Source organism: Thermobia domestica, chromosome 3, assembly GCF_964235325.1.
Source record: "Thermobia domestica chromosome 3, izTheDome1.hap1.1, whole genome shotgun sequence".
Taxonomy (NCBI): Eukaryota; Metazoa; Arthropoda; class Insecta; order Zygentoma; family Lepismatidae; genus Thermobia; species Thermobia domestica.
This window is the reverse complement of record NC_137456.1, coordinates 321,032,610-321,104,698: the sequence shown is the minus strand read 5'-3', so window position 1 is coordinate 321,104,698 and position 72,089 is coordinate 321,032,610. Positions and strand designations below refer to the sequence as shown.

The 72,089-nt window shown below is 36.6% G+C and overlaps 1 protein-coding gene across 2 annotated transcripts; it reads left to right on the top strand.

Annotated features, from left to right (window-relative positions):
• Positions 1–12,282: 12,282 nt before the first annotated feature.
• Positions 12,283–66,399, top strand: LOC145681158 (DNA damage-regulated autophagy modulator protein 2-like). Of its 2 annotated transcripts, none has more exons than XM_081752611.1 (7): positions 12,283–12,860; positions 35,329–35,401; positions 39,765–39,886; positions 42,665–42,888; positions 50,125–50,245; positions 58,450–58,601; positions 66,234–66,399. In XM_081752611.1, exons 1-7 carry the CDS (start codon positions 12,827–12,829, stop codon positions 66,291–66,293), a joined length of 786 nt encoding a protein of 261 aa, XP_081608737.1. In that variant the 5' UTR covers positions 12,283–12,826; the 3' UTR covers positions 66,294–66,399. The 2 variants fall into 2 exon arrangements, with proteins under 2 accessions (XP_081608737.1, XP_081608736.1); XM_081752610.1 differs by having other exon boundaries at positions 12,287–12,860; positions 50,107–50,245.
• Positions 66,400–72,089: the final 5,690 nt, after the last annotated feature.

The following is a 72,089-nucleotide window of genomic DNA, read 5'->3' as shown; positions in this document are numbered from 1 at the left end:
AATACTCGTGAGCTAGAGAACTCAAATATAATACGAGATGTGCATGAACAATAATTGACATATTGTAATGCAATGCCTTGGCCAATCACATAGAAAACTCATAAGCAGTATGCTTGCGACAAAGCAATATAACAGTTGTTATTGTAACCTTTGCAATAATTAAAATTAATTGCAATAATTGAAACAATGGAAATAAATTAAGCTGACTGAACCATTGAAATATCTATAAGAATAATTGAAAAAAACAATGGAAGAGGTAATCGATTATGGTTTATCATAACCTACAGTTATGAGGATTTAATTAATATGTGCTGTCCTGCCATAATCATATGTAAGAGTGTCATAGAAAACCATGTAATATGCAACTTACATTTTTAGATTTATCCATGTCACTCAGGAACGACGACAATATGTTTGCGTTTTTACAGTGGTTAGTACAATTGTAACACCTACCTGATACTGTTCGACTTAGTAAAGCGAGTCGAGACGAGACGAGACTACAACAGAGCGCGACCAAGTCTCAATTACTGAATAGAATTGAATACCTTGGTCTAGGAATCATTGTTACACACTAAAATAATATTGCAGTCTGATTTTCGAAATTATATAAAAAAAAATCGATTAAGGCCGTAATACTTGCTTGCAAGATTCTTGCAAATATTGCTTTTAAGTAATCTTATGCTTTCCATAGGTACATTTACTCTGAACAAATTCTTCAATGCGCCAATAGTAAAGGAAACACGATCTATGTTTCTGAATGTAATATAGTTTACCTTCTTGTAAGAATGATGATAGTGTATAGCATAGGCAATGACCTTTAGTTTTTTTCAATGGAGGGCCCACGCTTCACTACTAATAAGATAAATCACAAATTTCGTAATATTTTTTATATTTTTCAACAGATCCAATACTCCACTGATTCCCAAACTGGGGAGGTTACCCCTGAGACACATGAAAGAAAATCAAGACGCATAGATTGCTAAAATACCATGAACTGCAAAACATTTGTACACTCCAAATGCGTCAGATTTCTTTTCTTTTCATCCACGATTAGCTAATCTTTGTATTGAACAAACTTCCAAATAAATATTGAGTTTTACTGATTCCAATATGTATTCTAAGTAGCAGAAACATGGACATTACGCCAAAGCGATGAAGAAAATGAAGACTTTCGAAAAATGGAGAAAATTAGCTGGGTTGAACGGAAAATGAATGAGGTGTTAGAAATAGTAGCAGATGGGGAGGAAAGAATAATTTTAGTTGTAATTAAGAGGAAGAAATGGAACTAGTTTGGACGTTGGCTGGGAGGAACTGTATTATGAGGGACGTGCTAGAGGGTATGGTGGAAGGAAAGAGAGGGAAGGGGAAAAGAAGACTATAGTTGAAGGAAGGTATTTAAATAGAAAATAGCTACGTCAAGACGAAGAGACTAGCTGCGGACATCGAAGCTTCTGAATTGCAGCAAGTGACCTGCCAATAATGGAAGAATTCCTATGATGATAATGATAAGTTTAGCAATATTGGCCAAAAATATAGAAAAAATTAAAATAATAACAATTATAATAAAACCTCTTAATATTTTAGAATAATATCTGTGGAAACTGAAAACAACTCAATTATGTCTTTTGTATACTCAATTTACATAAATATTTTTTATCTATAGTAGAAATACAAAATAACGGTACCCAACTCCGAGTTATTTAAAATAACTTTACAAGATTACTCTCATTTGTGAATATGAATTATTTATTGTTGTATAATGTTATATCGCTCAATCCTCGATGTGCCGTATACCTAAGGAGCATGGGCGCCCACAGAGGGGGGCAAGAGAGTACAATTGCCCCTCCCTGGATTTTCCAAAAAGGTTAACATAGGCTGGTGATAATAGTATACTCTTAAAATCAGCATTCACTAAATGATTTAGAGTAACAAAATTTAGTCAAATACATTCCTAAGATTTTAATCTACTTCTCTCCCCCATGTGATGTCATATTTTTTCAGTAATAATTATATTCATCCTGATTCTGCATGCAATGCAAAGTATTTTGAATGATGGTATCCGTCAGTTGAGTTGAAAATATAATTTCGCTCTTTATTGTTTCTTTTGCTGACGTGGTGCTAATAGCAATGAAGTTTTGTTTTGTTGGGTTTAATTCTAGCAATGTGTGTGTGTGTGTGTGTGTGTGTGTGTCTTCCCCCCTTGGAAAATATCTTGCGGGCGCCCATGCTAAGGAGGCTAAAAATATTACTGATAAACAATTATTCAACGTATAAGCATCCACCCATGAAATCAAACTTGCGGTCACATGTACTTAGTTTTTGTCAGCGTCATGAAAATGTTATTTCGATATTAATTTTATGAGCAGAGATTAAAAATTTCTAACCCATGCTTGAGTCTCGGAACGAAGGTCATACCCGTGTAGTCGCACCTATGGTATATGAAATTACCGATGTTCAATTCTACATTTCTCTTTAGTTTTGGAAGAAAAACACTATTAAACAGGAGTAAAACTGGTTCTGAAAAGAAAGGGGGACGGTAGGAAGTGTAATGACGTCACGCCCGTTTCCCCTGCCTATATTTGCCCACTGTAATTTTTTAGGAATTGAGGGGACGCCGTACATACTTTTTCGAGGCGGGGGACGAGGTTCCCCCGCGTTCCTCCTCACTTTACCCCTGCTACTAATATGTTTTGAAATGTTGTAATATCTAGTTTAACGTCCCACGATTATGCACTGAGGCTAAGGGAGACGGTGATGATGAGAAATGAACGAGATGGTGAAATGAAAAAAGTAGGAAGAAACGTGAAAACCCCGAGAAAACCCACGCTTCCGCTGTCTGTTCACCAAAAAAGCTTATATGGCGCAAGCTGGGATCAAACCAGGACCCCGTGCATCGGAGATGAATGCTGTACCACTGAGTCGGTACTGTGTGCAAGACTCTTGCGCAAGAGTCTTGGTCTTAGTCTTGGTCTTGGTCTTGCACCCCTTGTCTTGGTGGAGCTCATGTGGTTCGGATTCCACGTTAATCAGTAGGTCCACGTCTCATATAGCCTCGCTGCTGAACGGGACGTTAAACTCAAAATCAACTCAACTCAACCCTTGTCTTGGTTTTGATCTTGCATCAGGATTCCTGGTCTTGGTCTTGGTCTTGCATGCAAAACTCTTGCAAAAACTGCAAGACCAAGACTCTTGCGCTCATCACTAAAAGGGTCCAAATGGATGAATGCGGGGATGATTGAATAGAGTTGCGGGATGAGACTTATTGCGTCTGAAAGAAGATGTGAAAATATGTGTATGTTAAAGTTATAGCAGCTGAGCACCATAAGAAACGGAAGGGAACAAAGTTGGTGGGAAAAGGGCTATGCTATGTTATAGAAATACTTCAAATAAACTGTTGAATCGTGAAAACAGTGAAAGATAGACAGTGCAAACGGTGGCAGTTTAATATATTTTCAAAAGAAGAATGGACAGCGTATATCATGAATATCTGTCGCCATCTTGAAAGCCACCATTTTGAAATCTATGATTTTTAAAAATGTGACAGTAGTCATATGATGCATGAATTAGGGCCAGCATGTTCTCAAAGAGTTAACTATGAACTTTAGCAATCGTTATTTGTATTTATTTGGAAGGGTTGGAGAATATCCAACTTGAATATCAAATTTCACTATTCAAGTAGTCATGTGATATATCAAATGCGAAATTTGTAATTCAAGTTGCATATTAAAACATTATTATTATCACCAAATTTCACTGTTGGATATCAAATTTCGCTGTTAGTTTCCTTGGCTTGTATATATGTTTAACTTACATATCTTCGTGATAATAAAAACTTTCAACATACGAACATCAGTCTCCTAGATTTTCGTAAATAATTATAATCATGATCTTAACTCTTCCAAATAAGTACAAATAACTATCACTAAAGTTCATAATTCACTTTTTGAAAACAGGCTGGCCCTAATTGATATATCACATGGCTACTTTCATATTTAAAAAATCACAGATTTCAAAATGGCGGATATCAAGATGGCGGCAGATATTCATGATCTTCTCTGAGCATTCTTCTTTTGCTAATACGTGAAACGACCGGGAGCAGGTCAAAACTCCCACAGCCAAAACTACCAAACTCAGAAAATGTCAAAACGCCCACACGAACTGTTATAACTCCCACACAAATGGAAAAATCCCCCAAAATGCACGAACGGTCATAATTCCCACAGCCAAAACTCCCACACAGGTAAGCGGTCATAACCCCGAACGGTCATAACTCCCACACAAATGGACAAAACTGCCACACATAGCAACGGTCACAATCCGCACATAAATGGACAAATCTGCCACACAAATGGACAATACTTCCACACGCAGAAATTTTCACAACTGTAACGGTATTGTGTAATTTTTATATAATAACTTGCATTTACGGACAAAATGTGTTTTTCAAATATGCACAAGGTATTCAAAAGGAAGAAGAAGAAAATACAAAGAGAAAAAGATGTCATTTCTTTTCTGTTATTATGATTGATGTTCTGTTGTGATAGTGATATGACATGTTTTGTAAGTCGTCATAGGAACGGAAAACATAATAATATATAGAGAATCCATCTTGTGATATATACAGTACATGTACAATATTTAAAAGTGTGTAAATGTTTTATCTATAAGGACATAAAATATGCAGAACAAGCATTAAGCTAATTACAAACTGGTGTTTTTCATAGTAATACATTTTTAGTGATCGTTATAAATTGGCGGTTGTGAGATCTCAGGAATTCAGAAGATTTGTGAGAAGATAATTAAACAATATCCTAAATAAATAACAGCACATTGATTTTAAAGTTACGTAGTAATTTTATTAAATACATCAAAACGTAATATACCTTATTAAGGAGTGAAAGAAAAAATTCAAAAATACTAAAATGCGTGTTCCTGGTAGTGGAAATACACCTGAAATAAGTGGTAATATAGAAATGATATAATTAAAGATAACTGATCTTTTCGAACAACTTGCTCTGCCGCTGATTGAGCAAATAAATCCGCTATTAGAACAAGAAATTGCGCAGATATTGAAGCAGCCTTTACATCAAAATTTCGTAAAACATACAATGAACATACAAAGGAGACTGCAATGGATCAACACAACGAGAATAGTGAGAACGGTGTTTGTTCCCAAGACAATCAGCATGATTCCAGAATTAGTCTCAATTTTCCATCCAGTGATATTTCACAGACAAACAGTGACTCACTTGATAGCTCACAGACAAACAGTGACTTACAGTGCTTTGATTCTCCTCCTGTTTTGCAAATCCTTGAAGCAAATGGAAGCAAAGACGTTACTTCTGATAATGTTCCGAGGCTAACCATGGGAAGCAGCGACGATGAACATGATCGCAAGCGGAGAGATAAGTTCCAAGGAAAGAGGACGAGGTACGGAAATGAAAGTCAAAATGATCGGCGAAGAGAAGAATGGGTTGACAAAAAGGGAAAGAAGTCAGAGATAAATCGGATGACCAGAGGAAGTCTTCATGGGACTGAAACCGTGATAGGATAGATTACCGTGATTATCGTGAAAAGAATAAGTACAGATTTGTTAGGAGACACGACATTTCGTCACCAATGAAACGGATGAGAACTGAACCTAATGTTACCGGTAATGTAATCGAATCTAATCTTAGTAACAACAGTAATAGTAATCGTACTACACTTAGGAAGCATGTAATCATTAAATCTAATTTCCGTCGAATTGGATTTCGTAGAGCGTTCACCTCCGGTGTTTGGGGTCCCTGCTTCGATCTCAGCTCGCGCAGTGTGGACTTTTTGGTGGACAAAGACCGTGCTCGTGGGTTTTCTCGGGGTTCTCCCGTTTTCTCCCACTTTCCTCATTCTACCATTCCACTCATCTCTCATCATCACCGTCTACTTTAGCCTAACCGGCATAATTGTGGGACGTAAAACTTAAAGATTTTTCTTCATCTTATTTATTATTTTTAACCACATAGGAACAATATGACATCTCACTTTCCTCTTACGTTTTATTTTAAGCCCAGAATGCTTCACTGTGAAGAAGAACGAAAGGTTATAGCTGTGCACAGGGCCAGATTTCCACGTTTTGAGCCCATGTGCCCTAGCGAAATTGCCGCCCCGAACCAGATCAGTCACATCGGTCTCCAAAACCTCCATTCTCCTGGATCCACTTCTTAAAGTATTACTTTTACTTTTGCTACTAAATTGCAAGAGACTTTTCTTTCCGAAGCAAAAATGGTGCTAATGTAGGCCATATTGCATCAAACCAAGCGAAATAGTTCTGTTGGTTTCAGCGTTGGGTTCGCATTCGGAAGGTTGTGGGTTCGATCGGAATTTTCCCTATTTCTTTCCCTCGTTGTTGTATATCCAGTGTAAATTGACTTCCGGGCTGTATCAGGTATTTGTTGAATAAATAAATGAATAAATAAACGCCAATTTGTGAAAGTACGAGTGTCAAGTTGCTTACTGTCGCCCTTTTCAGCAGATCCACCGACAACTGATCAAACCACCACAATAACGAACTGACTTACGATAATATTTGCTACGACTAATCTGCTACAATGTTTGGTAGTCACAGCTATTTAAAAAAAATGGCTTTCGCTTATTTTATCGAGTAGAATATGGTATTTTGGTAGAATATGTATTTTCAATTATTTTATCGTTTTTAAATATTTTTAAAAAATGCCGCCCTGGTCCTGGCCCATATGGTCCATACCTAAATCCGGCCCTGGCTGAGCAGCACAACTTTCTTTGTAGTGTCGTGTGGGTTGCAAAGCCGCAGCTATAAAAAATATTCAAGTTCCATGAGGCAAAGGAAGGAGTTGGCCAAAAAATCTTAATTCTCTGTGTAGACTACCACTAACAGGAAGCAACTTTTCCGTAACCTAGCCATCGAAATTTCAAAAAAAGAATTCCGTCCACCCTATTAATGATGTTAGCGAGCTGAACCCTAATTCAAGATGTAGGGTACTGTGGCTCAGTGGTAGAGCGTTTACCTCTGGTGCAAGGTGTCCTTGGTTAGATCCCCGGTCAAGTAAGTTTGTAGTAGACAACATCGTGTGCGTAAGTTTTCTCGGGGTACTCTCGTTTCGTCCCACTTCGTCGTTTCGCCAATCTCCCATCATAATTTATTTCCTTTAATCATCATATTCCTTCGCTTGAAGGACATATTCGTGAAACGTTAAACTGAAATATTTCATTTCAGTTTCATTTTCCTGAACAGTAAACACGCTGCTGAACAAGACTGCACTTACTTAATAAAAACATACTTACACGTGACGTACACGAAACGTCACGTGTAAATGTGTTTTTATTAAATAAGTGCAGTCTTCTTCAGCAATGTGTTTATTTTTCTGATTTTATTTACAAGACGTATGACTACGATTGTGTGTTCATTTTCCTAATTCAAGATACAGGATTCAACCCTAATTCTAGGACACCGGGCCTATGAGAGCATAGCGTTTGAGTTTCAACCCTATTACCGCTCGATTGCAAAATAGTAACCTCTGTTGGTGCTACGTGCCTTTGGTGCAGAAGAGATACTTTCGATTTCCAATAGGATCTTATGTGGTTCGGATACTACATAAGTAGGAAGAAAGTTTTCGTTCAGTTGGCGCGCGCCTGTCTTTCGGCTTTCTACGTTTGCACTTTCAACGCATGCGCTCATACAATCTGCCTTTTGTTGTACTTGCAAGCTTTGCTTTAGGCTCTTTACCGAGCATAACATCAATGGCCGTTCATTGGCTATTGACTTGCCGCCAGCGCAAAACGATTGTGTCAAGATTGAATGGAACACTGAATGCAAGGTTGTCGTCATGTAACTTCATTACTGGAATCCAGCTTGCCGTATTGTTGTACACTTTCGAATCAACCTGTATGCAAGGTTGGCCGACCTGTAATGCAAGCTTACAGCAAGCGATTTGCAAGCTGTCTCTGCTACTAGCGTACGTTAAAGTGTAGGCCCATGTCTCGTGCAGTCTGGGCGATCTAACGGAATATTTCAGACCAAACAAAGCAAGCAGAATGGCTAGTCACAGTATGTGATATTTATTACTCTTAATTATAAATCATAAGCACTATTTTTCCACAGACACGAATCAGTTAAATTTTATAGACATTAATGAAAATGGTCTTGCAGGAAGTATTTTCAAAGTTGAACGACCAACTGAAAAAAAAATGCAAAATGGAGATAAATGAGAATTAAACCAAAGTGATAAATTGCACAAGACCAGGACAGAAAGGGGAAACATATGGAGAGAAAATCGAAGACGGTAAGACGTTCTCCTATTTAGGAAGTCTAATATCCTTGGACGGAAGAAGTGAACAAGACGTAAGTTCAAGAATAGCGCAGACTAAACAAGCATTCTGTAGGAAAAGAGGACTACAAACATCAAGAAATATGTCGCTGGACGTTCGTAAGCGATTTCTTAAGACCCTGGTAGGCAGCGTAGCGCTTTACGTTTCAGAGACGTGGACATTGATAGTAGCTGAAATATCCAAGCTGTAATCATTTGAAATGTTGTGTTGGCGCAGAAAGCCGCGCATATCATGAACCAAAAGGAAAAGGAATGAAAACGTATTAACCATTTTCCGGGCCGTTTTGTTGTAGATATGATGCTGTGTTATGCCTATTAACCTTTTGTCACTCGCGCTGTTGGAAAAAAGCAAACAGGTGAATAAAAACTAATGATTTTTATGAACGGTCGCATTAGAGAAGCCACCCTCTCTGCTATTCCTTAAGTGGTTCCTCCCCCTCTTCCTACCAAAAGCTCGGTGACGTGCTCTAATTGTAGTAGCTTCCAGTACAGGTTGAGAAAATAGTTTCGTCTGTGTTTGCTTTTTTCAAACGCGCGAGTAGTTCCGTGATTACAGTAGCAACCGTATATTTTTATGGAGTTTGAAATTTTCCAACGCGCGATCGTTAATGTGATAATTACTGTTTATGAGTGAAGTTTTGTTTTTCTAAGCAATGTCTCGCTTCTTGAGTACAAGGAGATACAGAAGTGGCTTCAGACACGTATCCACGGGGGGGAGGGGGCCGGCCCCCCTAAACCTTGACTGGCCCCCATAAAATTTCACGGTAGGCTTGCAAATTAACTATAATATGGTGATGAAGTATAATATGATTGGGTCGTTCCCCCTAACTTCTAGCGCCCCCCCCCTAAATTTTTGGGCTGGCTACGGGCCTGAGTGGCTTGACAATATTAATGCAAACGATATGGATGTGAGTTACAGTTACAATGAAAATAGTGAAGATTTTTTCATTGGGAAAGACAGAAAAACAAAATGGAAGAAGTGACTGGCAGCACCGGAAAAGACAAAGTGTAAAAACATTGTGAAAAAGATGCTAGGACCGAAACTTAGTCAAGGCTCTCTCGTTCAGCAACAGCAGAACCATTATTGGCTCAACGCGTGGATGTGTCGATGGTTCGAGTTTTAGTTCGCATTTTTGCCATGGATCAAGACGTTTTGACAGCACTATAGCAACAACACGAAATGTTCTAAGTAATTTACTCAACAATTGCATGCATTACTTCCAATAAATGTTACTAAATATATTATTGTACCTCAAAATGTCAATGTTGGAAAAAAGCAAACGCGCGAGTAGTTATGTTACTAAATTTGGCGCGAGTGACAAAAAGGTTAAAATAAGATCTCCACCAGGCGAATATGAATAATTATGTTGGTGGATTCCATTTATTCTATGTATTTCCCATAGATTATGAGGTGGGAAGTATTCTTCCCACGAGCCTAATTTAAAGCGGTTTTTTTTTCCTACAGTAGAAGAATGAATATTTTTTTTTATATTGTATGCTGGCTGCATTGATGCTGGCTGCATTGCATGAAAACTGCATGCTGCCCATCCACGAATTGCCACAAACAAACAGGTTCGCCGCTAGGTTCTCAAAGTTACGATGGCCCTGGGGGAAGACAAGCTTGGAATGGGGGCAAATCAAACAAAACATATAAAAAATGAGCAATATTAATACAATATGTGCAATAATAATTAAAATAATAAAACTTTGTGGGGACACAAGGAGGACAAGGGAAGATCTGGGGACACTTGCCCCTTGAATACCTTGGCGCCGTCCCTGGATATATCACCAAAATTACTATTTTCGGTATTTTAGGTAAATTTCTTTTCAGAAAACAAGAACGCACATGGAAAGCGAATGGTATGGACCTGGGCGCCGGCAGGGTCTTTTCCAGGGGAGGGCAACATTTTCCAGGGGGGCAAAACTCCTGAAAATAGGCAATTTTGTCTCGAAAGTGCCTTAAATTGCATAACATTAGGGGTATTTCAATTTCCAGGGGAGGGCAAATACCCCCTCTTGCCCTCCCCTCCCGATGCTAATGGGTATGGATCGAATTGTATGGAAACAGAAATCAATAAAAAGTGCTTACTATTTACACGCCAGATGGTGCGCACTAATGTGCGTGCTAATCACGTCAGCAGAAGCAGGCATTTGTTTTCCAAAATAGTCATTTTCGACCTGCCTTACTGCACGATAACCAAGTGGGAAATGCTATTCCCACCAACCTAAATCATGCACTTTTGACACTATGATTTTGGGAAAATATCTTTCCACGGCCCGGAAAAGGGTTAAAGGAAGCTAATGAAGGATGACAGGTCATGAAGATAATAGGAAAATGAAAAAAAAAAAAAAACAGCAAGCTTGACCACCTTATTCGGCACTCCGATTGGATGACCATGTTGATAAAGGGAAAACCAGAAAGAGAAAGACCAATGATAGAGTGTCTAGATGCAGTTACGAAGAAGAAACTTGATCAAAGTATAAAACAGTTCTCCAAAGGGAGAGAAAAGTTTTAAAATTTCCATGTTGCCAACCAACCTATAATTGAATCGAACAAGAAGAAAACCGAAAACGAGAAATAATAGAATTGTTCAATTTCAATTTGTTTCTAAACTAAGAAGTGCGGACTGATGCGAGTGTCAACAGATGAATAGTCTGCGAGGTTCGTCGTGGCAATATAGTTAGTGTAAAAGGCGCGGGAGACTTGGGTTTGATTCCCGGTGTACGCTCATTAGGTTTGGATCCGATGTTAAGCTATCAGTCTACGTCTTAAAAATAGTTGTTAAAATATACTTTCCAACCAATCAACCGAATGGTCTGGAGAGTTCAGCTTCGAATCACAAAACACAAACCATCGTGATTTCGATTCTCACTCAAGAACATAAGTTTGTAATTTCGTTTCTCTGTCGGGTTACATTGCGTAGAATTTCACATAATGAGCACTTGTAATTAATAATAATAATAATAATAATAATAATAATAATAATAATAATAATAATAATAATAATAATAATAATAATAATAATTAAAGTAGTAGTAATGGCTCTTGCTCTCAACCAAGAGGTTCAGGATTCAAAGCTGGTAACCGATCATCGTGACAGTTTCTATTCATACTTTTAACTGAGTGGTTCTCAACCGATGTGTCGCGACACACTAATGTGCCACGCAGTACCCTAAGGTGTGTCGCAATATTTTACAATATAGAAATCATGAAGAATTAAATAATAAATAGTTTACATGGAGACACTCTACCAGGCAAAACCTCCAGCAGTAACTGTCTGTGCTACATAGAGTCATTATAAAAAAAAAAAAAAAACTAATAGGTTTCACTATTATAATAGATATTATTATTAATAATAATGAAATGAAATGAAATCTTTCAGTTTTACGTCCTACGCTTATGCCGGCAAGGTTAAGGAGACGGTGATGATAAGAAATGTATGAAATGGTGGAATGAAGAAAGGGAGAGGAAACGGGAGAACTCCGAGAAGACCAACGCACACGGTATTTGTCCACCACAAAGTTTACTTGAAGTGAACTGGGATCGAACCAGGGAGCTCACGTACCAGAGGTGAACGCTCTACCACTGAGCCACCGCGGAGCAATTATTATTAATAAAAAAATATCAAGGAAGTGTATCGTCATGTATTTTACGTTGAGTAAAGTATACCGACAGTACAAAAAGGTTGAGAACCACTGGTTTAACTACAAGAATTACGGTATTATCTTTACTCCCATCATTCAGTTTCCTCTCCCATTGGTGATTTTGTTGTTGTTGATTTTATTGGTTTGAGCGTAAATTTCCCTCGTAGTCTGAGACTGAAAGCTTACAGAGTAATAAACAAAACAGAAAAAAAGAAAAAAAGAAAAAGAAAAAATCATACCCACAACATACGGCTGTATATCAATATTTGAAGTGGCTTTTGCACATCTTTTCGCTATGATGTACGTACGTAGTATAACCTAGCTCATTCCATCTTTTGAGAATCATTTCACGTAATTCTATAGTAAAGAATACTTCGTTTAACGTATTTAATATTAAAATTGTTGCTGTCCTCTACAGTGAACATACCAATAGCCACAGGGAGAGAGCTTCAAGGTCGGACAATATCACTTTCTTCCGTCAAGGCCAAATGTAGCAAATCATTATGGGAGCTGCTACTACGTCAATTATCCTGGTCACACACAACTGAAGTAGAAGGGGTGTGTGGGAGGGGAGGGAAGAGTTGTTAGAAATATGAAATTTCATTTGTTGCAGGTATAAACTTTTTCTCATGCTTTTTTTCTGTGTATGTATTCATTTGTACGAGTGCTTACAAGTTCCACAGTATCCATCATGCAAAAATTATTACGTGTTAGAACGCTAGAGTTGTATAATTGACTGAGATTAAAACTTTTCTGGAATTCCAAGCGCCATGGACAGCAACTAGGAGTTAACAGGTCAAGATCACTTCCCGCAATTCGTCATAGCTAGTACCGGCATCATGGAAAACTCTTCTGCACAAGATCATCCAAACAGTAAGTACTTAATTTTGTAATATTTCTAGACTTATTAGATTATAATATTGAATTGTCGTTTCGGAGCCGCGGTGGCTCAGTGGTAGAGCGCTCCCTTCTGGCGCATGGGGTACTGGGTTCGCTCCCAGCTGGCGCTAAGTGAACTTGTGGTGGCCAAATACAATGTACCTGGGTTTTTCGGGATTCTTTCGTTTCCTTTCTCTGTTTTCCTTCCACCATTTTGTTCATTTCTCATCATCACCGTATTCTTTAGCCTAGCTGGCACAATCGTGGGCCGTAAAACTTAAAGATTTCGTTACATTTATTCAATCTTCGTCTAGTGCTATATTCCGAAGAGGACACAGACTCTTTTCTCTTCGTCTTTTTGAGGCCCTGGGTTCGGTTCCCGGTATCGGTACTCGGTCGAAAAAGTAGCAGCCATTCTGAATGTTTTCCTGGGTTTTCCTAATTCACGCTAGGCAAATGCCATGGTGGTACCTAATTTCTAGGTCCTAGGCCTAACTTCCTTGCTTCCCCAATTCTTTCTTCCTTCCATATGCGTGGGACGTAAAACTCAAAGATTTCATTTCCTTTTGTTTCTTCCTTCCATTTCCCCGGATAGTGTGCTGGCCGAGGGGTGTCATCCCTCATACGTGACGGGCTAAATGGTCATAGATGCCGATAGGCAAGAAATCTAAATCCTAAATCTCTTCTTCGTTTGTGGAGGCGCTTTAGCGCAGGAGTAGAGCGCTTACCTTTGATGCGTGGGGTCCCTGGTTCTATCCTCATCCAAGTAAGTTTGTGGCGGACAACATCGTGTCAGTGGGTTTCCTCGGTGTGTTCCCGTTTCCTCCCACTTTTTATTCTACTAATTTCTCCATCACCATTCAGGTGCTTTTATTATCTTCTCCCATAGCCTACAGGGCGTAAACGTCGGACGTTAAACTAAAAAAAATTCTTCTTCTGTAAATACAGCATCATGGGTGAAGTGGTAGGTTTTTATGATACTTCCTCTACAGTTTTACTTTATTTTATTTATTTTTTATTTTATTTTATCAAACAACGAAACCTTCTGTTTTTGTGTTTGGCGTTCTTAATGCAACTCCGAAGTTATGCCCTATTGTAGTAAACTCTGGACCACAGCTGAGCCTTGTACTCGATGCACTTGGCAGGTGAACAGACCATGATGTAAGGGAACCCTTACAGTACATGCAATTTCTCACCACAAAAATTTGCCTCCAAAAGATGTGGGTTACAAGACCTGAATGAACAACACAAAGACAATGTAGAAGTTTTCAAAACGACATTCTCAACTCTCTTCCTTTCCAAGAGTAGGTGTTGTCGCACTCGTCTTTGGTCCGTCTTTGCGAGTGGTTCCGGTTTCGATTCTTGGTGGGGACATTCGATCGAAAAAAGTGTAAAAGTTTTAGCAGGTCAGCCATCCCGGGGAAAACCTCATTCAGGGTGCTGGCCTAAGAAAGCGTTCTTACACCTTTTCGACTGAGTGCCCCCACCGGTGTTGTAAATAAAGTCAACCATGCACAGATTCTATCTTGGCGTGTAGTTTGAGATTATCAGCGAACAATAATTTTTCACTGTTGGGTATATGATCTGGAAGATCGTTAATAAACAATAGAAATAGTAGAGGGCATAGGTTCGACCCTTGTGGAACTCCTGATAATGCGAAATATTCGTTTGATTAAAATTCTTTATAGACAACAGTGTGTTTACGTTCACTTAGATGTAATTGAAAAAATTGGTGAGGGCTGAAGAGAAATTATAATGATTTAATTTGCTTAACATTATTTTATGACTTACTCTGTCGAAAGCCTTCTCAAAATCAATATATATTATGTCAACCTTATATCCTTCAGCTAACGAGTTAGTTATAAAGTCAGTGGCTATTGCTAGATTAGTTGTTGCTCATTTCCGAGTAACAAAGCCATGTTGATGGATTGAAATTGCTGGTTTAACATGATAAATTATTCGTATACATAACATCTTTTCAAATACTTTCGCAAAAATACATAAAATTGATATGGGTCTAAAATTAATAATTTCACATTTATTATTAGATTTAGGTATCGTGCGGAGCCACGAGGATTTCCACTTCTCGGGGAAACTTTTAATGGAGAGTTTGAAAGCAATCCATAGGAGTTATTTAAATACATCAATACAGCCTTTGATTATATATACGAGGGTATCCCATCAGGTCATACAACTGTTCTTTATTGCTATTTAGGTTTTCTTTATTGCTATTTCAAATTCAGGTAAGTAAATTTCATTAACACACAGCGTTTCTAAGATTTCATTACCGTTATTTGATAAGACATTAGCCATAGTCACTCAGGTCTGATGAATAGAGCACAGATACAGTGGCAAAGTATTGAGCAAAGGTATTAGCTGTCTCGTCATTACGATGATCGAATGACGAAATTGAAATCATTCAGTTTAACGTCCTACCATTATGTCTTTAAGCTAAGGGAGACGGATGATTATGTCAAGTAAATAATGATTGGAGAATTGGTAGAATAATGAACTGGGATAAAACGGAAGCATCCATATAAAAGCCGCAGACACGAAGTAGCCTACTATAAACTTACTTGACCGCAGTTTAAACCAGAGACCTCAGTCACTACAATTGAAAACTTGATTGCGGCACAGCGGAAAACTTTGACCACTCCGTTCATATACAGGGTGTCCGAGAAGTCCTTCCCTGATTACAGAAATTGATAACTCAGGCTAGAAATAAGATAAAAATATGGAACTGGTGTTGAATTGTTTACAAACTATAAAAGTTTTGGTCACATCAGTACACTTCTACATGAGCATCCTTGGTAGCGCGTAGCACATCTAGGCGATATTCAATTTCCATCCACCATCTGCTGAGGTTCTTGGTCGACCAGACCTCGGAAGGTCAGCAACCGACCCTGTGTTCTTGAACTTCTCATACCAGGCTTTAATGCTCTTGACATCAGGTGGAGTCCTCCCAAATGTTGTCTGGAACTGTCTCTGCACCGTGGTTGGTGATCGTGTCTCATGGTACCACAGGACACACTGTGCCTTCTCCTGGTTAGTTGGCATGGCTTCTTGGGCTTCTTACTTACGTACTACAAACCTAAAACAAACAAAATTGAGACTTGGTAAAACAGAACAAACCTAACACAGACAAAAACTTTTATAGTTTGTAAACAATTCAACACCAGTTTCATATTTCTATCTTATTTCTAGCCTGAGTTATCAATTTCTGTAATCAAGGAAGGACTTCTCGGACACCCTTCGTTTTTTTCCGCATCTTTGTGGTAATGGTAAAGTTCATTCGTTTATTTTACCATAACTAAGGGAGTGTCATTTGGGAAGCGCAGCGTTCAAGTGCCCTTCCCTACTGAGTTTCAGCAATATATGACATTTAATTCACTGTATATTAATATGCTAATAAAGAATGTCAAACTCTAATATCGATGGGGCCGCGGTGGCTCAGTGTTTGGAGCGTTCATCTCTGGTGCGTGGGGTCCCTTGTTTGATACCAGCTCGCGCCAAGTGAGATTTGTATTGGAAAAACACCGTGTCTGTGGTAGTGATGGGTAAATTGCAAGGAAAATATTTTTCGGGAATATTCCCTGGGAAGATTCCCGTGAATTCTTGTACAATCACAAAGAAAATTGCATTTTATTATTATATTATGATTTCAAAGTTAAATTCGTTTTTTTTTTTTTATCACAGTATATTATTACATTTGTCTCCAGAGCATTCTTTAAAATGTATATTCTGAACGGTGTTCAGTTATTTTATTAATATTTTATTATATTTAAAGAGTACGCATAAATGTATATTTACAGTATTTACAAAATGTTCTATGAAAGTAAATATGTGGAAAAAATGATATAGTAAGTCCACATATTTTTACACCGCTATACAGTTTAAATTTATTTGTAAGTGAATTTTCTAAACTTCATCTACTACAGATATTATAAACATATTACATTTTTAAATGTTATAAATTAATTAGATTGGGCAACTGCCAGAAGATGCCACCAATTCATCAACATTTGCGCATACATATTTATGTTCGCAAAATTTGCAAGATACCGGCTTATCTTTAGAATTTAGCACGCAATATTGCCACACACGACCTTTTTTCCTACCTATTTCTCGAGATTTCATGCGTTAATTCACATGTAAGAGAAGTCCGAGTACCTCTCCAGAAATTCGAGTCAGGGACAGGAGACAGACCCACATATATTACTAACAATGGTTCGATGTGTATTACAATAGTAATTCATCTCTATTTCTACATAATTTCTACATTACTTTACAAACTGGTTCCTATTCATCATTTGTAAATTAGTACTTTGCTACTTTTTAGTACAAATAGAAATGCAACTAATAAATCATATGATTAGTTATATAAAGTGCAGTAAACGAATTTTATTTTTTTAACCTTCAAAGTATTTAAAGGCTAGAAGTAAATCATAATAAATGAAAATAAAGTAATTGGTCATACGGTTCTTAAAATTTGGAAGATAAAATAAAGAAATGGAAATAAATTCCTTCCCGGGAATTTATATGCCAGGGAAAAAACCAGGGAATATTCCCGCTGCCCATCACTAGTCTGGGTTTTTTTCGGGTTCTCCCGTTTCCTCCCACTTTCTTCAATTCACCATTTCATTTATTTCTCATCACTACCGTCCCCTTTATCCTTGCCGGTGTCACAGGGACTTTTTACCCCTGGAAAGTTTTACCACCTGGAAATCTTTACCCCCTGGAAATCTTTACCCTATAGTCGGATTCTGGTAATTTCAAAGGAAAAGTCAGAAGTCACATTAAAAATTCATATCATTGAATGTGATCTCTCAGTGTAACCACTCACTTTGGGTAAGATGCCTTTAAATCCGAAGATTTGTTAGGGGGTAAAAATTTCCTAAGAAATTATTCCCCCCTTTCGGTTATTGGTTACTTCAAAGAAAAACTCAAGTGTTGTATTATAAATTAATACCACTCCGTAGTACTTAACAGACACAGTCAATTTGGGCAAGATGGCTTTAAATCCGACGATTTGGTAGGGTTGTAATAATTTCCTAGGAGCGCAATTGTTATAGTATAAATTGCTATTATTCCATGTTATCTGTTAACGGGGGCACTCACTCTGGTCAAGATAACTTAATAACCGAAGATTTGATAGGAGCAGTGGCGTATTTACGATTTTGTTTCGGGGGGCTTTGCCTGAAAATGTGATATTTCATATACTTTACTATAATAAGATTTCGGGTGGAGCTTAAGCCCGGAAGCCCCCCCTAAATACTCCACTGGATAGAAGGGTATTTTTCCCTAGGGAATTTATACCTCCTATCAGTTTTTGATTACTTCAAGATGAATTGAAATGTTACATTATAAACTTATATTATTCCGTGTTAGGTCTTAACATACACACTCACTTTGGACAAGATTGCTTTGTATCCGAAAATTTGAGATTGAGTAATATTTTCTTAGGTAATTTATACCCCCTTGTCCGTTCTTGGTTCTAATGTTACTTTATAAATTGATATTATACCCTGTTATCTTAACGGACGCACTGACTGTCGGTAAGATGTCTTTATATTTATCAGAAATTTTATAGGGGGTGCTTTTTTCCTAGGGAATTTATACTCTTGTATTGGTTCTGTGCTACTTCAGGGATAGGGTCAAATTTTTACATTGTAAATTGATGTTATACCATTTTATGTCTTAACAGACGCACTCACTTTGGGGAGGATGAAGAATGATTTTATATTCAGAAAGTTTATAGGGAGATATATAAAAAAGCTAAAACTTTTTTTTATTATTTTAAATGAGATGTTGAAATACCAAATTTGATGACTTGAGTTTAATAGAGTCCGAAATTGTGAACGTTTTTATAAGATAATTTCACCCGTATTTTTCGCTTCGACTTCGAAATTCAAAAAATCGTTTCTTTGTGGTATCTTACGTCTCAGATCCTATGTACTGACCAAGCTTTAAGTTTCCAACTTTAGCTGTTGTACACGCGACTTGAAAATCTTATTTTTACACGCCTTGCACGTTGTTCTAGTGGCTAGTTCGCGCTAGCTAGCTACGCCATTGTGAACAGTGTTGGCAACTTTATCAATGTTTATTATATCTCCGGTACGGTTTGAGATATCGAAGTGCTCAAATATTTTTTACATAGGTAAAATAATTTTTACGTTCATTTGAAACCATACATGCAATTAGATATGATATTTACCTAAGATTTTTTGGGGGTAAATACAGATATACAGATAAAGTGACTGTATACGTTAAAATATACTAAGGAGTGGTGGCGGGAGCTCATGTGGTTCGGATTCCACGTTAATCAGTAGGTCCATGTCTCATATAGCCTCGCTGCTGACCGGGACGTTAAACCCCAAAAGCAACTAAGAAGTGGTATCAATATATAATGTAACATTTGAGTTTGTCTTTGAAGTAATCAATAACCGACAGGGGGTAAAAATTTCCTAGGAAATTATTACTCCTTCCCAAATCTTCGGATTTAAAGCCATATTGCCCAAAGTGACTATATATGTTAAAATATACTAAGGAGTGGTATCAATATATAATGTAACATTTGAGTTTGTCTTTGAAGTAATCAATAACCGACAGGGGGGTAAAAATGTCCTAGGAAATTATTACCCCTTACCAAATCTTCGGATTTAATGCCATCTTACCCAAAGTGACTATACAGGGTGACCGCGTGACTATGTTACAAAATTTAAGGGATGATTCCTGACACGGAAACAAGAAAAAAAGTTCAAATAAACTTTTCTCCAATGTACATAATTTCGGAGCTACAAGGTGCCGAAAGCGTGGGAAAATGACATTCAAAGCTCTATAGATCGACTATGGTGAATGATAGAGCTAATGCGGCATGGTCACGTCAAAGACACCGAAGCTGCTGTATTCAAAAATGCCTAGGTTGAGATCGTGCAATTCGTGCACAAGGGATTCCCCAAAGGAGCGTAGGGATTCCCGGATAATCTCTCAAGAAAGATGGGTCGAAAAGGATACGGATGAATAGCTGTCCCTACTGCTAGCAATAATGCGTCTGTACTAAGTCGATATTTCGCACAAACACAAAATGGCGAACAGTTTTATAAGTGCCATGTGTGGTTGCATAACGCGCACTAAATAAGAGTGGGAATAATGAGAGCAAAATGTGAATAAATTTGTGCAAATGGTAAATACATGATAGTACACTGTCCTGTTTATTGTACGTATAGACGCGTTTAATAAAGGGAATAATCATGAAATGTACTAAAATGTTGTACAAACATCACACTAAGATTGTTTTCTTCCATGTAGTTTCGTCATTAAAAGCAAGTAAAACTAAGGGGAAAAACTTGGGGATATGGGTGTTTTCTTCCAGGCAGAAATCTTATATTATTTGATGATACGAGCCGAGGATACTTTTTACGCCATCCCATGTTAATTTGACCACTGCCAGAGAACAACAGTAAAATATCCGTTTCTTATCATTAGTCGTAATGTGCGTTACCCGAACATTGAAAAAAAAAAAAGGAAAAACAATTTATCAGGACGTTTGTTTTAGTCGCTGCTTCCGATTTTTGCAGGACTGATTCCGAGATTTTGTCTAAAATACTTTACATGTCGTCATATTGTTATCGTTTAGAAGATATTTTAGAAGATATTTCGTAGCGTTTGCTTAGTGCAGTTTGTGCTTTGCTTGTTCGAATGTGAGATCAAATGGAGTATTCGATAGCAAAACTTGCGACATGACATTTGTATAGGTCAAGCAAATGGCAACAGTCGAGAAGCTAATAGGTTATATCGACTGAAGTATAAACAAAGAAGCCCATACTATGTTTGCCAGACTTTTTCAACGCTTATGAAACACGAGGAATTTACAACCTCAGTACTACGACCAAGGAAGACGAAGAACCACAAGGATTCCAGACTTTGAAGAACAAGTGCTTGATCGTTTCGCCCAAGACCCAACAGTAAGTACCCGGAAAGTAGCACGTGAAAGAGGAGTAGCACACGATACTGTTTAGAAAGTAGTACACGAGCAACAGTTACACCATTGTCACCCGCAGAGGGTTTAGGCCTTACGTCCAACTGACTTTCAACCTCGCGTTCGTTTTTGTGAGTGATTTCTCCAACGCTCTGTAATTGATACGCAGTTTGCTTCCTGCGTGCTTTTCACCGACGAAGCTTGTTTTACGAAAGACGGGATATTTAATAGTCACAATAGTCATGTATGGGCAGACGAAAATCCTTATGCAATTGTGGAAAGGGGCCACCAATACCGATTCGCCATAAATATGTGGGCAGGTATTATCAGTGATCAGATAATAGGTCCATATTTACTACCACCACGATTAACTGCACCAGTGTATATGAAATTCCTGCGAGACATACTTCCATATTTATTAGAGTATGTCCCTCTCGGTGTTCGTCAACGGATGTGGTTTCAACATGATGGTGTCCCAGCCCACTTTTCAGCTAGTGCTCGAGAGTATTTGAATGAAACGTTTCGTGACAGATGGATTGGAAGAGGCGGTACTGGTAATTGGCATGCACGTTCCCCAGATTTCTTCCACTTGATTTTTTCTTGTGGGGTCATGTCAAAACACTTGTCTATGAGACGCCTATAGACGACGCAGAAGAACTATTAGCACGAATACTCCTTGCCTGTGATACTGTGATACCAATAAGAACACATCCTGGGTTGTTACAGCGGATGCGTAAGAACATACTGCGACGCTGCAACGCTTATGTTGAAGTAGAGGGACGCCATGTCCATCACCTATTGTAGGATAATTGGGAGATTTGTCTCGTTTACAGGTAATTGATGATGTTCTTGGCTGCATTCAATCCTGCTATAAAATGTTGATTGAAGACATTATTCCCATTCTTGTGACTTTTGTTTTTAGAAAACTACCTCTTTTGCATTATGGTTGTTTCGCTCAGTTTTGTTTATTTGTTTTCAATGACAACAATACATAGAAGAAAGACTTTAATCGTGTGATCCTTTTACAAGCTTTTAGTATGTTTCATGACTATTACCTTTTATTAACAGCGTCTGTTCAATGATACGAAAGCGTAATATCATGTATTTACTATTTATACCAAATTATTCACATTTTCCATTCATGTTTTACCACTCTTATTTAGTGCGCGTTATGCAACCACACATGGCACGTATAAAACTGTTCACCATTTTGTGCTTGTGCGAGATATCGACTTAGTGCAGATGCATTATTGCTAGCAGTTGGGACAGCTATTCATTCGTATCCTTTTCGACCCATCTTTCTTGAGAGATTATCCGGGAATCCCTACGCTCCTTTGGGGAATCCCTTGTGCACGAATTGCACAATCTCGACCTAAGCATTTTTGAATACAGCAGCTTCGGTGTCTTTGACGTGACCATGCCGCATTAGCTCTATCATTCACCATAGTCGATCTATAGAGCTTTGAATGTCATTTTCCCACGCTTTCGGCACCTTGTAGCTCCGAAATTATGTACGTTGGAGAAAAGTTTATTTGAACTTTTTTTCTTGTTTCCGTGTCAGGAATCATCCCTTAAATTTTGTAACATAGTCACGCGGTCACCCTGTATATGTTAAAATATACTAAGGAGTGGTATCAATATATAATGTAACATTTGAGTTTGTCTTTGAAGTAATCAATAACCGACAGGGGGGTAAAAATTTCCTAGGAAATTATTACTCCTTACAAAATCTTCGGATTTAAAGCCATATTGCCCAAAGTGACTATATATGTTAAAATATACTAAGGAGTGGTATCAATATATAATGTAACATTTGAGTTTGTCTTTGAAGTAATCAATAACCGACAGGGGGGTAAAAATGTCCTAGGAAATTATTACCCTTACCAAATCTTCGGATTTAATGCCATCTTACCCAAAGTGACTATATATGTTAAAATATACTAAGGAGTGGTATCAATATATAATGTAACATTTGAGTTTGTCTTTGAAGTAATCAATAACCGACAGGGGGGTAAAAATGTCCTAGGAAATTATTACCCCTTACCAAATCTTCGGATTTAATGCCATCTTGCCCAAAGTGACTATATATGTTAAAATATACTAAGGAGTGGTATCAATATATAATGTAACATTTGAGTTTGTCTTTGAAGTAATCAATAACCGACAGGGGGGTAAAAATGTCCTAGGAAATTATTACCCCTTACCAAATCTTCGGATTTAATGCCATCTTACCCAAAGTGACTATATATGTTAAAATATACTAAGGAGTGGTATCAATATATAATGTAACATTTGAGTTTGTCTTTGAAGTAATCAATAACCGACAGGGGGGTAAAAATGTCCTAGGAAATTATTACCCCTTATCAAATCTTCGGATTTAAAGCCACCTTACCCAAAGTGACTATATATGTTAAAATATACTAAGGAGTGGTATCAATATATAATGTAACATTTGAGTTTGTCTTTGAAGTAATCAATAACCGACAGGGGGGTAAAAATGTCCTAGGAAATTATTACCCCTTATCAAATCTTCGGATTTAAAGCCATCTTACCCAAAGTGACTATATATGTTAAAATATACTAAGGAGTGGTATCAATATATAATGTAACATTTGAGTTTGTCTTTGAAGTAATCAATAACCGACAGGGGGGTAAAAATGTCCTAGGAAATTATTACCCCTTACCAAATCTTCGAATTTAATGACATCTTACCCAAAGTGATGCATACACTGAGAGATCACATTCAATGTTATGAATTTTTAATGTGACTTCTGACTTTTCCTTTGAAATTACCAGAAACCGACAAGGGGGTAAAGATTTCCAGAGGGTAAAAGTTTCCAGGGGGTAAAAGTTTCCAGTGGTAAAAAATCTCTGTGACACCGGCAAAAAACGTGGGACGTAAAACTCGAAGATTTCAATTATTTTTTTCTAATACCTGTGGGTAGGGTGCATAGTTACTCAGTGGTAGAATGCTTACTGTTGGTGCATGGGATTACTGGTTTCATCCCGGTGAAGTAAATTTGTCGTGGACAACATCACACTCCTGTTTCCTCTCATTTCCTCTTTCCACCAAGTCTTCCATTATTTATTCACTTGCCGTAATCACCGTTTCTCTTCCCAAGGGCATAAATATGGGGTATTAAACCGAAATATTTTTTTTCTTTTTCTGTAAGGGCAGCATCATAGTGAAGTGGCTGTTTTTTTTTTACTCCTTCCACAGTTTTATTTTATTTTAACTCCTAGTAACAAGAAAGCTTTCGGTCACTTGACGCGTACTTGGCTTTTGGCTTTCTACGCTTGCACTTGAAACGCATGCTTTCATATAAACTCCTTTTTGTTGTACTTGCAAGAAATGCTTTAGACCCTTCGCAGAGCGTCATAGCTTCACTGCCCGTTCATTGGCTATTGACTTGACCTGATTTGTAAAACGCTTGCGTCAAGCTTGAATGGAACACTGAATGTAACTTTGTTACTGGAATCCAGCTTGCGGCATGATTGCACGTTTTCCAATCAAGCTGGATGCAAGCTTGGCTGAGTTGCAATTCAAGCTTACAGCAAGCGATTTGCTACTTGTCTCTGCTAGTTGGGACTCTTCTTTTAGCAAACACCCGAAAGTTTATTTTTGTGTTCGGGATCCTTAATGCAATTCCGTAGTTATGAAGCACGAAGCATAGTACGGAGCATACGTTAACGTATGCTACATAGGCACTGCCTTTAGATGTTTCATCATGCCGTTGCAGGTTATCTGAGATCTAACACTTTTCCTTATATTACATATAGATATATATGTATGTTACATTTGTCAGCAGTTTGTTATATACGTTCATTTGTATGTGAGATCCTGACCGACTATATTGTTTCAACGGGAAATATGTACACAGATGGAACAATTAGGCCTATGCAGAAAGTATTCTAAAACATATGTTTTCAGTTATACGTTTGCTGTACGTTAAGTCCAAAAACTACACGATTTACAATTGTAACATACGGTTTTACTTATGTCAAGTACGATTCTTTTTCTCAGTGCTAGTCGCTTTCTTCAGTCGTTACCTTTCCTATGGCATTATGATCACCGATAGATGTCATTCCTCATGCGTGATGCACTTACGTAGGTATAAACGCCGAAAGCCCAGAAATCCAATTGTTAATCCTAGTCCTTTTATTTGCGTTTCAGTGATAGTCACTTCTCTCTATTACTTATTTTAAAAAAATCTTCGCAGTCATATCGTTCCATGACATTTTTTCAATATTAATAAATAACTTTAAAACATTGAGGATTATCAAAAAAATGATATTGTCATATATTATTAAATAATTTAACAGTTAACTGCAAAACCTAACGTATAACACAGAAATTTGAGTCTTGATAATTAAGATATCGTAAACTTTGCAGCCATTTTTCTGTTCTATAAGTAAAGATCTCGCAACAATTTAATTTGTGTAATACTACTGTGTAGGTACTAACCGATTGAATTTATAAATTTTCGATCTCTATCATAACCTCAAAGATATTTTCAATAATTGAAATCTTTCAGTTTAACATGCTACCATTCTTCCCTTTAAGCTAAGGGAGACGGAAGATTAAGGCAAAGTAAGGAACTGGGAGAAAACGGAAGTATCGCTATAGAAGCCGCAGACACAAAGTTGTCTACTTATTGACGAGAGATAAAGCCAGGGACCTCATTCACTATAATTGAAAAAGTGGATGAGGCATAGCGGAGAACTTTGACCACTTCGTTTATATAGTACTGTCTTATTCGTTTTTTCGCACCTTTGTAGTAATGATAATGCTCATTATTTTATTTTGCCATAACAAAGGGGCGTCATTTGGGGAGCGCAGCGTTCAATTGCTCTTCCCTGCTGAGTTTCAGAAATATATTACTTTTAACTCATTGTATATTAATATACTAATAAAGAATCTCAAACTCTAATATCGATGGAGCTGCGGTGGCTCAGTGGTAAAGCGTTCACTTCTGGTGCGCGGAGTCTCTGGTTCAATCCTAGCTCGTGCCAAGTGAGCTTTGTAGTGGATAAACACCTTTGTCCGTGGGTTTTCTCAAGTTTTCCCGTTTCGTCCCACTTTCTTCATTCGAAATTACTGTATTCATTCATTTCTCATCACTACCGGCTTCCTTAGCCTCAATGTATTATCGTAGAGCCTTAAACTAATATATATTTCATTTTTTCTAATATCGGTAGACAATCTTACCTCCCGTGGCAAACCTGAAACAAGGCTGCTGCCATAATATTTTACGCCATGTGGATTTGTGTTACTATATTTCCTTATTATTATTAAAAAAAAACTCAATTTAATTTTGTACCACATAAAATAGGTGTTTATTTAGTTCCATGGTAATTACCCTTCTTGTCATCATTCCCCGAACGCGAATCTCATGGCATTTTCCCTTAAGAAGAATACACTGAGAAAAATCCGTTCATCCGACAGCGGTACGTTGTGCAAATATACGGCATCCTCTTGCTTACTACAGAGATCAGTACGGAGCATACGTTGCCCGTATGCTACATAGTCACTGCCCTTACATGTTACATCATTCCAGTCTTCCTTATATTACATACATATATGTATGTTATCTTCGTCAACCATATGTTACATACGCCCATTTGTATGTGAGATCCTAACCGCCTATATTGTTTCATACGGAACGTACGTACAGATGGAACACTTACACAGAGAGTATTATAAAACACGCGTTTCCAGTTATACGTTTACTGTACTTTAAGTCCAAAAACTACAGGATTTACAAATGTAACATACGATTTTACATACGCTACGTACGATTTTTTTTCTCAGTGTACCATCGTGGCCTTTGCCCTCAAAAGAGCTTGTCTTTCTCGAGGATACTTTCTAACGCTTTCTGAAATTAGAGTTAATCATTAGTTCATTTACATCTCATACTGTAAGTAGTAGTGTTGCACATATTCAGCAAAAAATTCCTGTCATGTCTCGCTTCTCATCCCAAAAACAATACGAGAACTGCATATTCAAATTCGAGACGAGAAGTATGATGAGACTAGGAATGTATCTTCTCGTGTGCAGTACGAATTCATTCAATACTTAGATCTGAAATATTGTTTTAATGTTACATGAATAACACTAATCATCATCATCAGAGGCATTCTGCCATTATTGGCAGGTCACTTGCTGCAAATAAGAAGCTTCCATGATGCACAGTCTTCCGCTAACCTCTTCGTCTTCGCGTAAGATTTTTCTGTCTTGATATTGTTAATTAATTATAGTCTCATTCGCCCGCCCCCTCTCTTTCCTGCCACCATACGCTCTAGCACGTCCCTCATGATACAGTTCCTTTTTAGCCAATGTCCCAACCAGTTTCTCTTCCTCTTACTAATAATACCTAAACTTGTTCTTTTTTTTCCTCACCATTTCTAATACTAAGTCATTCATTTTCCTCTCGGCCCACCTAATTCTCTTCATTCTTCTCCACACCCACATTTTGAAAGCTTTGAGTCGTTTTTCATCATTTTTGCGTAATGTCCATGTTTCTGATCCATACAATACAATACTCCATACAAATGACTTTTAGGAGTCTTTTTCTGAATTCTTTATTCTTTCAACTAACACTAAAAGAACTATAAATTGAAAAAGTGATTAAACGAACACAATCAAGAGCATTTATTAACGATTAAAGATACGGAAGTTATTACATAATACACTCCAGTAATAAATATGGTTTAATAATGTTACATCGTATCCTTCTTGGAACTCTCGTTAAGCGAAAACATTCTGATAAGTTCTTGATAAAATTGAGAACAACAAGCAGGAAACAAATTTTGTTTAGAATTTTACGAAACTAGTCTAGAAAATGTTTCAGACAAGAATTCGACAAAAAAATGTATGCGACATGTCGAGGAAACCTTATTTCCCCTCTTGTCTCGTGGGAAACTCTATGTAATTGAGACCCTGAGTTGAAATATAAAGTTAAACTACTGCAAAACATGAACATAAGTCAATACTCCTAAACTAAATTACTACCTCCTAACTGTCAATAATGTAATTGACAATTCTATAGTTCCGTAACCCTTTCTCACAGTATTTAAGAACACACAACTATAATGGAATTATGCAAATATAAGAATCATTTTTACAAATGTATACTAGAGACTCTAAAAAGAGTCACATCGGTAAAATTTTAAATGTTATAGTCATAAACTGAGGGTAGAATGCTTATCTAACTAAAAAAAACTCTTGTTTACAGTTTTCTGAAGTTGTCTGAAGCATAAGCAAGTAACTTAACCCTATAGCCTATAGAACCCAGAGTCTCAATGCCACATCTAAAAAGCTCTTAAATAATATCTGTCTTTAACTCACTGCATTCACTTTCTACTTTGTATTCTATTTCTGCGAGATCCATATTAAATTTGGCCTCCCATCTGCGCCTAGGTCCTCCTAATGGTCGTTTCCCGATAGGCTTGTGGTTAATACTTTGAAAGCGTTCCTACTTTCTTCCATTCTGGCTACATGACCGATCTACATAAACCTTCTAGACTTAACTCATTTATGCCCAGGTGGTTCGTTATCGATCCAAGAACTACTTACGATATTTCATGTTTTAGGGTTTGCAACAGTGAAATGACACCAGAGTTTTGTTAAAAACAGACCAAACAATAAGTGGTATTTTTGTTGTTTTAGTTGTGTGTCTTGCTGATTCACAGGAAGCCTGAATCTGCAAAATGTAGAGACCTGCACGGGACGGGCCCGGCCCGAGGCCGGGCTTGGGCGGGCCGACTCTTCTATTTCTTTGGGTTGGGCCGGGCTTGGGCGGGCCGACACTGTTATTTCCTTGGGCCGGGCCGGGCTTGGGCTGACCGACACTGATTTCTCTTCAGGTCCTGCCGGGCTGGGGCCGATCAATTGCAAATCTTTAATAATTATTGATTTTCGTTAAACGATAATTGGAATAAAGCCAAACGTTGAAGAAGTGTGTTCGTGAAAATGTTACAAAGAATGCAATAACTATTTACAATTTGTGTTGCTTAGCGGCTCCACTTTCACTATAGAGGATTGCAGGCATTATGCGGTAAATTGAGCTCTGACCTTGGCCTTTACTGAACTCAAAATATAACAAGATGGGGTATTAATGTTTTGCCTGTCGCTAAACAATATTGCCATCTTCACTTTATGCTAAAAGTCAATTAAGTTAGATTTTTGTTACAGGGAATGGAGATTTGTTCTCTCGATGACAGGCAATGTTCTAGGAGGCAATGGTACCATTCGGGAGGCAAACGACAATTGTGATCCAGAGTTTAGAAAATGTTTCTGAGGGTTAGGTCAAATTTAGTACTAAATTTTGAGAAAGATTGGGGCTCGAGCTAATTTTTTAAAAAATTTATCGGGCCGGGGTCGGGCCAAAAACTTTTAAAATTTATCGGGCCTGGGCCGGGCTTGGGCCAAGAATTTTAAAAAACTTATCGGGCCGGGCCGGCCTCGGGCCAAAAATCTCCAAAACTTTTCGGGCCCATGCTGGGCCGGGCCTAGGTACGTTCGGGCTGGATTGGGCTCGGGCCGAAACATTCGGCCCGTGCAGGTCTCTAGCAAAATGTCATTTTACAGTACATGTAAAAATGTTTCAAAGTAAGTTTTATTCTCATCATAGATGATACGTTACATTCAGTGGTTCGTTTTATAATAAGAAAACATGAGAAGTTAATACTGATACAATGGCAATTATTATATTATTAATAATTTTTTTTTTTAAATTGAAGATTATTTTTGCAGTGGGTCGCATCGATACCGAATTGAGAATATTGTATTTCAGATTTTATATCTTTTAGTGTTCTGTGAAAAAATTGTGATATAAATCATGTTGAGGGGCGGGCATTCGCAAGAAGAGAGCGTTTTGGAGTCTTGACTCTGTCAAAATTACTGGTGTGGGAGACCCGGGTTCGATTTCCGGCGGGAGCTCACGTGGTTCGGATACCACGTTAATCAGTAGGTCCACGTCTCATATAACCTCGCTGCTGACCGGGACATTAAACTCAAAATCAACTCAACTCTGGCAAAATTACCGACTTTTTTTATACATTTAGTCTAATTTTGAGGGTGAATTTTATATATTGTATGCACAATTTATTATCTTGACATTGAATCTTCCAAAATGTTGGAATCTTCGATTTGGAAATGATTCGCATCCTATTGATTTCTTACAAATGTTTTTGAGTACAGATGTGGTTGAAGAACTTGTTAACTATTGAGTTACATATGCTGCTTAAAAAAAAATCGCTAATTTTGATTTCAGCGTGGAAGGGATGTATTGCTTTTTCAGGAATATTATTCCTAAGCAGCTATGTGCAACTGAAGTTTAGAAGACTATTAGGAAAGAAGTGAGGACGTATGAAATGTATTGGTATACATATCAATGAGACGAAATCGATTTGAAAAATTCCTTCGTTATGTTCACGCCTTTGATAATGAAGAGATTGATGATAGTAATTGAATGGCGGAAATTCGTCCGCTTCTAAATTTATTGAATAATTTGTTTTGTAAAACGTACCACAAGGGAAAAAAATATTTATATTGACGAATCAACGACAAGGGTGCCGATCCTGTGGGGCCCGGGTCCCCCAAAACTCATGTGGGTCCCCTACTGTATTTATGAATATACAATATTTGGCATAATTTGAATGCAATTTGTTTTAAAATCCTCATATATATACCTTCCGCATCTGAATTGGTCCCCCAAATTTACAGAGAAATCGGCGCCCTTGATCAACGATACCGTATTTTGGAAAATATGGATGCAAGCAATTTGTCCTTTTATAAGCCAATTATTTTTGGCTTTGGATTCAAAGCGTGGGCTGAAGCTCAACAAAACGGATATTGTCTACAAGCAGATTTATATCAAGGCCGACGTGGAGGCAAAGAAAGACCAACTAACATGTCATTGGGAGAGTTTGCGGTTTTGAAATTAGTGGATATTCTCAAATGTGAATTTTCTAGATGGTTTCACACGTCCTAACATTAATGGAATTGTGACTGTAAGGACCAATCGTACAGAACACTGTCCAATCTCCACAGAAAACAGCAGAGCTGAGCTGATTTTGAGTTTAACGTCCCGTTCAGCAGCGAGGCTATATGAGACGTGGACCTACTGATTAACGTGGGATCAAAACCATATGCGCTCCCGCCGGGAGTCCCCACAGAAAAGGAATTGAAGAAGAATAGAAAATGTGAATTTGAATCCATGGTTGACTCATTTGCCAGGCTTATTGTGGTTACCGTAAAACGGGGCTACTTTGACATTTAGGGTTACTTTGACATAGAGCGGGGCTACTTTGACAGATGAGCAACTCGTGCTTCCTGTGAGAATTGTTGCATATACTTTCATAGATAAAGGCTGATATGGTGTCCACGGTGCGAATTACCGGAGGGGATGAGGGATTTCTCCCATTGTATTTCTACCCCCTCTCAATATCCTTCCTGTCTCCCAATATATAATATAAGGACTTCTAGATCCACCACTGTTTATTCCCCTCCAAAATGAATAATCTAATTCGCACTCTGACGATATATATCAACGTGTCGTGGAAGGGTGGAAGAGAGTGGATTCAATGTGTCCTGTGCAAAAAATGGGTGTGTGGGTTTTGTAATGGTGGATCAAAAAATCCTCAGTATGCTTGTTACGACTGTGATGTTGACGACTAAGGTTTTTCTTTCCATTGATACATGTAAAGATAACATACCGGTACATAAGTAATTATGTTAAAAGTAAAAAAAAAAAAAAAAATAAAAATAAAAATAAAGTAGAGTAAAAAATAAAGTAACAATGTAAGGTAAAGCACCGTGTATGTTCAAAGTAAAAGATGTTAAAAGTGAAGCTTTAGAAAAACTTGTATAGTGGTGTATAATGATGTACCACAACAAAATAAAGATTTCGTGCTTATCAAGTATACAGCATACCGTACCATACACATGACCAAAACCGTGTTTTATACACTTTACATAAATTCCATGTCAAAATAACTCCATACGTTGAGTAACTTTGATCTTATGCAGCAAATACATAAGATGTCAAAGTAGCCCCACCCCCGGGGCTACTTTGACCGGTATTTCTTAATTTATTCCCGCCAAAACTTACTTGTAGAGACTTAGGTTTAGTAGTGAATGTGATATGATGAGAATACCTATTGTTATGATGAGAATAGTATCATTCATTGGTTGCAGAAAGTGTCCCGTGTTCCCATCTAAACTAGTCCAAAACCTGTCAAAGTAGCCCCGTTTTACGATACTTGGGAAGATAATGGTGTAGTAAGTATGATGTCAAATTACACTGACACGGATCCTTTACACAAAGTGAGTAGATACTCTTCGCAAGATAACAAACACCGTGTACGTGGGTTTCCTCGGGGTCCTCCTGTTTCCTTACACTTTCTGCATTCCACCATTTCATTCATTTCTCATCATCACCGTCTCCTTTGACCTAGCCGAAATATACGTGAGACATAAAACTGAAAGATTTCATTTCATTTTAAACAAAGAATCACAGTGCAACACCATGCCTTTCACGACTATAACCGTGGCATGGAGGTGGTGTAGACTTGATGGACCCTTTGTATAGCTATTAGAGGGGAAAATTGTACGTGCCTATCCTGTTCAGGCTATTCGATGTTACAATGAATAACGTCTGGATACTCAACCGTACACAATGGCAAAATCTGAATGCTCTGCGTTTCAGGTGTGCGTGCAAAAGGGCCCTTGTGCTGAGATATGGAACAGCACCAATATCTGGAAGTTCAAGAGGTCTTGATCAAGGTGGAAACTCAACTCGACTTCACAACATGGGACATTTGATCGTTACAGGTCAAAAGCGTCGTCATTGCAAAATTTGTAGCAACATGACTTGCTAAAGATGTGACGTTCCATTGGGTACTTCGACAGTTATCACGAATAGTAAAAGAGAGCGAGAAGAGTAATGGGTTGAAATGAAAGCATTTACTGTATATTATTGTGTTTTATAGCATTTTTATTACTATGTTAAAGAATATTGTTCTTTTGGCTTGGTAGATAATATAAATTTCACTTTGTAATATCCATATTTTAGTATCGAATATGAAAATGCTTGAGAATAGTGCCAAGCTTATATATACTAACAGAATAACCCCATATTTACATGTACTATTTAATTTGGAAATTTAAAATCTTCTAAGCAGCTAGTGCCCACCGGGTCGTTAACGACCAATGCGATTTCCCGCCCCTCAAATTTTTGAAAATCGGAAAAATAATAAATTTCATGTTTATTAGTGTTAAATGAAAAGATTTATAATAGCTTTTTAATAATTCGGGACAAAAAAGTTCTTGTAATCAATGGGTTAATGACTTCAACAATGTTAGGTCAACATAATCACAGGTATACTGCCATTATTAGCACGTCACTTACTGCAACTGAGAAGTTTCCATTCTCCACGGTCTTCAGCTAAACTCTTCATCTTCACAGACGACTTTTTGTTGTTTTGATATCACCCACCAATTGTAGCCACCTTCGCCTCCTACCCTTTTCTGCCAACAAACTCTCTAGCACGTCCCTCATGATAAAGTTTCTTCTTAGCAGTTTTGCAGTTTTTGCTAACTATTCAACGTTCCAGAAATAAATTGCATGTCCTTCGTTAACCCTTTATTCAAACCGGAAGTGGTATAAATCAACTACTTCCAGTTCGAACATTCATTGCAACGGAACAAATCGGTAACACATGTTCATAAGTGTTTTTTTTTTTTCAATCAATTCAAGGTCTCAAGTAAACATATCATCACCACCCGTAACATGACCAAGTAGTTGAAATATGCTGTTACTTCCGGTTTCAATATTCATTTTCATTTCCCGAAAACTGTAATCGAGAAATCACGAAGCGGTTTTATGCAATCAAGTTATCGTTTCAAAAAAAAAAAAAAAAAAAAAAAAAAACTACCTTCCGCTAACTCTATTCAAACCAAAAAATGGTACAAATTAACCATTTCCGGTTTCAAAATTGATCGTCATAGAACAAAAGCGGGAAGAGAGAGCAAGAAACAGATTCCTGGCCTTTATTTGGCGTCTAAAGAAAATATACATGTTTGACCTTCATCTTTCTACTAAAACTAGAAGTGATACAACTTTACTACTGCTATTACTTCCGGTTTTAAGTTTGATCTCCATAGAGCAAAAACGGTAAGTTATAGTGACAAGTGATGTTTCGGGATTGTTTGGCCGAAAACAGATTTTTCTACTCCGTTAACTCTCTATCCAAACCAGACTTAATAGAACTTAACCATTTCGGTTTCAATCTTGATTGCCATAGAGGGTGAATTGCAAGTAATAACGAGAAAAAGTCTTTTGAAATTGATTCTGCGTCCCAATAATAGATTTCATGTCCTCCATTAAGCCTCTGTTCAAAACCGGAAGTGGATATATAATCCATTTTCGATATCTACGCTAATCGTCATAGGACGAACGCGGTAAAAGATAGGGACGAATATCAAAGTTGATTGCTATATCGATAGTACATAGGGACAAACTTAAAAAAAAAAAAAAAAAAACGATTCTGCGTCGGAAGAAAATTATTTCACGAGCATCTCTCAACTTAGAGTGGCATTTTACAACTAGTTTTGGTTTGAATATTGGTCTCCATACAACAAAAGCAGTAAGAGAATGCCACTTCTCTTTTCCTATGGATGCATTGTCCGAGGAAAAAGATCTTATTTCCGTATTGCAACCAAAAGTTATACACATATTACTTTCATACCTATATACCTGAAGATTAGTCATTTGGTGCACCTGCATGAATGCATTTCGGCATCGATAAGTACAATTGCCCCAGCAGTATTGGAGCGTGTGTTCAGGTGCACCGCATACAGATGGCAACTCTGCTTGGATATGGGGAGGTCATTTCGAGCTGGTGTTGCGGACTTCTCGGACACCCTGTATTACAGAATGAAATAAATGAATAATGACCATCATTGTGGGAAATTTCATAACATTCAGGCATATAGTGTAATGCATATACATAATCATCATCATCATCGTAGGTATTCTGCCATTATTGGTAGATCACTTCCTACAACTGAGAAGTTTCCATGCTCCACGGTCTTCCGTTAACCACTTCGTCTTCACTTACGATTTCTCTGTTTTGGTGTCGTTCTTCTCTTCTTTCTTTTTGGTTTCGCGGGTAATTCCCGCTTCCAAAGCACAAGCAATTACTATCGCTAAACAAGCTGCTTCAGTGGACATGCTTACGCGATTAAACTCAAAATTGAACTGAAGTTTGTGCAAACAGTTGAATCTTGTATGGCCGAGTGGTTGCGCAAACACGATGTTTGCACAAACATGATGTTTGCACAAACCGTGGATCGTCTATGGGCCTTGTAAAGGGAATATTCGGGAGACGTTAAACAAAAAGTTTTAATTTAATTTTCATATTTAATCTTCCATAAGCGGATTGTTACATATGACTAAAATTGTCTTTTTTTTATTACAGATAAACAGCGAGGTCGGCTCCATTTGATAATTATAGTGCCTTCCGCTTTATTAGTTGGCTCATTTTTTACTGTGTAAGTATTTGAATGACTTAGGAGAACATATGGTAAGCGCCACTTCCGTTGAAATTGCGTTATTCGTTGGAAAGATTGGAATCGAAGCACAGAACAGTATGTAGGAAATTTAATTTCAGAAATGTACCTGCAGATGGCAGAGGAAGTTCGTGTGGTATGTTTGATTGCATTCAGGGACGTACGCAGGGGGTCGGTCTTGGGAGTCCGGAACCTCCAAATCCGGACTCTTTTTTATAAATTTAGTCTAATTTTAGGGGCAATTTTACAATTTTACCTGAAATTGTATTTAGATCCCCCGAAAAGATTTTGACTCCCCGAAAGAAATTCCTGCGTATGTCCCTAATTGCATTGAATTCCATGGGATTGTTGTACCTCTTTTCCTACTTTACTCGAAAGTTAGAAAATGTTACTATTATGTTTCCCCGAGCCGCTCATTTTTACTATTATGTACTATTATGTATTTTTAACCTGTTAGTTTTTACAAGGTTTCTAATATTCAATGTTTCTTATATTTACTGTATTCCGCTTTGAACATATACTTCACAAACTTACGTCACCGACCAAGAGAAGGCAAATGTAGGGCTGCAACCTCCACTCTTATTCTTTGAATATTGCTTTTATTGTTTAATTAAAGTTACACGTTGTTTTCAACAAAGAATCTAATGTTCTGAATTGATTTAGGAAAACCATTTATTGTAATCTACGGTATTAGTATTCATGTTAGTGGCAATTAACGTTGAAACCGAAAATAACTGATTTCCAGTGGCGAAGCGTAATCCCACATGTAGATAATCTAATACTAGTAAACAAATAACACTTAATGTATCATAACAATGTTTAAAATTATAGTCAGAATTCTGTTTTCCTTATTGAGTTAAACAAAAGAAACTACCAAATCTATTTACTTTAAAGAACTTTCTTAGCTGTATTTCTAATACTGTCTACAGTTAAATTTATGTGCATGTATACATAGTTTTTTTGTTGTTGTTTAATTTAACAAGGAAAAATGAATATTTATATAAGTGAAAGTAGACGAAAAGTAGTCTATTATTATTATTATTATTATTATTATTATTATTATTATTATTATTATTATTATTATTATTATTATTATTAACAAATATTTATGGAGAAAAACTACCAAAGTGTATTAATGGAATATTCCCATTTGGCTCCACTACAAATATTGTGATAAGCAGTTCATATTTTCTTCTGTGCGATATTTGCAGCGCGGATGAGGGAAATTTCCTCCTTACTTGCTGTTTTCATTTCTTGCATATTTGAAAATGGAGGGAGAGAAAAAGTAAGTACATTCTTACAATTAACTGTCAAATTTCCTATATACCCATTTGTTACTTGCATCTCAAAGTAAGTACAATACTGCATTTAATTAATGCATCACGCGATAATGACTTCACTAGAAATGTTAATGGTCAGAACGAACTTCATTTGAATCAACACAAGATGTTGAATATTGTATTCCATGCAATGGCATATTTAAAGGGGTGGCTTCCGGGCTTAAGCACTCACCGCAAATTTGTATTGTTTTATATATATTGCAGAATTTTCACATTTCCAGGGATTATGTTAGCAAAGCCCCTCCCAAAACGAGCGAAGTCCCCCGAAACAAAGTCGTAAACACCCCACTGATTCTATGAAATGGAAAAGTCAACTAAAATTACACAGACATATTATTTTGTCCTGTACGGTAGTGTTTGGTAAATTTATATTATACAAACTATTTTGGTGCAGCCCCATGTAGGAAAAGAATACTACTCTGAATAACCCTTGAGAGTATATACCTAAATTAAACAACTTATCATTAATAGAAACACATAATTGTACACATGAACTTCTTACTTTGTGTTAAGGAAATCATTTTATAACATATTAGCATTCAACGATGCCTTCAATGCTAAAACTAAACTCTCAGAGGCGAGCCTTCGCACTTTCCCAACAACGTGTGCAATCCACAACGATAATAGCTTCGCTTCCTAAGCAACTCAGCTCGTGAGCCTGTCTAGCGAGGTGGTGAGGCTCAGACGGAAGGGTCTCCAAGCGTTTCCAACCTACTATTTCTTTTCTCGAAAAAAACTGAAATATTGAAGTATTGACTTTATTATATAAGAGCTCAAAGATAAAGATAGGGGGTGCGGTGGCTCAGTGGTAGAGCGTTCACCTCTGGTGCTTGGGGTCCAGGGTTTGATCCCAGCCCCCGCCAGGTGAACTTTGTGGTGAACAAACACCGTGCTCGTGGGTTTTCTCGGGGTTCTCCCGTTTCCTCCCACTTTCTTTATTCCACCATTTCACTTATCTCTCATCATCACCGTCTCCTTTAGTCTAACCGGCATAATCGTGGGACGTAAAACTCAAAGATTTCATTTCATTTTTTCAAAGATAAAGATAAGGTAGAAAACAGGGTAGGCCCGGCCTCAGAGCCACGTAGTACGCTTCTCCACTGCTGATTTCCATCAATTTCGGCTTGAGCAAAGAGTTCACGGAGAAGACAAGCGTACTCTAAGAACGCTCAACCGATTCCAAGAAACCACATCTCGATATCTCTTATACTTTTTGCTCTTGTACGAGGGTCGTCCAATAAATTATCTCGCTAGACAGAAAAGGAGAGGCGAAGCCCAACACGTACGCCAAGGACATTGTGGGGAACACCACTGCGCAATTTGAGGTCAATCGAAACAAAACAGTGACCGTGAGCAGTGTTTGTGTTACGCAGCATAGACAATGTTTCCGTCTGGGATTTCTTCGCTTCGACAAAGTGGCGACGGTACATAGACCTCCATATGGACTATATCGAAAAACAGTGATGATCATGTGAGCCTGTCTCCATTCTTTCCTATCTAGGTGGACAAATTATTGAATGCCCCTCGTACCTGTCCACAAACAAACGGACAGTCTGGCGAATATAACTATCTTAGATTTCGGACTAATTATGCATAGCACAGTTTGGAAGCCCAAAAATAGATGGCGAAATCTATACATCCACAGATACTCCACCACTGGCCGTGCTTATATATGCTATTTCATCTCCTAAAATCCGTACGTTCTTGACTCATCCTCCAATTTTAAGCATCGGCTAGTGTCCTATATTACATATTTTTAAATTCCGAATTTTTAAGCTAGAGGTAAAAAATGGGAATTTTCGACTTTCTCAATCACCTTTTATTACAGAATATACTCTTATATAATAATAATAATAATAATAATAATAATAATAATAATAATAATAATAATAATAATAATAATAATAATAATAATTATAATTACAGTTAAAATATAAGTTCCTCTTGGATATTTGGTGGTTTGTTGATGAGTCTGTAGGAATCCAGAGATCATGTGTCCTAAGGTGACAGGATCCTAGGCTCTTTGCGATCAAGGAGTGTGTATAAGAAGTACCTCTCAGACATCAGGTGTGCTAGAGAAGAGGATAAAACTGGGACCATGCGTCCTAGAGAGTGGTAAGCATAAAGGAGCTCTCAGAGACCAGGCGTCTAGGCGTCTTAGAGAGTGGTAAAGATAAAGAAACTCTCAGAGACGAGGCGTCCTAGAGAGTGGTGAAAAGAAAGGAACTTTCAGAGGCCAGGCGTCTATGAGAGTGGTAAAGATAAGAGAAATGTCAGAGACTAGGCGTTCTCGAGAGTGGTAAGGATAAAGAAGCTCTTAGAGATCAGGCGTCCTAGAGAGTAGTAAGGACAAAAGAGCTCTCAGAGGCCAGGTGTCCTAAAGAGTAGTAATGATAAAAGAGCTCTCAGAGACCAGGCGTCCTAGAGAGTGTTAAGGATAAAGGAGCTCTCAGAGACCAGTCATTTTAGAGAGTGGTAAGGATAAAGGAACTCTCAGAGACGAGGCGTCCTAGAGAGTGGTAAGGATAAAAAAGCACTCAGAGACAAGGCCTCGTAGAGAGTGGAGGTGAATATCAATCGGTGAAGAGTGATGCCTTCTGGAATGTTATGACTCCCTTTTATCCAGAAATGTTGCCGACTTCATTTATGTTCGTCACTTGACGATCGTTGAAGACGATTGACGATGATTTCTTTGTTTTTGTAGTCTGTAATTTGTTTACAGCCAATACATTGTGTTGGGTAGAACTTTGTAATATTGATGCATACTGTGTCGTTACTGGTGATAAATGATCAATTTGCATTGTTTAGACTACCTCCTATTTTTCTTTTATTTTGGTGGGCATTTCACAACTTCGACAATCTTCTTGTGTTTTCTGGTCCAGATAATAAACAAATCATTCTATAAATAAGTGCCAAAAATGGAGTACACTAATTTAAGACTAGACTTATACACAATATTTGAACTAAATAAATTCTTTGAATAATACAGAATATCACGATTGTAGGTATGGAATTGCGATTGACAAAGGTCACGTGAACCCTATTTTTCCTTACCTAAGCGATGCTGGTACAACTGCTCCTGAGAGTTGCTTGTTTGGACAAGCATTAAATTTGTATAGTATACTATGTAAGTATGTATCATAGAATTCTACCTTATTAATTAATTAAGTACCTACTTAATTAAGGAAGCTAGTGGATTACTATTGACATTTTAGACCATCTATGGAAGAATATATTATACTATAAGGAATGTTAAGGTACTTACCTTAGTAGCAAGGTTGGTTCGCCTACTGTTGAAGATTGAGTGGGATTTGGTCAAAACGGTAGGTGATAGTCGGTGCGAGCGTATAGCGGAAAAACTTACGTTGCCCCAACGTTAGTTAAATGTATGGTTGCCAACCAACTATTCCCCCGACCTTCATACAACGATACTAGAATTGATTGCTTTCTCAACCAAGAAATACGTTCCTTTGGCGTTGGCTAACTGCCAAGGAACCGCGCGTTTCGTTGTGAAATGGGTGGGAAATAGTTTGGGTGGAAAATGGTTGCCAAAGTGTCTAAACTTGACGTTAGACCACCGTTGGTATAAGATATTGCCACCATTTCCCCAAAGTTGGACCAACCGATTTTGCTACTAGGGTAAATTTATTGATATATTATTCATGGTTATAAATCATTAATTTGCTTCTGTAAGTTAACTATTAATAAATCATAGTATCGTTTTTTCATGTTCAAAGTTTCATGAAGTTACATTCATATTTAGTTTTGAGCGATACCATGAGAGAAGAAATTATAATGATCCTGTAAAAGGCCAATATCGAGATTTCAACTTATGTATACGTTTCTTGGCCCCCCACATACCTAAAAAAATATTCTCTCGATGTATGTCTGTCTATTCGTCTGCTTGACCTGATGTATTCTTGCCTAGAGACCATAACGTTCAACGTATTTCACCGAACCTTAAACTAACTTTTTAAAGAAGATCCTCCAGACGGGATTTCGTAGTTTCAACTACCAGAAATAAAGGTGGTTTACTGGAGGGTGACAATTAAAAAAAGCTACTTTCTCGAAAACTGCGTAACGATTCTTCACTAATAACCTTATAATATAGTTTAGGGCAGTGATCACAAAACTGTCGATCGCGAGCTACTAGTAGCTCGCAGGGACAATTTCGGTAGCGTTAGCGTCGAAGGTTGTTCGAGTACTTTTCTTAATTGTTGTGAGGAACGTTTATTGGCCAATTAGAATCTTAGTAACTTAAAAATTCTTAGAACTAAGTTTTCTGGTGATATATGGTGATGTGCAAGACGTTTTACGATTTTATGTAGTTACATTGTTTCTTTGGGCAATGTTATATGCATCATTTGCAAATTTGTTGTTGTGTAAATGTGGGATAATCAATCTGGCTACTTTGAAAAATACGGTAGTAGATGTCACAAACTGCGCGTTTCAATACATCTCATTATCAGCTCCTTTGGTGACAATATAGCTTCAAAGAGCCTATGGTCTAGGAGCTCAACTGATCTACCTTATTTTTTTCCTACAGGTTTACCTAAAGGATAGGGCATATATAATTATTCAAGAACACTGGATAAATTACGGAAAACCGCTAATAGCATTACTGTTCATTGTTTCCATACACCAAATGTTTTCCTTTATCTCGCTGTCTGTATTTTCCTTCTCTAAAAGAGGGTTTAACCCTCTAGCAGAGTGCTTCCTTTCAGCTAATTATAAAAAGTAAAGTAAAAAACGTCAGTAACATTGCAGTTTATGGTGTGACAGGTGCATTCGTGCACATAGTGAGGCAACTAGAAAATGAGACTAGATTTGCATAATAATCAATCATAAGCAGAATTTGCTTGCTTTGAATTATTTGAAGAGGAATATAATCTTTGCACACACAACTTTGCACGACCCAACAAGTCACGAAATGGCTTCTGGATAAGTGTTGAAATGTAATGGTGTTCACGCTCCTCGTCACTGCTTTCTGCACGAAACATAATCAGAAGCAACTTTTAACTGGTAATTTGTAATTTGGATAAAGTAAAGTAATCAAAAGTGGAATTATCTGGCGAGTATGTGGTGTGTGATAACAGATTCTTTTGGCCAAAAGGAAAACTTACTTTGGTGTCTACTACCCCGTTAAAGAATGGGATATGAAACATGCGCACTGCTTCCGTTCTTCAAATTATCCATTATTGTTTGGCAAACATTCTCCCTATTCATCTTCACGAGGTCTGGCGTTACTCTAAGACTTGCGTTGTGGTAATTGGAAATGATGTCTCAAATTTTGTTAATAGTTTATAAAGTTGTTCTGATAGATGTTCTTGGACATAAGAACTCGTCATCTTTCGCAGATTCTCTTCTATCACTGAACAGCTTACAGAATGTCAAATACGGCAACTAGAAAAACAGTGTCTCCATAAACCTTCTTCGACATATCAAATGTTTGCATTGGAGTTTCCCTCAACTAGTACGAATCACGACTTGCTCTGTATTCTTAAAACCATTGAAAACATGGCAACTAGAAAAAACAAACGATTCCCATCAACCTTTTTCAACATATCAAATATTTGCATGGGAGCTTTTCCTAAGCGAACACAGAATTATATATTCACTTTCGTGCAGCTCAGCTGAAAATTTCTGCATGTGTTGTTAAAGCCATTATGAAAACTTCCGTGCCAAAAGTAGTTCCATAGGAAAAGAGTATATTTGAGTAATTACCATACTAGTTTAGAGCAAGCTCATAGTACTTTTCAATCTTCTATGACAAAATGACCCACATATTTACTGACTACACATGATCCTTGTAATTTATAAGCTATTATAAAAATTCTATCTAATGGATTAACTTCTATTAGAAATAAATTAATTTCTAGCGCATTTCTTTGTACACCAATTTCAGTTTTGGGATTGACTTACTTACGTTACCGACAAGTGGAACAATTTTTACTGTCGAAGCAAAGACCAAGTTGGGAGAAATTGAATGTCGTAAGCTTTTGGGTAGGAATCGTATGCGGTATTTCATTAACTGTTGTTGCCAACTTCCAAGCCACTGGACAACTTGTTGTTCACCTCATTGGGGCATTCGTTACTTTTGACCTACTTCTTGCCTCCATGTGGATTCAGGTATGTATTTAGTTAATATTGACACGGAATACATTAAACTTATTCATTAAACTTTTGCTCCTGATTGTACTTTTACTTTATTTCTCTTCAATATGATTTGCAATAAGCAGTAAAAGACCTTTAAATATTTTAAAACTTAATTATGATTAACATTTTTTATGTAAAAGCTGCTTTTTAATTTTTTCTTTAATTTTTGTCTTTAATTAATTTAATTGCCTTTAATTAATTTTCCATATATCGAGATCAACTACCTTACACAAGTAATCCTGTAAGTTTAGGCATTGAAAACATGATTATACAAGTGTATTCTTGAAGGTGTACATACACACACACACACACACACACACACACACACAAACAAAAAAAAAAAAAAAAAAAAAAAAACAATAAACGTGTCCCACCTTGGAGCCGGCCTTAATATTATAGTTATATTTAAAAATACGGAATTGTGTCGTCTACAAAATTTGTGTCATACCAGCATCAATAAGTCTAGGGCATGTACTCACTCCATATTTGTAAATGCTTAATCATGATGCGGTACTTAAGCATTTTAGTAACCACTGAAAAACATAAATTACACACATTAAAAATATTCCTCCCAAACTCTGTTTCTTCAATTCACCATAAACAAAATGTTCATAAATATTGGTGTAAAAATTATGTCTAAATTTCTATAAAAGAGTTCATTATTGCTATGACTACAATACTGTTCTCATATGCGTCTCTTAATACGTTAATGATAGATAATACATAGCATAACCGCAATATATGAAAACAAAAGTATGTGCTGACGTTAGTAGGTAAATAGGTACAGCACCGGTAGATCAAGCAAAAAGTCGAGGATCGAGTTTATACTAGTGGGATGATAATAATGTCACTACATTATCTAAGAAAAATATTTATTAACATAAATCTGTGTTTGAAAAAGAATATTAATATGGCCATAGTCGCCAATACTCTCCTATCAATGGTAATTTATTTGCCGCACAGTGACAATATTCTGTTTCATTAATGTAAGCTATTCTATACTATGTATATTCGCCACTAAAGATTATAAGATGTATTTGTCTAATTTTGAAACATTTTGAGTAAAATAAATAAGACGAAGTATACTTCTCATTTGGTAACACGTTTAGGCACTCAACCTTCAGAATATTAATACTTAACCTCATATATAAAACTGAATGTTGGTTTGTGCTATATAAATCCACAGTGTTGGCTTGATATACCTCTAGGTAAAGAACTATATGGAAGAGATCAAGTCTACGTAGAATTTTTAAAATAAATATTCTAAGGGAAGAGAGAATTCAAGCTTATGCCAAAAATTAAGTATTTCAGAAGCCTTCAAGTTACTCATTATATTACATTCATCAAAAGCTCACTCAAAATAAATGAGCACTGCCCCATGCATTTTTTATATATATAAAATTTAGCTTCTAAAAGGAGAAATGTGCTCTTTCCATGTAGGGAAAATGGACAATTTCTACAATATATTTTTTTATTTCCCATTTTGTAAACATTTTCAAAATAAGGAAACAGTCAATCCGATTAATAAAACGTTTTTGAAATTGTTAGCATTTAGATCGACCTTTACCATTGTTATTACACTTTTATAGAAACGTTTGTCCTAAAGGGAATAAAGGAATTTTTTCTCTTTTTTTTGACGAGAATACGGCTGCACATTTGATATTACTTTTTTTTTTGTCTATTCTTAGTTCTTGCATAATGGTAGTTTCTTATAATTAATTGCTATTCAAATACGAATCCTAAGGAGTGAAAAGAGTTGAAAAAATTTTTGCAAATAGTATACGTAAACCTATTCTTTCAGTGCGAAGACCGGGCATTTTATCATCGTGTTCCAAATATGGAGAAGAAAGCAGCGAGACTGAATCGAATAAAATTAACCCATAAACTGTTTATGTAACTTACGAAATTAATCACATTACTTTCGTAACTTCGCAATAGGCATTGGTATTTATTTTACATTTTCATTAACAATTAAATTATTTTTCTGAATTGTTTTGACGTAGGTCATTCAGCAAGTGAGTGAAAGATTGAGAGCTAAAGTGCTCTAAGTCCCAAACAAAATACAATGATAATAGCCTGTTTGCTATCGGATTAGTAGATAATGAACTTCATATTTAAATATAAACAATTACAAATGTTCCTAATTTGTACTTTTAACAATTATTTAAACAGTACAGTAAGTTTCCTTTCTAGTATTATTTTTCTTTCAGAAAAGAAAAGAGTGTTGTTCTCTCCAGATTTAAAAACTAACTGGACTCGGTAGAGATGTTTTGAATGCGCATAACTAATCAATAGTTATTTTTGAATTATGTCCACCATTTACAACCATTTGTTTCATTCCCTGCTTATGCTCAACAATGTTATTTAAAAAGTATGAAACACTGATATTATATATGTCTGTCACACTGTACATCCTTGTAATTATAAGGTAGGGGTGCGTAATTTCGCCACCGGCTGTTATTGCGAAGGTCTCATAAATGACGAGTTAAAAGGAATCATTATTTAGTCAGCTGTATCACACTACCTGAAATGAAGTACATCACCAGGAAAAGAAACTTGTCAGGAATAAAGGATAGCAACTCTTCATTCTTGTCATGCTGATCTTATATTATATGTTAGAAATTCGTCCAATTGTTAACCAAACTGAAATTTAAAATAACACAAGAATTATGTGAAATATAAAGCATAACTTCAGAAAAAGGCCATATACACAATTTAATTCAGTTAATGCAACAAGATTTACTTTTTGAGGCACACGATAGTCCATTTCAGCTGTAGCTCTGCAGCTACATTTCTTCCTTTTACATTTATCCTGGCCCCGCTGACGTTTACCAACGACACTTGTCTCAAGGAGAGATACTAGTACGCGTGAAACGTCTTTAATAGTGATAGAATTTTGCTTGATGACAGGAAACTCGTTTCTACTGCACAGTTTATAAATAGTTACATGCGAAATGGTAATGCGTTAAATATTCATTGCCGTGTGTTCCAAATACATGACTCGGAACATTTAGACAATCACTTTTAAATTCAATTATTGGGTTTTACCGGTTCATCAACCGAAACTGGGAGAAAATTCTTTTCACAAACTCACATCTTTCTAAGCTTTTTCTTTAAAACTTTCTTTGGATTTTATTCTCTTTCGGTCAATATCTTTTCAATGTATGTTACAAGCAACTTTTGTATCGTATCCTTCCTCTTCAGATACACCATATTCTGCACATTATTGCACGAAATTTATCACAGAGCACAAAAGTAAGCTCTACGCTTGTGATTCCTCATTTCCACAAACGAAGCATTTATCACTTTCACTACGTGTACAAGATTCACTGAAAGATGGTTGAATGTATTATTTTTACAACCGTTGCAGGTTTAATGAAAGATGCTCCACCAACGACGCATGGATCATATCAGCTTCGGGATTTGCTAGAGGTGGAGACGTAGAGTGGTAATTTGTCTCTTTTCTTCATCTGAACACACTCCTATTTCGACTAATTTAGTGTCATCAATACAATTTTCTAATTGTTTACTGTTAATTAAATCAGAAATGTTCTCTCCACGTTCAAGAACATGAATCTTATTTCGAAATAAAACTGACGTTGTCAGTCCTGTTTCAACTTTGCATTCAACCATTGGGTTATCACAAAGAGTTTACTGAATACCTTCATAATAATCCAATAGCGTAGTCGCTAACGCTCTTTGATGCGAAATGTCCCTGCTCGATTCCTGACGTGGATACTTGGTCGAAAGTGTGTAACAGCTCTTTTATGCCAGCTATCCTGAATAAAATTTATATTGAGTTTTATCTCATTGAAATCCGCCAAATACTGGGACAGCTGACGTTCTAACGTACAGGTTCTAGGTCGCTTCTTTCCGTCCCCTTTCCTCTCTTCTTTCACTTTATTCAGATAACGTGCTCAAATGAGACGCCATTCGTCATATCGGCGCATGAGAACTAGAGGAACGTAACTCCAAAAATGCGGTTTTCGTTTTCTTTATGTTTGGACATAATTTTGAAAGCCCTACTTGGTGTAAATGGAACACAACGCCATCTGTTATCCTTGTCGATCGTCTGTTGTAATGTAGCTCAATTACCATCTTATTAAAAACACATCTTTCTAAGAAAATAATATTTTTGTCCTCTCGCCTCTAAACTTAGGAATACGGAGTTACGTTCCTCTGCTTCTCATTTGACGATAAGTGACATGCTTAAAGGCATAGTTGCCGGTAATGCCCATAAATGTGTATAAATAAACAAAACTAATTTCATGAGAAGTCGCGAGTTTACAATAAATTTTAAAATCTCAAACCATCCAACCATTTTAAGTTCGAATATTCAGCTTCGGCCATGCAACATATAAATGTAACCAAGAAAGATCTCTCGCTTTTTCACCCACCAGCTTTGAACATCGTTATGTTACCGAAGATATACCTGAAAGATAAAAAAATAGTCCCCATCAGCATCGACCTTCTCCCAACTTTCCGGAAGACCACGAATTCCATCGCGGTAGAACTTGGTGGGCCGTGAAACGAAGAAGGTATCAAGTACATTTTGCACCTCTATTAGGGATTTGAAATGGCGTCCTATAAGGTGATTGTCCAAGTAATTGAACAGATGATTATTGGACAGTGCAATGTCCGGAGAGTACGGCGAATATATTAATATTTCCCATCCAAGAACTAGTACGATGTCCCGGATTATCCTAGCAAAGTTTAGCTTAGCGTTGTCTTGAAAGAGCAAGTCACCTCCTTGCGAATCAGAATTGCTGTCTGCAGACTTTTGAGTTTTTATTCAACACGGCTCAACTGCTGACAGTACACAGTTGCATTGATGCTCTGACCAGTCGGTAGCAGTTCCCGATGCACGATGCCGCGAACAGTCTACCAAACACAAAGTTCTTCCCAAGTTGATGAAGGTGCTGTCGAATTGTTTCTCCACTTACACTGAATTGCAGTCCCAGTGACCACTGTTCTCCTCAATTGCTGCCTGAAAATCTTCATTTTGTGCATGTGTTAGTCTTCCGGTACATAGTGCGTCTTCGACTGTTTAGCCACAGTCCTTAAGCTTGTTAAACCACCATTGCACTATCCGCGTAGTCAAGAAACGCTGAGAAAAGGACTCGCATATCTTCTGCCCGTTGCAGCGGCGTTGGATCCCAATTTGAACTCGCACAGCATACACGCCCTTACGATGTGTGGAGGTCTCATGTTCACTCTGTCCTTTCACAAGTTCACGGTGTAACTGAACTGCCACAACCAGGTAGTAGGTTGGACATACCCACACCAACAACTTACCTTCGCCCCTCTATTCGCTTTCAAGTCACGGTGTGAGGGACAATGGAAACCGACCTCCAAGAAAAGCGACAGAACTTTCTTGGTTCCCATAATAAATTCATGAAGGAATTTGAAATTAAAATGAATATCCCTTATATTGTACTGAACTAACGTGGAAGTTCCTATTCTACAGAGTGAAACCTAGTACATAAATGCCAATTTATCTAACTTTCGAGTAAACTGGGAAAGAAGGTTCATCACTCCTATGCAATTCGATGAAATGACAGATATCACACAAGCTTTACCTACTATGTTTCCGAAATCAAACTACCTACATACTGTTCTATAGCACAATTCCAACCCATTCAAACTAATAAATTAATTTTACCGGAAGCGGTGCTTACCATTATGTTCACCCGAGCCACTCAAATGAACACTTGAATATGGAATTTGCACATCAAAAAAATATAACAAAGAAACCTGCGAACTCGTATTGAATAAATATAAAAGTACCTAAGAAAGTTGTGTCGCTTTTGTGGAAGTCTGTTTCCATTGCCCGTCACACCGGGAGTTGAATGCGAATGAAGATAAGGTGTAACTCAGTTGTTGGTGTGGGTATATACAACATACCTGTTTGTGGCAGTTCAGTTACACCGTGAACTTACGGAAGGACGGAGTGAACATGTGACCTTCACACAGAGTCATAAAGGCGTGTATGCTGTACAAGTTCAAACTTTGATTGGAAGCGGAGCGGAAGATATGCCAGACCTTTGGTCAGGGTGTCGTGACTACGCGAAGAGTGCAGCTGTGGTTTAACAGGTTTAAAGACCGTGACGAAACCTCGAAGAAGCGCTACGTACCGGAAGACCAACACATGTACAAAATGAAGATCTTCAGGCAGCAATTGAGGCTAAGAGTGGCCAGATATGTTAGGAGCTAGGGCTACAATTCAGTGTGAGTTGAGGAACCATTCGGAATCACCCCCATCAGCTTGGGAAGCACTACAATTTGGATCGATCGGTCCCACATGATTTGACTCCGGGCCAGAAGGAAGCGCGAGCAGACACCTGTGTTTCTTTGCTGTCTCGTGTGAGGATGGAGCCATTTCTGGACAGATCTTGACATGTTATGAGCTGCGGGTTCTGTACAAAGGGCCATTGTGCCGTCATTATTGGTTAGTATTCCATAAACTGGTTCCAAAACAGCCGAAACTAGTACTGCACCAGAAGAAGTTCCTCCTGTGTGGTTGTTGGACTGTTTGCGGCATAGGGAACTGCTACCAGCTGGTCAGAGCATCAATGCAACTATGTAGTGTTAGCAGTTGAGCCGTGTTTAAAAAAATCAAAACTATGGAGATAGCAATTCTGAATCGCAAATGGTTCCTCCTGTTACAGGACAACGCTAAGCTAAACCTTTCTAGGATAATCCAGGACATCGTACTAGGCCTTGGATGGGAAATATTAATGCATCCACCATACTCTCCGGACATATCACTACCCGATTGTTACCTTTTGCATTCCTTGGATAATCACCTTAGTGGACGCCAGTTCAAATCCCTAGTAGAGGTGCAAAATACACTTGATACTTTCTTCGCTTCTTAAAATTGGCTTCTCTCAAATTACAATGTTTACAGAGCTCCTTTGTAACTATATGGTTGGCGTTCACATCTTCGGCGCGGATGACCAGGGCATGATTGCCCGCCTGGAGCTAATGTGGTTCAGTTTGCACGTTAAGCTACAGGTCAACGTTTCCTATAACATTGATGCTGAACGCTACACTAAATTCAATTCATATATAAAATAATAATTACGGATTCTTTTTTACTCAATATCTCCAGACGATTACGGATGTTGTTTATATTTTCAATACAAAACGTCTAATTTAATTTTTAATATTAAATTCTTTTTTTATCGTTAGGTATTCTTCTCTTATCAGATGTGTCCTGTGTATAATACAAATTGTGTAGCTCATTGGAGAACAGGATTCGCTTCAATGAGCAGTATATCTTGCGTTATTATGATTGCAACTGCTGTGGCGTCTGCTACAGAGTTTAAAGGTAAGTACATTGATTCAGATATTCAGTTGATTAATATCGACTTTATAATTATTTTGAAACCTAATTATTTGGGGGCTCAATTTAAAAAAACAACTTAAATTTCAAGTTTTATTTATTACATTCTTTGAACATTATATTTCTTGGTTAACTGAATATGAACGCTATTGCGTTGCAAAATTCCCTCAGCCGACTCGCCGACTCTAGGCGCCATTCTTAAATTACGAAGTGCAAACAGTAGTGCTTTGTCCTTTGTTCGTGGGAAAGATTCAATTCCCATCATCTTGTAAGATATTTCAGGAGTAGACCTCAGTGAACTGATGGATTTGGAATGTCCTTATTGTCATGTGATCATTTCCATCAATCACAAGTGAGCAGATTGGATGGATTCATAATGGCTGAATCTGGCAAAGTCAGTCCGCGCTATGTTATTTTTTAATTTAGGTATCATTTATCTACTTTTTACCTTACTTATTATTTTCATATTTTAGGTTCATGAATATTTCTAAACTTCAAAATAGTGCTAGTAAAATTATGAAAATTATTCTATAACTAATCGTTCATCTTTCCGTCCGTCCATCTGCTGATAGGGATCAGAGTAAAAGGCATTAAGAAATAGCGAGAATATACTTTTATGTCCCAACAATCGGTTCCATCTCCACCGTTACCTCTTCATTTAAAGGAAGAGTGAAAGGTTTAACCAGTGTTTATTTCGATATTGGATTTCAATAGAGGATCTACAAGATGTTGCCAGAAATTATTTTTCATAGCGATTTGTCGTATTCAGAATGTCTTCAATAGGTGAGGAGGAGATTAGAAGCAAAACTTATTCCTTCCATTGTAGTGTGCTGTCAAACAACTACGATTTCTTGGCAATAACAGAGACATGGTTGCATGAGGGTATCTTCGACTCAGAATTCTTTGATGCCAGATATTCACTAGTCCGCAGTGACAGAAAAACTGAGAATGGTACTGGAGGAGGGGCAGGGCCGCCCACAGGGGGGATGTATGGCGCAAGCTGCGCCATTGAGAAAAATTTTGGGGAGGATTTTACTCTACATTCCCACTAGCAATTTTACTGTTGGAATAGCATTAAAACATGATTTTGAGAAGCTAATTTTCAAAAATTTTCCGGGGTGAACCCCCGTACGCCCTGCTTCGTTACTCGATGAACGAAGTACCGCACAAGTAGCCGTATGAAAGGAAAGGTTGGTTCGTTTTAAGAGAGAAGGGCCGCCCACGGGAGGGATGAATGGCGGAAGTTGTGCCATCGAGAAAAAAACTGGGGGGAATAAAAAAATTGGGGAAGAATTTTACTCTAATGTCGAATAAGTAGTTTCGCTGTCGTCAGAATAACATTGGAACACGATGCGATTTTTTTTTAAATCTCGAGAATGAATCCCCCTACCCCCTACTTAGAAACTCTATGAATGAAATACCGCGCAAGTTGCTATATGAAAGGATGGCGCCAAGTTCTGGTGAACAACAGTTACAAACACTCAAGGAATCACTTTCAAATTTAGATTTGAAACTTGCCTATGTTGTCTGTTGAAAATTATAAAGTAGTTTGACATAATTGTGAGCTAGTGGTAACCATACAGACAACAGCCAAGTTTCAAATCTAAATTTGAAGTGAGCCAGTGAGTGTTTGTAACTGTTGTCAACAAGAACTTGGCGCCTATTTTTGTGATTTCAATTCTTTTTAAGGCCACTCGTACTTGGCTCTTTTACAGGAATGTTTTTTGTTGGATATCACTTCTTTTTGTAGGCTAATTTCGAGGATAACATTTTCTTTTGGTATCAAACTCAATAACTTGTAACTTGCGTCTTACTTTTCATGTACAAGGGAATTATATCAATATTTTGTAAAGAAAAAAATAATACTACTAATTGTAAAAAAAAATACCTGTGCCATACACAGTGTGTAGAAGTTTTTATGCCCTTCAATATCCTTATAGAACATATTTAGTATTGCACACTACCAAGACTACTAATAAAAGTAATGCCATTTTTATAATTACTATTGCCACTACTACTAAAACAAGCATTCTATAATACTACTAAAGGAAATAAAAGCAACAACAAAAATAACAATTATTAGTACTATAAAAACTACTGCTACACTGGGCAATTGTTTTTAGAAAACTTGAGTTTTGAGGAGGGAAGAGATTATTAGTTTCGGGGGAAGTGCGCCATCAGCTTTGGGGGGATGGACACCCCTGGGGAGGGGTAATGCTTGCAGTACTAAAAAATAAAGGATGCTCGATATATAATGATGACATAAATAATGGCGTAGACTCTCTTTTGGTGAAAGTAAGTGGGGAGAAGGTAACAATATATATACTGTATGTGTTGTGTATTTTCCGTCATTTGTAAATATGATGAAATATTTCAGTACATTGAATAGAAGTGTCAACCAGGCTGCACTCTTCTTATACGTGGTGACTTTAATTTACCAGACATTAAAGGTACGGGTTTCGATTTTATGAGCGCCGCTGGCAGTATACATGCGTAAATAACTTCACTCCATTAAACGACTTGAAAACATTCATTGATGAACAGAATAGTTTTAAGTATAACACTAGATTTGGTACTAATAAATGTAGATAATGTAGTGGTTGAGAGAGAAGAACCCCTTGTACGTACTTGCAGAGGATACACATCAAACAGAACAATAAGGTAAAGATAAAAAGTCAAAGTAAAGTACTGGGTTATAATTTCAGTAAAGCAAATTACAATCAACTGTATCATGAATTGGGAAAGATATAGTGGGAGATACTGAGTAAGTATACTGATGTTGATGGCGCTGCCGAAAAGTTTTATTCCACCTTATATAATATCTTTGACAAATGCATTCCGAAAAAGAAACAGAGCACGGGGAACTATCCTAGCTGTTTCACGCTAAAAATTGTAAGTAAAATTAAAATAAAAGCTCGTCACCACAAAGCGATAAAACTCAGAAAATCAAGTATTTACTAAACTTCGAAAAACGATTAAGAAAGATTTACAAGTCGCATACACAAACTTCGTTAGGGGAGCGGAATATTTAATCCAAGATGATACATCTACGTTTTGGACCTTTATTAAGAGTAAAACGAAGCATTTAAATGGTAATGTATTGTGATATGAGGATAAAGAGTTAACATGTGATAAAGATATAGTAAATATATTTGCAGCTCACTTTAAATCAGTGTATACAGATGGAGCACCAGTGCTAGTTGAAACAAATGATCAGACATTAGTTGAAATGTATGAGAAAATTGATATGTTACAAATAGTGGTAATAGAAGTTGACGAGATTCGAATGTCAATCAATAGAATAAAATCAAAGTGTTCGATAGGTATCGTTGAAGTACCACCATATGTAATAAAATGTGAAGAGAGTTTCTTATTACCTCTACACATTATATTTAAACTAATATTTCAAGCCAGCACGTTTCCAGTTAAATGGAAACTTACAAAAGTTTGCTAAAAATCATGACAGTAGGAAAATTCAAAATTATACAACGGTTTCTATTCTAGGTTCGTTTGCAAAGATATTTGAAAGTTTAATTTATAGGCGCATTGTGAATCACATTAAACCAGTAATATCGGATTATCGACATGGATTCGTTCCTGGCAGATCAGTAACAAACCTTACTGTTTTCACTGATCATCCAGTTGATACATTGAGGAGTAATAATCAAATAAATATAGTTTATACAGGTATTTCGAAAGCGTTTGATGAGGTAAGCCACTCGTTGTTAGTGAATAAACTTAAATTTCTCAACTTTTCTGATCAGTAAATTGCTCTTATGAAGTCATATTTGATGAACAGAAAGCAGTATGTTTCTTATAAATCCTGTAGATCATTCAAGTACAGTCAATTTTCTGGAGTCCCACAAGGATCTAATTTAGGGCCTTTACTTTTTATAATATTAATTAATGATTTTCCTAATTGTATGAAAACGTCACATAAACTCTATGCAGATGATCTAAAATAATATAGGAGAATTATAACAGCACAGGACTGTGCCAGTTTGCAGGAAGGTCTAATAAAGTAAATGAATGGTGCAGGCGTAATTTGTTAAACATAAATACAGATGAATGCAAAACCGTGTCCTTCACTAAGAAACGGAATATTGTTAACCTTCAGTCTAAGATAGATAGTAAACGATTAAAGGGGGAACAAATTGTCAAAGATTTGTGTTCAATATGTGATAGGAAACTATTGTGTGAGAATCATATAACTCCAATTTAAATGACGCGAACAGGAATCTTAGATTAATTTTGAGAATGGGAAGGGAATTTAATAAGTCGAATGCTTTTCTGATATTATATTTTTCTTTTGTTAAATCAAAATTAGAATATGCGTCTATTAAGAGGAACCCCCCACACGAAGAAAAATTCTAATAGAATAGAAAGAGTTCAAAATATATTTCTGCGGTTTCTGGTATACAAGAGAACAAATGTCTTCCCCATATATGAAAATAGCATTCCTCTTAATGAAAATTTTAACACAATGTCTCTCAATCACAGAAGAGTGTTAATGACATGATATTCTTGTACAAAATATTAAATAACAAATTAAATAGTAAGGATTTGGTCTCTGCCTTTCATCTCAGGGTACCCAATGGAAACATACATGTGGGCAATAGAAATGTCTTTCATTGTAAGAAATCTCGAATAAATGCAATAAAACAGTCACCAACGTGGAAGATGAGTGCAGTGTACAACAAACGGAATAAATGTGAAAATGTTCAGGATATACACGGTATGAGTCAGGGTAGATTTCGATATTACATTACAGCTACTCTATGTAACTCTGATATGAACACTAACTGTCTAGAATTACTCATTGTGTTCTTCTTAAATAAATAATTTATTCATCTTACGAGAATAGAAGTGGTGGATTTAACAATAAACTGTACATGCTTCTGTAGTATATTTGTATTCAGGGTGTTCAGATGTAAAACAATACCGACAACTTTTGAAAGATGATTCCTGACACCAAGATAAGACAAGAGGTATAGACCAACCTTGAAGCACAAATGCTTTCATTCGGAGTTATATGCTGTCGAAAACATAAAAAAGTAAACTTTAAAGGTGCATAGCTCCAAAAGTATGGGATCTACCATAGTCAGGTCAAGACTTTACTTAGGATCTGGTATGTACCGTATCCAAATATCTATGTTTCAGAATCCTGAGGTATAAATGCTTCCGCACATTTTTTTATTGTGGAACAAGGCTCGGCAACTTGCAATCCTCTTGGATGTGTTTGCAATTCACCTGAAGGGCGTCGGTCCCTTCTTGCCTGTTAAACAACGTAGCAATCGCTATCTACTGTAGTTGACCTTGGTCAGTCCCTACCTTTCTTTCTCAGAGCATTGTCTGCTGTTCAGAATGTTTCCAATGCAAGAGAATCAATGCTGTGGGCAGCACTCAGCTCCTGGGTCACACCTTACATACTTAGTTCTTCTCCCAGTTTTCCAACGATTCCTCGCCTATGAAGTCACCCAAATGCCTCTGGGCCATGCTCTTGTAACACCACCATAATACACTTTAATAGCTCTCTAAATTACACGTACTATTGGATACCTTACATTAGTGCTTTATTTTGTGGAAGCAGAAATATTCGGCGCTACGATCACCTGAAGTCATACTATACAATATCTTGCTCTCAGTGCACATACGGGAAATGCCTGATATGATGCCAAGCTTTCATTCATTTCCACCGGGTATAGAATGTTTTGTCTTTTTTATGTATTACATTCTGAAGTTTTGCATATCATATGTAATAATTCCAAACAATGAGATTGTAATAATGAAACCCTTAAGTAGGACATTCATAGTTCCAGTTTCAATGAAGAAACAAGCGTGTAAGCAAAATATGGTAGCATATTATCAGTGTTTGTCTGAATAGGAACATATGGATAAGGAAGGAATGGAGTGGCAGTATTGTTAGTGTTGGTTTCAATAGAAAGGTAAGGGTGGAGACGGAATCTGGCGGGAGTTTTACCATTCCCAGTTTTAATAGAGAGGTAGCGTATTCTTAGCACGTTGAATTCAAATTTAAAAAATATTAATATATTGACAACCCAGTCACTCAGTGCCTAATTGGGGATGCAATTTGAGTGATACTGAGCGCCTTCCACTCACCATCTAGAATGAGTGGGAATGATCTTATATTCATGTGCGAGAGGTTAACTTAATTATCATATACTAAATGGGGATTAATACAAGTAAGAAAACAGTAACTTTCAATTAACGACAATTATATTTCTCATAGATAAAATTTATGACTGTAAGTGTTGTGATGTATTAATTACGGATAATCGGAATATTTGCCAGACGAGTATCGCTACAATCGAGTATTGAGCCTTTGAGCCCTGAATAGGAGTAACACATACCTGATGGTTCTGATGATGCTCCAATGATGACCTAGGTGATGGATGTAGTTCCTCCAAGTTGATACTCCCAATTAGTGGTTGATGTAGACGAGCATTGAGTTATGGAATACTCCCAAATGCTAACGATGACTCGATGTTCTCCGTGGATAGAATAATGTATTCTATGATGACTGTCCGTTGACTGTCATTTGACTGTCCCGCTGTCTTTGACTAAACTCTCAAAGACTTGATCATGTAGACTACTAAGGACTAATTCTCGCTGATTCTAAAAGCTGTTTCAAGACTCTCGAAGACTGTGTCGAACTGACTGTTCACTGCTGTCCCAAACTGACTCTCAACAACTGTCCCAGACTGACTGTCCTGAAGACCTCTCGTCTCCCAGTTTTGTTCAACCTGGTCCTACTCCTCTCGTCTGCTGGATGACACGTGCGACCCCCTTTCACTTGGAAAAACAAATTCTTTCCATGTGTCAAGACTCAAAAACTGCAACTCTCGACACACTCTGATTTCTCGATTCTAAGCAATTTCCTCATATCCGTGAATGTGTGAAATGTTCACAAAAGCTTACAATCTCTCTTTTCGTAATGTACAGTATTTGGCCTATGCAAGGATTGACGCATTGTCTGCATTACCTTCCTGCATTGCCAGACTCTCAACGAAACATTTTATTTACATCATTACGCTGACTATTGAATAATAATATTCCGCAGCTTGCATTATACTTAATTCGTAACACTTAATCACCTTAACCTTAATATTTTATAAACCGCAATCCTTGCAACATAAACATTGATTAAAAATAAAATTAAAATTATACATAATTATTGACTTGAAAAACGAATACTGCCACAATATCTAAACCTTTATGAGCTGATGCCACTATACAGGCAGACAGACGAACATAGCCGTCCTATGAAACTTCCTCATACAGTGACTCAGTGGTAGAGAGCTTAACTTCTTCGAGTTGCTTCCCTTGTTTGATTCCTGGTCAGGTAAGTTGTGGTGGACAACATCGTGACAATTGGTTTACTCAGGGTACTCCTACATTCGCATTTCACCGATTCTTCCCTTAATCACCAGTCTTCCTTCTCTCAACGAGAATAATCGTGGAACGTTAAACTGAAAGATTTTAGTTCATTTTTCATACATAATTTGGGATTTCAATTACAATAATTTAATTCGTTTTCGCACCGATGAGATTGAATATAGTATATTTCCTCTTTGCTGAAGCGCATGCTCCTCTCTGAGTTATAGGTAGAAGAAATTTCTGTAGCAGGTAGACGTTTTCAGTATGCCTAGTGTCGGCATTGAAGCATTGAATGAAAGCTCACTGTCTCGAAGTTGTGTCACTTCTCACCACTCCCAAGTACAAAACCCAACTGTTTGGCCATAACCCAGGAGAGTCGAACCGAATACAAGAGCGTCCCGAAAGTCCCCGAGTTCCCGCCCTGTTCACCTTATTTGATGATAAAAATACCACGTACATTACTTTACTCAATGTCACAGTCAATTTATAATACGAACCAATAAAATAATTAAGATCGAAGCAGTGGAGAGATGAATGGTGGTTATTAAAGGCATGTTAACAGTTTGGTAGTAGTCATACAACCATGAATGGAGCTCTTAAAAGACCTAACTACATTATAGAAACTCGTGTAGCTTACCATTGTTCGTTCGACAACGTGCACGTTGCTCCGTCTACTTCCCCTACTGCTTGTTCTGTTCACTGAAAATCAGAAAGCAGACTATAGATGACATAAAGTATGGAACTGTGAATTAGTAACATAGTTCTTGATTTTACTTTTATTATAATTTCAGGGAAAGACCGTCTTCATTGGCGACCTGAGGATGGTGGGTGGGAGATGCATGTTGTAAGCAGTATAGCAGAGTGGATTATGGTATTGTCTTGTGTGGCCTTTGTGACTACATTTGCTCCAGATCTTAAAAGAACGCATGTGGGAAGGTTAGAGGTAAGCTGTTTCATTCCTTGAGAACCTGCGTTCTTATGTTGCAATTGAGATTTCGCATACGGTCTTTTCAACTTAGTGCAAATATACGTGTATTACTAACAAAGAAACCGATTAAAGTGTGACCCGAAATTGTGGACGAGCTTATGCACGAACGAAGTGTTTTTGTGTATAATTAAACACATTAGAGGGGAAAATCCATAATCTCAACCGTTCCTGAGATATAGAGGAGTACGGAGAAAGCTGGTGCTCTGATATTCGATAAATTTTCGCCTATGTTGCGAGCGAATAAGTTTGAAAATTGCGTTCAAACGTTAAGACAGATGCACCAGAGGGAACAAAAGTGGTGTTGAATGTTGAAGTGAGGGCTATGAGGAATAACAAATGCCCTTGACACGAAGGACAAAATTGGGTGATATTACTTGCTAATGTATACATTATGGAAACTCTTTAGTTTGTAGAAAATGAGAAACGGTGATTTAAAATGTATTAAATTATATTATCAAAGGATCAGAGGCATTATTACGTGAACAAAAATGCAAAGTCGGATTCTCTGCAAAAGTGTTGTAGAAAAACAGATAAGATAATATAAAAAATAAACACATATTATTGCAAACTTAAGTACGACAGTGAATAGTTGTGGGCACTATAAGACGCAAAGTATGAATCAATAAATAAAAATAGTATCTTCCACTTAAAAAAACGAAAATCTGTACGGTTCGGATAATCGGTTCCGATCGGTTAATAACTGTATAAATTATAAATGTTTGGAAAGTTCGTACGGCTACCGTTCTTCTTGTTTTCATTCCAATTGACTGATGATGCATTTATTCGATTCAGCGTCTCAAGAAACCTATACATAGACACCTTACACGCCTATATCAGACAACAATGGACCTCCGTTTTTCGCCTTTCCCCTCCAATGCATTCTTTTTATGGACTCTTCAGTTTTTTAACCCTAATATCTAACAAGACGTATTACTACAGTTTCGTGGATGAAGGGATTCTTTATTTTTAAACATCTCTTTTACTTGTAGTATCGCTAAACACTCAAAAATTCGCAAAATATAGGAATACAAGCCTTCCCCTTGTTCCTCTATATCTCAGGAACAGTTGAGATCGAGGGTTGTTCCGTCTAATGGGTTTAATTGTGCACAAAAGCACTTCGTTTGCGCATAAACTCGTCCACAATTTCGTGTCACATTTGAATCGGTTTCCTTGTTTGTATCTAATAAATTTAAATAACGATGCATTGTTTGGTAATACGTACTATGTACATACTTTTAAATTAGTAGAAAGTTTGAACATTCAATCATTGAAAGCTTCGTGTTATTATATGGTACGTATTCTTCATCAGTTCACGATTCTCAAGATTCACACGCACTCAATTATGCAACCTGAAACACAGGAAAGACATTTGGGTTGTAAAACTTAAGATGACTTCTGCTATAATTGTTCCTGACATCTTTCCTAAGTAGGTCTATAAAAATTGTAAACAGTCAGTGGAAGTTGACTTGTAAGACAGAGTAAGACTTGTATAGATCATATTTTTAAAACACCGAAGTCGACACGTCACATCAGCTGTGCTGCAAACAAGTATAACTGACTCATTAGTATAAATGTTCACATTACAATGCAAAAGAGGGGAAAATATCATATGAAACAAGAATTATGGATTATACATTATTAAATGAAGAATTGAAAAAATGTAACTGCAATCAGATAATACAGGTAATACAGTGTGTTAATAGTGCGACTTGGGATTTCATCCAAATGATGAAAAATTGTATAAGTAATTCACGTATTAACAATAAAAATAAAAAAAGTAAATATTAAATATCTTAAAATAAAACCATGGAAAACAAAACGATTAGTCAACTCTATAAGAGAAAGAGATAGATTAAGTCGTTTACTAATAAGAAAACGATTTAGAATTTAAGGAATATTATAGAAGGTATTGAAATAAAATTTACACAATTAATATAAGAAGTTAAAAATGACTACTATAGAAAACAAATTATATTATATAAAAACAATGATAGTAAATGATGGAAGGTAATAACAGATGATATTATAGATAAATATGTAGAAATAAATGAACTAAACACTAAAAATGTTCTAGTAACGTATGAACGTGAACCAATGTTAATACTTGAAAGTTTTAATGAGCATTTTTCCAGTGTTGGCAACAAGAATAGTTAACAAAGAGATTGATAAAATAAATTTTACTTTGAATTCCCAAACTAAAGTAATAAACTCTAATTTTTTCACTCCAATCACTGAACAGCAAATTGAACGCTTTATAAATGAATTATCACCAAAACAACATCTCGTATTGATGGATTATCAGCAAGTGGATTGAAACATACGAAATCAAATATATTAAATACCTTTGCAGTATATCTTTAACCTAAGTCTAGAAACAGATGTATTTCCTGATGATTTTAAGACTGCAGTAGTAATGCATATATATAAAATAGGCTCAAAGACTGATCTTAATAACTATAGACTTATATCAATCCTCAGTAACGATGCTAAAATGTTAGAAAAATGTATAAAGAGAAGATTATTTAATTTTCTTGAAGAAAATAAATTCTTTTCTTCAAATCAATATGGATTTCAAAAAGGTAAAAGTACACCAGATGAGATGTACAAGTTAACAGAGATTGTTTCTAAAAATGTAAATAAAGCTGAGAAAGTAATTGCAGTTTTCCTAGACCTAGCTAAAGTATTCGACACAATATCACACAAAATTTTCTCTTAAATACACTAGAAAGATGTGGAATAAGGGGTATATCGCTATTGTGGTTTAACAGTTATTTGACAGACAAAAAACAGGTCGTCGAAATAGGTAATTTTCAAAGAAATTATTCATATGTAAAACAACTGTCACACAAGTAACTGTAATAGGTACAATATTATTTTTAATCATATAAATGATTTGTGTAATTTAAAAATGGACGGACTTATACAATCATTTGCTTATGACACCTCTCTTATATTTACTGGTAAAACACGGACAGATGTATTCAAGAAAACTGAAGCAGAAATGAAGAAAGTGAAACAGTGGCTTGATAATCATCAGTTAGTATTACCTAGGTAAATGCTGAAAAAACAGTTATATAACTGATATATAACAGGTATATAAAAGGTATGTATTTAATTTTTGTATCAAGGGCCACAAAATTTTTGAACAGCCCCAAAATCGAGCTTTCATATCTTTCGCGGAATAAGTACATCATATTGAGTAAATTGTTAGTTTTGATTTGGCTTTATTACGTGTAGTTTTTCACATATAAGACGTACAAGAAAACGTTTGATTCAATGAAATATATTGAATTTTTTGTATCAGGTGCCACAAAGTTTTCGAACAGCTCCTAAATTGAGTTTTCATTTTTTTTTTGCTGAATAAGCTCATCATACTGAGTAAATTGTTAGTTTTTGTTTGGCTGCACTATGTAGTTCTCAAATTATTGGGCATACAAGAAAATGTTTGATTCAATGAAATATATTTAATTCTTTGTATCAGGGTCCACAAAATTTTTGAACAGCCCCTAAATCTAGTTTTCATATTTTGTACGGAATAAGCGCATCATACTGAGTTAAATGATACTTTTGGTTTGGCTGCACTGTATATAGTTCTCGAGATCTAAGGCCTTAAAAATTTTTAGCCTGAAACATATTGGATCTTCTGATTCAAAAAGGGACTTGAAAGTAGACTAGATAGACTCTATGACTAATTTTCAGTGTTAACGCTTTCAAAATTATATTTGCCGAAGATATTAATATATGTTAAACAGAATAGCAACAAAAGGGATGTACTAAAACATGTGTATAACCAGAAATGTGACAAACAAAGATTTTGAAATTAAGGTAACGAGCAAATCTATAACGCAATATCAAACATATTACAGGGCTCAGAAGATCTATAACGAACTTCCACTCCGAATCAAAGAGGAAAGCAATTTCAATGCATAGAAAGGTTAATTTTACAGTGGTTAAAAGAATCAAAATATTTAAAAGACTATTGTTAGCTAAAAGTAAGAATTATATACCTCATGTGTTGTGGTAAGAAAACAAATAAATAAAATATGAGAATCAGGCTCCCACAAAAGCATTTGCTTATGTGAACCATTTTCTGTCTTTTCTTTATTCTTTTTTAATTAGGAATACAAAAAATTCGCAATATAGAAATAAGTGCATTTAATTAATCTACCCAACACCGGAAGATAGACATAACTTCTGAAAGTCCAAAGTCCTATGATCTATAAATATTGGATACTTTAAAGGGAATCTAGGAAGTCCGATTTCCTTTAGAGAAGTAATAGCACTTACTAGTAGGGAATCTTACTTGCTAATTTCAATACCAGTTAATTTTTCCTTATACTTTAATTTTTAATTCCATTAATATTTTGTTTATTGTTATTCTGTATAATTTAATATGTTCCATATAATAAATAAATATAATAAAAGTGGTTCTCAACCTAACTTCTATCTTGACCCACTCGTATGAGTGCAAACCCAAGTGACTACGAGCCCAGTTGAGAGAGGTGAGTGATTGCGAGAACAGTCGGCGAAAGTGGTCGGAAGCGCGAGACCAATTGAGGCAAGTGAGCGCAAGCACAGTTGAAAGGAGTAGGCTCGAGCGCAAACGAGCCTAGTGCAAAATGTTAATCTATGGTTTTTGTCCATGCGTTGTTTTGCTCACGCGGTATTTGCATGCGCTGTTTTTAACCTTGCGCGGTTTTTATTCATGCACTATTTTTGTCCAAGCGGTATTTGCATGCACTGTATTTGTCTACGCGGTATTTGCATGCGCTGATTTTGTCCTTGCGCGGTTTTGTACCTGCGCTGTTTTTGTCTCTGTATATCTTTACCTAAGAAGAGTGCGTAAATTATGCAACCTGAAACACAGTAGAGACATTTGGGTTGTCAAACTTAAGGGACTTCTGCTGTTATTATTTTTGACTCATCTTTCATAAGTATGTCTATAAAAATTGTAAACATTCTGTGGCAGTGATTCTCAACCTATATCATATCTTAACCCGTTGATGTGAATGCAAGCCCAAGTGACCGCGAGCGCAAGAACAGTTGAGGAAAGCGGTCGGAAGAGCGAGCCCAATTGAGGTAAGTGATGGCGAGTCCGAGTGGGCGCGAGCCCAGTTGAAAGAAGTGAGTTCGAGCGCGAGTTAGTCTAGTGCAAAATGTTATCTATGGTTTTTGTCCATGTGTTGTTTTGCTCACGCGGTATTTGCATGCGCTGTTTTTATCCTTGCGCGATTTTTGTTCATACAATGTTTTTGTCCACGCGGTATTTGCATGCACTGTTTTTGTCCTTGCGCGGTTTCTGTTCATATGCTGTCTTTGTCCACGCCGTATTTGCATGCGGTGTTTTCGTTCTTGCGCGGTTTTTGTTCGTGCGCTATTTTTGCCACGAGGTATTTGCATGTGATTTTTTGTCCTTGCGCGGCTTTTGTTGATGCGCTGTATTTGTACACGCGCTTTTGCGTGCGCTGTTTTTGTCCTTGCGCGGTTTTTGTTCAAGCGCTGTTTTGTCCGTGCGCTGTTTTGACCGGATACCATCGATGACGTGGCAACTAGGTATGAAAATTTCTTCGTAGATCCACATGAATCATGATTACATTAAGAATTTTCAAACTAATTAGATATCCTGTTTGTTTCCTTTAATAAACAAGAACAGTCTCGAAGGCTTGATGGCTTGAAGGCTGATGACTTGAAGAATCCAACAGTTTACTAAATTAGTATTAGAAAGCTTTCATTTTTGCAATGAGATGCGATAATTAAAATAATTGAAAATAGCAAGCGGGACGGTTACGGGAGCAACACTAAATTCTTTCCGAGTCGATAAGTAGTGTGTAGTGGTTGTAAATCTGTGGATGAGTAGAGAGAGAAGAAGAATGACAAACAAGTGTTTGTTGCGTAATAAAACACTCTCTGTCTAGATACGATGGTATATAATGACAAATAGGCTATTTTTTTTAAATTACAGTACACTTTGTTTTCAAAGAAAAGTGTTTTTTAGAATTTAGTTAACGGCTAATGAGAAGTCAAAAATAGCAAAAGAGTTTCAAAATAAACTAGATTTAAGGCTATAAGAATTTCATAAATTTGTATCGCTAATTGCCTCTCCAAATACGCTAGGCTGAATTGGCATCGCTGCTAATGGCGCGTAAGGGTGACGTTGTCAGATTTCATTTCCTTTCCTATACAATTATTACGTGTAACGTTTTTTGTGAAACACAGATGGGAGAACAAAGTAAAGGGTTCAAACCGAAAAGGTGAAAGAATAAGACTAAAAGTGAAAAGATTTAGATTGACTTGTATATGAAGAAACAATTTAAGTACAAAATAATGAACCACTGTATGTAGAATCATGCTTTTCTACCATAATTATTCAGAAACATCTTTTTTCTTTCTTAAAGATACCCTAGCACTTGATTAAAAAAGAAATTTTTGATTACCAATAATATTTCTCCCTAGCATCGAGTGTTAGACAACCTCGCGTAAGTTTCATTGGGTATTGAGGAAAAGAGGGTATGCCTTAAACGTCAAGAAGTTTGAGCCATTCAGTAAATTTTATTTTCGTTTAACTAAGATATTGACCAAATACAATGCATAGGTATTATCGTACTGAACAAGGGAACACATTTACGGTTAAACTCTCATGTGTAGTTTCCGAGAACCTCGAGAAAACGTCCTTTTTTTCTGAGTAAAATGCATGTCATTCGTTTGCCAAAATACTTGACGCATTTGATTTTCGTTAAAAAGTATATATATGTTGCTAAACACACTTTTAACAGATTGTTCATCTTTTCCTGGCGTAAAGAATACACATAATCTTTACGCAGATACTATTTGTAATGCATATTACATGTCACCAAAGATTTATGTAATTAACTGAATTTCAGATAATGCATCTCCATTAATAAGAAACTGGTATGTCATAGAAAATAATTCTTGAAAAGGAAATAAAACATTAAATTAGACATGTTTATTCAGAGAAATCCAAAGTAGAGAACTCAAATATGTACTTGAAACTTTTCAAAACACGGCCGTTCTTTAAGCAGTTCACTCCCAACGACCGTTCCCAACGTTTCCGCCGTATTAGGAAAGCCTCCTGGAATGTACTTTATGGGATGGTGCACAAGCTTCTTGTCGCGTTGTTCTCAATCTTATTTATGCTTTGGAAACGACGTCCTTCCAAAATGATTTTAAATTTGTGAACCAGGAAAAATTCTGCTGGGGTTAGATCCGGAGAATACGGTGGATTGGTCATAACGAGCGTCTGATGGATGATTGTCAGATAACTGTGGATGAAGAGCGAAACGTGAGTAGGCCCATTCGCACGGTGCATCATCAAAGTGTGGTTTTCCCACAGGTCAGGCCTCTATAGGTACATATACATATAGCCTAATACAATATTCTGTTCTAAGAACTTTGGTCGTGAATATTCCATATTTTTAAAAGAAAGAAAAGGTTTCTTTTGATTTTAGGGATATTTCTTTCCTACTCATTAAACATTCAACTATATCATAGACTTAATGTCAAGAAAACTGAAAACAAATTTTTACATTTTACAAACCAATGCATAATTATGTTTCTTTCCTTGTTTAGGTTACATTCGACCCCATTGAAAGCAGTCCCTTCTTAAGGAATGATGATGATGATTCTTGAGTCCGTGAGGTTGTAGCTTGACTTGAAGAAAGAAGTATTACGTTACATTATAGAAAGTATTTTTATTTTGTTGTTTTTTTCTGAAAATAAAATATTTTTATACCAATTAGCATCTTTTCTTCATACATAGAAATTCTTACTAAAAATACCATAAGTGTTTATATAGGCTATGGTATCAATATTTGGGTTTTGTCTATGTATCGTTTTGCTATTTGTAAAGGATAATTAAGTATTTTCACCTGTGTTGTAAATTTATAGACCTCGAGGTAGCGATCAGTGTGCACACTCAAAGGCCCATAGTTCGAAATCTCTTCTCATAGATCCTTACCTATAGCGTTAGCAACACTGTTTGCCAAGTTGTTCATTTTATGGCAAATTCAAGTCATTTTCATTGGGTGTCAGCTAGTAGAAAAATATTGTAGCTATTAGCTAAATGTTGGCCAATTGTACACTTTTAATTAGCAACTTCTAGCCTTTCGTCTTCAGCGGAAACAGAATATTTATTGAAATAAAACTTCTTTAACAAAGAAAAAGAAAACAAAATATGACTTCCTTTAGATTGCAGTAGTGCAGTTTTATATATTTTTACTTTACAATGTAGGCTATCTGATATACTGTAAGACTTGATTACTTTGCACCTTCAAAGAGTTACTTTGCAAAAATTTGAAAAGAGTTTCTCAGTTCTCTGTCGATAAAACTATATGTTATAAAGAGAAAGTTTCAACTGCTACCGTAAGATAGAACACCTAAACGTACATTGGCTATAATGTTGGCAGTGAACCCTAAAATATGAACTAACATAAATTGGCTAGGACAAGGTGTCTCAAAGGTAACTATGTTATTATCACAGTTAGAACAAAATGTGAGAGGGGAAACCCTATCCAAATATGATGTTTTCAATCTAAAGTGCAGTGTTAAAAATACTTACTCAAAAATGAGTAAAATTGACTCAAATTTGAGGACGTTTTTCTCATAATAGCTCAGAATATATTGTTCTGAAAAGTCAGGAAGTGTGGGTGTTGAAAATATAAGAAGAATATGTACTCAAATTCGAGTAAATATTACTCAGTTTTGAGTAGAAATGCTTTTAAAAGCGAGATAAAATTGCCTTAAATAAAATGAGAAACTGCTATTTCTATAAAATAACGAGAACATACCGGTATCTTCTGAAAAATGAGAAAGTAAACCGTAAAATAAGATGAATGCAATCAACATTGATAAACTCTCTGTTCAAAAACTAGTAATGTTCTCCTCACAATTGAGAACATAAATACTCAAAAGTGAGTAGTAGGGTATTCGAAATGATCAGATAGCCGCAAAATTGAGAAACACACTTTCTCAACAATTGAGAATATTTAACTTCAAATGTAAGAAAAACTCTTCTTAAAAAATGAGATGTGTTGCTGTTTTAAAAAAATGAGTAAAAAAGTACTCAAAAATGAGACTACATTAGTATTCAAAAATGAGAAAGAAAGTATTTATTCTACTGCGTTGGTGGCATAGGGAAATTCCCTGGAACTAGAAAGGTAGATTACTCTCACACTGCACTAGACAATTTATAGTAAGTACGCCTTCTACCTACAGTTTTCCTCTTAAAAGTTGGAAAATAGAAATAATTTTTTAAAAATGCGAGTACTTCAAAAATTACTTCTATTTTCCAGCCTTTAAGATGAAAATGTCGAACATCAACATTAATGTGCAGAAGGCGTATTTACTATAATTTTTTTATAACAGTGTGAAATTTATCTATCTTCGTAATTCCGGGGAATTTTTCCTGTGCCAGCAAGGCAGCACAATAAATACTTTTGTTTCCTATTTTTGAATAATCTAATTGTTAAAGTACTTTTTTTACTTAATTTTGAATCTTCGAGGTTACGTATTTATGCTGAGACCTGTTTGTTTAAATAAACAGCATAGATGAGAATTTTAATTCAATCAACACACAAGTTCCTTGTAACTTCAAGTTTTCATTATGTTGGTTTACGTAGTTTTAAACACGTGAGTCGGATGTGGTGGACAAACTTCATGTGCATTGGTTTTCTCGATGTATTCTCGTTTCCTCCTACTTTCTTCATTGCATAACTTCATTAGTTATCATTTCCTTTTCCTTTAACCTTGAAACATAATCGTGAGACTTTGCACTGAAAAAAACTTTTATATATATTTGTTCAGTTTTATTAAAAGACAATATGTTTGTACATTGTATTTTTTATTTGTCAAACAATAAACTAAGTCTATACATTATATACTTCACACATATATTTATACACACTCGAATATTTACATTCTTTATACAAATTCCTATTTCTTGTCAAGTATTCAGTTAGACTTCGTAACAAATGTCTTTAATAAATAAATTGCTAAATACTTGACCACAATTATTATAACAATATACCTAAGACAATGATACATGAACATTCCGAATATGCCTACAAAGCACTATGGCAGATATAGATGTATGTCCACAAACTGTACATAACATGAGTACTACTAAATAATTACAAGGTTATATCTGACAAAATATCGTATACTACAGAAATAAAACTGCACCCGCATTACTGTGAAGGCTACTAGCCTGCAACTTTGTGAAAAGCCTTAATTTGAATTCCTGAATAACAGAAGACACTTGTGCTGTGGTAAATTTTGAAGAAAATAAAGCATTTGTTGGAAAACAGTGTGTATCGATTACTAATGGACAATATGAACGGCTATATTCGAGATCCTCCCAAAAGCTTTTCATTTCCTATAAATGTGTTTGTGCCTTCATCTTCCTAGAAACAAAGGGATTATGCAATTAATAACCACAGATATAAAAATCAAATGATAGACTTGCAAATCTCATTCTTGTATGGCGATGTCTTTAATAATATTAGTGTTTCTACGCTCTAACTCTCATTAGTATCAATTGAAATAAGAAGATATAAAATCTTGTAAAGACAGGAAAGAAAATCACACAATATTTCTTTAATTAATATTGAAACCAGAAGCTGTAGTAGATCTACCTCTTAGTGTTTTAGCAGAGTGATTAGAGTGGAGACAGAATATATTCTAGGGACGCTTAATCGATTAAAAATATACAATGTGAGCTTAGTGTTTTGGCTCTATATAATCAACGTTATAACCGGAAATGGTTTATTTCTATCACTACAAGTAGGTGGATCACACCCATTAACGAACTCCTCTGAGATAACTATTTAGCAATTGATTGCAGAAAACAATATTAAAATTATCTTTGGTTGAAGCGTTATCGTGCGGAGTAACGGACGTACTAAGCCAGAGGTGTTTACCCTCGCAAGGGCATCCTCATCCTCAAATTCTCTCGCCGATAATGACGCGAGGGCGATGACAAGCTTCGCCAACGAGGGCGAGGGCCAACTGTCACTGCCAGGGCGAGGGCGAGGACAAATTCCCAACACGAAGTCGAGGGCGATGGACAACTCTCTTCGCGAGGGTGAGGTTGAACGAGGGCGAGGGCCATTTCACTGCGAGGGTGAGGGTGAGTGAGGTCGGAATAAAATGAACCCCTATGGTAGTAACATTACAATATTATATATCCCACTTACGTGATCCTAATAGAAATCAAATGAAAGACTTAAAGGCCTGACTCATCTATGGCGATCTTCGGATAATATTAGGGTTGTCAAGTTCTAGAAGGAATTAATATGAATTGAAATAACATTATAAACATAAGGAAATTGAAGGGTAACCAAAAAAATTCGACCTGTTTCATGTATGCAAGACAAGGAAACAATGGACCTAAAGTTAGTCATTTCTGCTTATGTGTGACGGGGGAAAATTAAATGGCGTCTTTTAGAGGAGCTTCATGAATTAATGCTTGTTCTGCCACACTTAATTCATTTAGTCAAGTGGCCTTTGGTTCGAGCGGTGCGTGGTTGAATTCACGGTGGGGGCACTCGGTCAAAAAAGCGTAAAACGCTTTTTTCATTCCAGCCATCCGAAATGAGGTTTTCCTTATTCACACCAGACAAATGCCGAAGTGGTAAATAACTTATAGATCCCAGGCCGCTTCCTTCCTTCCCTTTCCCCGGATTATGTGCTCGCCGAGGGATGTCATCCCTCACGAACGTGACGGCTAAATGGCCTTAGATTCCGAAAGGCCAGAAATCAAACCCTAAATCCTAATCATTTACTCAAAGTCGAACAGTTTTAAGAAAGGCTGTGAGCCACCAATATAAATATAATCCTCTCATCAGTTTCTTTCACTGTTTACCTTTTTAAAAAATCACACCATAAGTTCTAATTTCTATAAAATTAGAACTTGTGGCGTGATTTTTTTTCTTGAACGAATTACTAGAATGATTTAAGAGCAGTAGCGTAACTAAGAATGCATGCCACCCTCCACGGGCTGCAATATCAAAAGAGCTCTTCGTTTTTCCACGTTCATGGCACACGTAAAATTTATACAGCAGTAATTATTTTTCCACCTAGTCACACACTATTTGCTTATATACAAAAATTGCACATAATAATAATAATAATAATAATAATAATAATAATAATAATAATAATAATAATAATAATAATAATAATAATAATAATAATAATAATAATAATAAAAATAATAATAATAAAAATTATTATTATTATTATTATTATTATTATTATTATTATTACTATTAAGCAATTACTTGGGACTAAAAAGTTTCTTAAAAGAAATAATTTCTAGGAATTAGCGTATGACGGATGACGTCCCTCAGCAAGCCCACTATACGATGAAAGGGAAGCGAGAAAGCAATGGGAAAGAAAAGAAGCAGTCTAGGACCATTATATTAGGTACCATCCCGTCATTTGCCTGGTATGAAATAGAGAAAACCAGGAAAAGCTTCATTCAAGATGGCTGATCTGCTAAAGCTGTTACACTCTTTCGACCGAGTGTCCTCACCGGGGATCGAACAAGGGACCGCCTAGATCAAAGGCAAGATCAGAAATAATTTCTTCCTAATGTTCACATTACAACTAACATATGAAAACTCGTCAAACTTGTGGAACTTGTTCCCATATTTCTAAACCGGCGTTTTTTTTTTTTTTCGGAGAGGAATTTGCTGACTACTTTTTCAATATCTACATGGTGACATTCTTCGCTTTCAGTGCTCAAGATTTGCTCAACCAGTGCCATTGGCAAAGAGCTCAACCAGTGTCAAGTTTTGGTTGGGAATGGGGCAACTGCCCTCCCAATTACGCTTAGTTGTTTTGTAGGACCTATTTGAGTTAAACCTTTCTTACTCTGTATGATGCGATATGAACAGGAACTTATAAATGAAGCTTAGAATAGGTTTACCACATAACCGAAAAAAAGTTAAGTGAATCGAAAACGTGCTCTGAGCCTCATTCAATAAAGTATGTTCTATTAGAGCCCCCAAATATAATGTATATTGTAAAATTATCTCAGTTTATATAAGGAAGAGCAATTATCGTACTCGGAAGCAATTATCGTACCCTCTAATATTTTAGGTAAGAAGTTGGAAGGAACCCAATTACCAAGCGTCATAGGGCTTTGTAGGTGAGGTTACACTCTTTGACCAGGCGTCGTGAGAGAGGATGACTTTGTGTGATTAGGTGCCTCTCGGTGATCTGGCGTCGTGAGAGAAAAGGAAACCCAATGACCAAGCGTCGTACGGCTTTAGGAAAGTATCTCTCAATTGAACAAGCGTCGTGAGGGGGTAAGGTGTTCCCAATGGCAAGGCGCCTTAGGGCTTTGGCGGTTTGATCAACCCGGAGAGATGCTTCTTGAGGCTTGCTGCTGACTTTTATCCTAAAATGTCAGCTACCTTCGGT

Bases quoted from the DNA above. Each gene is read 5' to 3' on its own strand.
- LOC145681158 (XM_081752610.1), top strand. From the start codon at position 12,827: ATGGAAAACTCTTCTGCACAAGATCATCCAAACA. The intron at 42,889-50,106 runs GTATGTATTTAG...TTTTATCGTTAG, and splicing joins TTGCCTCCATGTGGATTCAG to GTATTCTTCTCTTATCAGAT. The intron at 50,246-58,449 runs GTAAGTACATTG...TTATAATTTCAG, and splicing joins GTCTGCTACAGAGTTTAAAG to GGAAAGACCGTCTTCATTGG.